This window comes from Engystomops pustulosus, chromosome 7 (assembly GCF_040894005.1).
Source record: "Engystomops pustulosus chromosome 7, aEngPut4.maternal, whole genome shotgun sequence".
NCBI classification, from domain to species: domain Eukaryota; kingdom Metazoa; phylum Chordata; class Amphibia; order Anura; family Leptodactylidae; genus Engystomops; species Engystomops pustulosus.
Window position 1 is genome coordinate 9,652,536 of NC_092417.1, and position 72,089 is coordinate 9,724,624.

The following is a 72,089-nucleotide window of genomic DNA, read 5'->3' on the forward strand; positions in this document are numbered from 1 at the left end:
AGGAGTTTGGGGACCCCTGAGGAGAGCAGGGCTGTGTGCGGGAGAATCTCCCCAACTTTTTAGCAGCATTCGACTGTATCTGCGCAAGAACGGCTTGGGATGTGGAGCAATCCTGCGCATCCAGGGGTTCCAGGGACTGGAATGGAGGATCTTCATGGACGGATTCATCATCCGATGGAGGCGCAGACACCCCGGACGCTGCTTTGTGCAATTTAGCCGTCCTCCTCCGGTTACCCATGGCGTCTGGGCAGGGGGGGCCAGAGATAAACAATCAAGGAGCCTAGCGTCCAGTAGTTAGCAGAGATACAATCCAAACCCACGTGGAGTATTGCAGCGGTACTGCAAGGGTTAATATAAAACAGAACCCAGGAGTAGGGGATCACTGGGAGTATGGAGGACTCAGTGCTGGGCTGCACAACCAGGGGTCCCCAGGGCAGAGGTGGGCAGCAGCAGGGGAATTACTTCCCTACCTGGTCCTGGCGCAGTCCGGCAGTGTCAGGGTTAACCCTGCGCGCCTAGGCCTCAGGCAGCGCAGGGGAGTCGCATAAGATGGCGCCTCCAGCAGGATGAAGGGCTGGCTGGAGCGCTGTCACGGTGCCTCTGGTGGCGTCCCCCTTGGTCTTGGCTACCTCGGTCCTGGCAGGAGAGAGGATCCCCCCGGCGATCTGCACAGCGGGGCCGGGCGGCTAGGAGCGGGCCGCCGCGCGGGTCACGTGGCCGGCTGCGGGGAAGTGTGGAGGAGCGGCGCGGAGTCCGCAGCCGCCTCCGAATCGGCACCGGAGGACAGCGGCAGGTGTGTGGGGCACCCCGGAGCAGGAGAGAGCGGGCACAGGTGAGGGATGGCTGCCTTGGGAGGGAGATGGGGTATCGGGTCCCGGGAGCTCCGCGGCGCACGTCCTCTCAGTCCGGCATCAGGCCACGCCCCCCTTTTTTTGCTTTTATATAAGAAGAAATGTATATCTTTACAATGTTATTACAGATTTAATGCTGTGTTGGGCGTTTTCCCTTCTGGTGAATCAAAGCCTTAACAGGACACGCCCCCAATACAGGGATTGGCTGTTTGTTTCAAAATCTTACTGTGTCATACAGAGATTACACCATGATTAAGAGAACGTGGTGCTCGAAACGCGTAGGCCAAGTCTCTGACATGTTTCCTGTTATTTAAAAATGAAGAAATAAATAATACATTGCTTTTCAAGAAGTGCTGCGTTCCCTTGTTACTTTGGATTATTCCTGACTGCAGTCCTAGCAGGCCCTCGGGCAACAGTCCTAGCAGGCCACAAGGATTTCCTAATGGATTGTTACTAGAGATGGGCGAATGTTAAAATTCGGTTCGTCCCGATTCGCCGACTTTTTATAAAAAAATTTGATTCAACCCGAATCGAATCGTGCCGAATCACGTTAAAAAACAGGTATTTCCTGGCTGCAGAGAGCCTGTAGGGTGTTGTAGAACGTTGTGCCATGCTTAAATATGCATGGGGAGGTGGTTTTAGTATGACACGCACATGACAGCCGCCGCTCTTAGAATCGCTTCATTCTTCACTTCCATGTGCACTTACAGAGGCCAACTTCCCCAAATAAGCGAAGCGGGAACGCAGCCTGACAAGGTAACGTCTGTGCCAGCTCGAAAGAACTGAGCTGAGGGCCAAGATCTCACTACAACATCACAGAATGCACTCTTTTTACACTGGCATCAGATGATTCCATAGATTACGACAGAACCTGTTCTGTTAAACGCGGATACATGTAGAACCCCCCCTAAAGAGTGGAGAGGGTGTCAGCAGTAATTTTGCATTGACGTCACTGATCATTTTGCCCTTCTTTTCACCCGTCAGTGTCTGCTTTCAATCTGTCAATAATCCATCATCAGTATTGCTAAAGCCAAAAACAAACAGGTGTGGATCCAGAACAGAGATGACCAATAAATGGGATACTTGCATGTCCTCTGTGTTCTGTATCCACTCCTGCTTTTGGCTATCAATCCTGAGGCTTTTCATTCCTTCTGACAGATGAAATGAAGGTGGAAATTAAACATAGTGGCAACGTCATAGAGTGATGGAGGGTGAAAACAGCATTATGGAAATCACAGGGTGTTCCAGGGAGACAGTGGTCAGTTGGCAGCAGCCTGAGTAGGCCGCAGAGTGGCACAATTACAAATTATGGAGGTGGCGGAAACATGGTAGGCCACAGAGTGGCACAATGACAGAGCATGGAGGTGGTGTTACCTGCAGCAGCAAGAGGCCACAGGTGGCAGCAAAAGGGAAAGCCACAGAGTGATAGAGTGTGGAGGTGGTGGCAGCAGGAGCCCACATAGCCAACAGCAGAGGAGTCCACATTGTGGCACAATGACGAAGTTTGAAATGAATTAGAAGCTGAAATTTTCCATTTAAATTTGAAGATTAGAGACGCCACATCCATAATAGTGTACAGTTTTCCTGAAAATATCATGTCTTTGCCAAAAAACAACTGCAATGGTGGCACCAGCAGCAGCATGAGGTCAGAGGTGTGAAGGTGGCGGCGCCATCGTAGGCCACAGAGTGGCACAATGATATAGTGTGGAGGTGGCGTCGGCAGCAGCAGGAGCCTGCAGAGTGGCACAATGATATAGTGTGGAGGTGGCGTCGGCAGCAGCAGGAGCCTGCAGAGTGGCTCCATGATATAGTGTGGAAGTGACGGACAATTCCAGTCCCTGGTAAAGATGGTAGGAGGCAGATGGTGCAACTGGCAGCAGATGTGTTGCATCAGGCGGGTGGCAGCATCAGAATAGTAGCTGAGGCAGGTAGTTAGAACCCCAACTCATTTCTCAACATTTAGAGGAGGCATCATGGCTGATCTTATCTGATGCATTGACAAAGGTCAGTCTCTCCACATTACGGGTGGACAAGCGGGTTCTCCTGGCTCCTGGTAACGATGGCCCCCGCCGCACTGAACACACACTCTGATGCCACACTACTGGCCGGGCAGGACAGCTTCTCTACTGCAAACTCCGCAAGTTGCGGCCACGCATCAAGTTGGCTGCCCAGTAGTCCATGGGATCCTCTACCTGAGGTGGTAAAGTGCTGTCCAAGTAGGCCACCACCTGCTGGTGCAGGGTCTGCTCCATGTGTGTCAAACACATCGTTCTTCGCTGAATAGTGGTGCTGAGCCCAGACCACCTAGTAGCTCTCTGGCTGCGGGAAAGGAACAGGACAGAGCCCGGTTGAGGACAGGTGAGGGCCGCTGACCTGCTCCTGGGTCATGCCAACTAATTGTATCTGAGGAACCCACAGACTCTTGGCTGGAGTTGTCAGGTGTTGTATTTGAGAAACTGGATGACCTAGTCAACCATTGAACAACCTTTGGGTTGTTGATCAACACACTGCCACACCACTGCAGAGTCACCTCTGCTGCGACATCCCCTTACTGTGCTGCCACCTCTGCCTGCTCCACCTGCCACCTTTCTGTCTGACATAGTGGTTAATCAACTACGTGGATTTGACATGTACATCTGGCTGTAAACTAGAGCCCCCAAAAGGTATTGCAATGTACGTTATACAGATACCCCACAACTGACACCAAGTGAGAGGTCCACAAATCACTACAGCAGCTTCGTGAATATAAAACAGATTTCTTCCTATTCGATTTTGTCACTAAATAGAACTGCTATTTGGGGTATACAGATCCGCCTTAAAGAACATCCAGGGATTGGAGCAGGAATCGCTACTGCACAGTAGAGTAGCAGCAGCTGGACGCTACAGACAGCACATCCAGTGTAAAATGCCAGGATTGCAAATGGCCAACAGTTTTATAGGGCTGTGAGCCTGTGTGACATCACATAAGCCTGCCGGTCGCTGATTGGCTTACAGGTCTGCAGATGTCATCGGGGGTATTCCTTTCTCCTTCCCAGAGTTCTCTGCCCCATGTAATACGTTGTGCTCGCGCCCATATAGCTGAAAAAAGAAAGAAAAAAAAAACTTTGTTCCCGCGAATCAACGTAAGCTTCGGCTTCGTGACGAATCAAATTTTTTGTGAAATTCATATCAAATTCTACTTTGTTAGAATCGATTCGCCCATCTCTAATTGCTATCCATGTGTGAAGACTTTATTTTTTGTTTGCTGTTATGCTATGTGTGACACTGCTGAGCTGTGTATCTAATCCTATCCTGTGTGATACTGCTGAGCTGTGTATCTAATCCTATCCTGTGTGATACTGCTGAGCTGTGTATCTAATCCTATCCTGTGTGATACTGCTGAGCTGTGTATCTAATCCTCTCCTGTGTGATACTGTCTGCTGAGCTGTGTATCTAATCCTACCCTGTGTGATACTGACTGCTGAGCTGTGTATCTAATCCTATCCTGTGTGATACTGCTGAGCTGTGTATCTAATCCTCTCCTGTGTGATACTGACTGCTGAGCTGTGTATCTAATCCTATCCTGTGTGATACTGACTGCTGAGCTGTGTATCTAATCCTATCCTGTGTGATACTGCTGAGCTGTGTATCTAATCCTATCCTGTGTGATACTGCTGAGCTGTGTATCTAATCCTATCCTGTGTGATACTGCTGAGCTGCGTATCTAATCCTCTCCTGTGTGATACTGCTGAGCTGTGTATCTAATCCTCTCCTGTGTGATACTGCTGAGCTGTGTATCTAATCCTATCCTGTGTGATACTGACTGCTGAGCTGTGTATCTAATCCTATCCTGTGTGATACTGCTGAGCTGTGTATCTAATCCTATCCTGTGTGATACTGCTGAGCTGTGTATCTAATCCTCTCCTGTGTGATACTGCTGAGCTGCGTATCTAATCCTATCCTGTGTGATACTGCTGAGCTGCGTATCTAATCCTATCCTGTCTGATACTGCTGAGCTGTGTATCTAATCCTATCCTGTGTGATACAGCCTGCTGATACGTCCCTCACATCTCCTCTTATTCTTACAGGTTGGGTTATAATGATCTCTCAGACACGTCCTGCGTCCCGTTGGCTTCTGTAATAAGGAATAATCCGGACCTGAAGATACTGGACCTGTCTGGTAACCACCTGCCTGGTCCTGACCTCAGTGTCCTGCTGGAAGCTCTGTCCGGTCTCTGCAGGTTGGAGGAATTACGGTAAGTATAAGATATAATGAAGATTCTCTGGGTAATAGACACTTTGTATCTAATCCTCTCCTGTGTGATACTGCTGAGCTGTGTATCTAATCCTCTCCTGTGTGATACTGCTGAGCTGTGTATCTAATCCTCTCCTGTGATACTGCTGAGCTGTGTATCTAATCCTCTCCTGTGTGATACTGCTGAGCTGTGTATCTAATCCTCTCCTGTGTGATACTGCTGAGCTGTGTATCTAATCCTCTCTTGTGATACTGCTGAGCTGTGTATCTAATCCTCTCCTGTGTGATACTGCTGAGCTGTGTATCTAATCCTCTCTTGTGATACTGCTGTGCTGTGTATCTAATCCTCTCCTGTGTGATACTGCTGAGCTGTGTATCTAATCCTCTCTTGTGATACTGCTGAGCTGTGTATCTAATCCTCTCTTGTGATACTGCTGAGCCGTGTATCTAACCCTCTCCGGTTATTTCCGGAAGATTCTCCCTAATAATCTATAGATATACAATGTATATAGGAACCAAGTCCAGAAATCCTGTCTCTTATCTCTGTGATCCGGTAATACAGGAGCCGCACATGATGGTGATGGAGGAGGCCGGGGACACCCTGCACCCACATATCATCTCCAGCACCCAAAGTCTTACAGGACAGGAAGGTGCAGAGTTATTCCCCATCACCTCTAGGGGGCACCGTATATACAACCCCCTGACAGCACTTTGTGATAATATAGGACCATATTGTCATAAATATACAAGCAGCAGGGGGGCCCAGCATCTCCCAGTCAGGGGCCCCCAAATCCTTACTGTCCCTGAGTAGGAAGGTAGGTGGTCCAGGTACCTACCCGATACACATTACATGTAAGGAAGGGGCATAGACCCGGGGGCACTTCTAGTAGAAATCAGCCGCCGGGACATAAACACATTTCATGGAAGATTTTTCTCCTTTTCATTATCAAGAGACTTAAAATAATCACAAAAATATCTACAAATAACAGAAGAGGGAAAAAGCATCAACCGAAGACCCCGGAACAGTAGATAAGAGGGTCCCCAGGTGTGATCATACATATATCATGTACACCGTATCACACAGGAGAGGATTAGATACACAGCTCAGCAGTATCGCACAGGAGATGATTAGATACACAGCTCAGCAGACAATATCACACAGGAGAGGATTAGATACACAGCTCAGCAATCAGTATCACACAGGAGAGGATTAGATACACAGCTCAGCAGTCAGTATCACACAGGAGAGGATTAGATACACAGCTCAGCAGACAATATCACACAGGAGAGGATTAGATACACATCTCAGCAGACAGTATCACACAGGAGAGGATTAGATACACAGCTCAGCAGACAATATCACACAGGAGAGGATTAGATACACAGCTCAGCAATCAGTATCACACAGGAGAGGATTAGATACACAGCTCAGCAGTCAGTATCACACAGGAGAGGATTAGATACACAGCTTAGCAGTCAGTATCATACAGGATAGGATTAGATACACAGCTCAGCAGTCAGTATCACACAGGAGAGGATTAGATACACAGCTCAGCAGACAGTATCACACAGGAGAGGATTAGATACACAGCTCAGCAGACAGTATCACACAGGAGAGGGTTAGATACACAGCTCAGCAATCAGTATCACAAAGGAGAGGATTAGATACACAGTTTAGCAGACAGTATCACACAGGATAGGATTAGATACACATCTCAGCAGACAGTATCACACAGGAGAGGATTAGATACACAGCTCAGCAATCAGTATCACACAGGAGAGGATTAGATACACAGCTCAGCAGACAGTATCACACAGGATAGGATTAGATACACAGCTCAGCAGACTGTATCACACATGATGGGATTAGATACACAGCTCAGCAGACCGTATCACACAGGATAGGATTAGATACACAGCTCAGCAGACAGTATCACACAGGATAGGATTAGATACACAGCTCAGCAGATAGTATCACACAGGATAGGATTAGATACACAGCTCAGCAGACAGTATCACACAGGATAGGATTAGATACACAGCTCAGCAGACAGTATCACACAGGATAGGATTAGATACACAGCTCAGCAGACAGTATCACACAGGATAGGATTAGATACACAGCTCAGTGGAATGTATGACACAGCAGGATAGGATTAGATACACAGTTTAACAAACAGAATCATACATTATACGATACGCTTCACTCCTTATTAACACCAAGGGTGCAGCCACCTGTCACAGACCTTGGGGCTGAATATTTGGCGCATACTTTAATGATAAAATTGATTGTATTCGCCATGTAAAATTGCTCAATGCACTCACCCCTCCAATCCCCTTCCCTTCCCTCCCATACCTTACCTTGTTCACTCTCTTCCTTTGAGCCAGTCACAGAGGAAGAAGTGTCCGGGCTCCTTTCCTCTGCTCGCCCCACTACCTGCATCAGTGACCCCATCCCCTCACATCTCTTACAGTCTCTCTCTCTTCTGGTGTCATCCCCTCTTCTTTCAAGCTGTTGTTACCCCTTTACTAAAGAAACCTTCACTGGACCCATTCAGTGCTACTAACTACCGACCATTCTCTAACCTTCCTTTCATCTCCAAACTCCTGGAACGCCCGGTCTATTCTCTATAACCCGCCCTCTCTCTCTATAACCCGCCCTCTCTCTCTATAACCCGCCCTCTCTCTATAACCCGCCCTCTCTCTATAACCCGCCCTCTCTCTCTATAACCCGCCCTCTCTCTATAACCCGCCCTCTCTCTCTATAACCCGCCCTCTCTCTCTATAACCCGCCCTCTCTCTCTATAACCCGCCCTCTCTCTCTATAACCCGCCCTCTCTCTCTATAACCCGCCATCTCTCTCTATAACCCGCCCTCTCTCTCTATAACCCGCCCTCTCTCTCTATAACCCGCCCTCTCTCTATAACCCGCCATCTCTCTATAACCCGCCATCTCTCTATAACCCGCCCTCTCTCTATAACCCGCCATCTCTCTATAACCCGCCCTCTCTCTCTATAACACGCCATCTCTCTCTATAACCCGCCCTCTCTCTCTATAACACGCCCTCTCTCTCTATAACCCGCCCTCTCTCTCTATAACCCGCCCTCTCTCTCTATAACCCGCCCTCTCTCTATAACCCGCCCTCTCTCTCTATAACCCGCCCTCTCTCTCTATAACCCGCCCTCTCTCTCTATAATCCGCCCTCTCTCTCTATAATCCGCCCTCTCTCTCTATAACCCGCCCTCTCTCTCTATAACCCGCCCTCTCTCTCTATAACCCGCCCTCTCTCTCTCTCTATAACCCGCCCTCTCTCTCTATAACCCGCCCTCTCTCTCAGCTAACTCCCTCCTTGACCCCCTACATCTGGTTTCTGGTCTATGTTATCCACTGAAACTGCTCTTTCTAAAGTCTTCAATGATCTCCTCACTGCAAAATCCAAAGGTGACTAATCCCTCCTTATCCTTCTGGATCTCTCGGCAGCGTTCGATACTGTGGACCACCAGCTCCTCCTCAGGGGCTTCGCTCCATTGGCCTAAAGGACACTGCACTCTGAAAGTGCGGTCAGAGAGATAGGAAGAAAACCACCAGAGTCTCCTTTTCTGGATCTTTCTCTTCTCATCTTCCTCTCAGTGTTGGGTTCCTCAGGGCTCAGTCCTAGGTCCTTTTCTCCCTCTATGCTAATGACACCCAGATGACACTTCTGCACGTAACATCAGCCCTGGCCTAATCCAAAACACTAGTGACTGTCTCTCTACTGTCTCCAGCATCATGTCCTCTCACTTCTTGAAACTTAATCTTTCTAAGACTGAACTTCTTGTTTTTCCACCTTACCTAACCCTGACCTCTCCATCTCGGTCTGTGGGATCACTGTAGCACCGAGGCAGCAGGCCGCTGTCTTGGGATTGAATTGAATGCTAATTGTTGCGCTTATTCACTCTCGACTAAACTCCTGTAACTCCCTACTAATCATCTTCCACTCTCCAAACTCTCTCCCCTACAATCTATTCTTAATGTAGCAGCCAGATTCGTCTTTCAGACCAAACGCTACACGCAGAGGCGTTGCTAGGATGGCAAAAGATCTGGGGCATGGGCCCCAATGCATTTGTATTAAATTGACAGGAGTGACCATTTTTGTACATGACCCCCTCAAATGAGTTTCCCACCAAAACCAATTCCATCCATTGCCTGCAGGTGCTGTGTCCTCGGACTGTAGTTGTTCTCTATCTTCTCCATTAGCCCCAGCATCACCAATTCTCCTCACTGTAAAGTTTACCACACAGGCATCTTATTGTTCCTATATCTTGGTCCCCTAACACAGTTATCCTTCTGCTACCCCTACATTGTCCCCATTGTGGCCCCCACAATAACTGACCCTCCACAATACATTGGCCTAACATGTAATAATGCACTTAATACCTCTCACCTTGATAATGCCCCTACCAAGTGACCCTTTCTAATTATCTAATTAGGAGCCGCCGAAAAATCCCCACACTAAATAATGCCCCCACCCACTGAATAATTCTCCCACATATAATAAGTCTCACCAATAAGGGATGTCCCCACAACCCTCCAGTATATAATGTTATATATAATGGGCAATTAACAATCCCCAAAGAAATTCATATTCTCTGCAGCCCCCACAACAATAGATGTCCCTCCTGCCCTTCACACTTATTGATGCCATCCCATCACATCCCAGTAATTGGTGTCCCCCAAAGCCCCCCCACAATTGATGTACCCCTTCAAAAAGGTATATGCCCCAAAACCCCAACAATGAATACACCCCCAGCCCCTAAGAAATGGTTGTCCCCACCCCCAGCAATGCATGTGCCCCATAGACACCCAGCAATTGACGTTTTCCCCCTCCAAGCAATTGATGTCTCCCATAAATCCCCCCAGAAATGAATGTTCCCATTAGCTCCCCATCAATGTATGTCATATATAGCCCCCCCCCCCCAGAAATTAATATTCCACCCCACCCCCAAGGAACAGATGTCCCCCCATCCCCTCTGCAATAGATGACCCTCATCAGCCCCTCTCAGCATTTGATGTTGTCTTCAGCCCCACCCCCAGCAGGCAATGGATGTGCCCCATAGATCCTCAGCAATTGATACGCCCCCCACTCAGCAAATGATGTGTCCCACAAACCCCCCAGAAATTTATGTTACCATTACCTCCCAAGCAATGGATGTCATCCACAGCCTCCCCTGCCTCACAAAATTAATATTCCATGTCAGCCTCCAAGCACGGATGCCCCCCCAGCAATGGAATTTTCCCCAACCAGCCCCTCTCAGCAATTGATGGCCCCCTCCACCAGCTATTGATATCCCCCACAAGCTCCCCCCCACAAGAAATGAATTTTTCCATTAGCTCCCCAGTAATGGATTCCCCCTGACAATGGATAATATCCCCCACATAAATTAATATACCCCCCCTTGAGAAATGGTCCATACACCCACATAAATGAAATTAATGTCCCCATAGCATTCCAGAAATTATGACCCCGGTCATTTAATGTCCCCCAGCCCCTGTCCCCCCAGCAAATTGGGCACCCCCTAGCAAATTCCTACACTGAATTAAAAAAAAAAACTTCATGCTCACCTGTCTTCTTCTTGCCTCTCTCCTCTTCTCGCTGTGTGGGAATGAGTCGCGGTGACGTCATCACACCGCGTCTCCGGCTCCCAGCGCTTTAGTCAGCTGGTAGAAGCAGGAGACGCGGTTTAATGACGTCACCGTGTCTCCTGCTATGTGTAGTGAAAGACGGAGCTTATAGCTCCATTCTTCACTGCAGCGCTCGCCTCTATCTGTGCCCGGAAGGTACCCAGATAAAAGTGAGAGAGGGGTGAGGACCCGGACAGTGGGACAAGAGTGCCGCTGATCCGGGGCACAGGCCAAAAGATCCGGGGCACGAGCCCCGGATCTTTTAGCCTAGCGACGCCCCTGGCTACACGGATGCATCCGGTTTGTGCCAATCACTGCACTGGCTGCCCGTCTCCTTCCGTATTCACTTTAAAATAATAACCCTCATCCACAAAGCTCTGAATAATGCTGCATCTCCCTATCTCTCCTCTCACATCTCAGTCTATCGCCCTTCCCGTGCTCTTCGATCTGCCAGTGATATTAGATTAATCTCTACCTTAATTCGAACCTCTCATGCACGTCTCCAGGACTTCTCCTGAGCTGCACCAATTCTCTGGAATGCCCTTCCCCGGACTCTCAGACCAATACCCAACCTCCAAAGTTTCAAACGTGTTCTTAAAACCCACATCGTGGACAGATCTATCATACGCACTAACTGCATGTAACGTCACCTCTCCCTTTACTAATCTATCCTATGTCTTCCTGTCTGTTATCTGGTAAACAGCAGATATATACCGAGCTCCAGGCTTTCCTGTGGCCACTTTCACCTTGGACCCTGTAAATAAGATGGCGGCTGATGGCTGGGTCAAGCAGCAGAATTTTTATTTATTAAATTACTTTACCGTATTTTTACCGACTATAAGGCGCACCATTAATAAATGCCTGCTAAAATGTCTAGGTTTATGTATAAGGCGCACCTGATTATAAGGATGAATGACCAGCAGGTGGCAGACCTGTGCACAGGTTCAAGGCAGCTGTTGTCTGTAAGTACGGTTCATATATAAGGCTCAATGAACTATAAGGCACACCTTTGATTTCTGAGAAAATCAAAGGATTTTTTGTGCGCCTTATAGTGCGAAAAATGTGGTATATTGTTCCTTTAAAAAGAATCGCTGGACCATTCTACAACCTCTTGTGTCACCCCCTCATCCTCATAGTCTGTAAGCTCTTGTGTCACCCCCTCATCCTCATAGTCTGTAAGCTCTTGTGTCACCCCCTCATCCTTATAGACTGTAAGCTCACTCTTATTGTTCCGTATGACTTTTGTCCTCCGCAATGTAATATTATATTTGTATATGTCCCCTGTGATTCGGAAAGCTACGGAATTTGATGGCGCCATATAAATAAAGATTATTACCATACCATTAGATTCAGCAGGCAGTATCAAACCCATCGTGTGTGATACAGTCACAGGCTTAGCTTGGTATCTAATATGATCATGTGTGATACTGCTGAGCTGTGTATCTAATCCTCTCCTGTGTGATACTGTCTGCTGAGCTGTGTATCTAACCCTATCCTGTGTGATACTGACTGCTGAGCTGTGTATCTAATCCTATCCTGTGTGATACTGACTGCTGAGCTGTGTATCTAATCCTATCCTGTGTGATACTGTCTGCGGACACCTCTCTCACATCTCCTCTTATTCTTACAGGTTGGATAATAATGTTCTCCCAGACATGTCCTGCGTCCCGTTGGCTTCTGTAATGAGGAATAATCCGGACCTGGAGATACTTGTCCTGTCTGGTAACCGCCTGCCTGGTCCTGACCTCAGTGTCCTGTCTGGTAACCGCCTGGCTGGTCCTGACCTCAGTGTCCTGCTGGAAGCTCTGTCCGGTCTCTGCAGGTTGGAGGGATTATAGTAAGTATAAGATATTATGAAGTTTCTCTGGGTAATAGACACTTTGTATCCGGCTCCTGTGTCTGTTATTTCTGGAAGATTCTCCCTAATAATCTATAGATATACAATGTATATAGGAACTAAGTCCAGAAATCCTATAATAACCCTCTGCCATAAATATAGAGGAGAGGAAGATACAGAATCATCTCATTATTAGGAGCTGACTATAGCGCCCCCCAGAGGTCACATACAATATTCCAGGACTGGAGAGGAGACACTGAGCTGTGGATGACGAGCCCCGGCCTTGTCCTTCTCTTATCTCTGTGATCCGGTAATACAGGAGCCGCCATCCCCTCTAGGGGGCGCCGTATATACACCCCCCTGACAGCACCGTGTGATAATATAGGACCATAATAACATAAATATAAAGCTCTACAACCAAAAGTAACACAGAAGTGATAGGACAAGTGATGACCAGGAATCACCGGAGCAGGAAGCATAAAACCTGTGAAATGTCAGTAAGAAGTGTATATGCAATCAATTTTTACAAATCAAGACATTAAAAACATAAAATGTTAAATTGATATTAAGACATATCGGCAACGCTTAACAAATTACAATACACAGAATATTGGGCATAGCCACAGGCAGTGTGTCATGAAAAGAAGGAAAGAAAACCCGGATCGTCCCAACATACAGCCAGTCCCCGGGTTACGTATAAGATAGGTTCCATAGGTTTGTTCTTAAGTTGAATATTGTATGCAAGTCGAAACTGCATACTTCATAATTGTAGATCCAGACAATTTTTTTTTCCCTGTGACAATTGGTTTCAAAATTTTTTGCTGTAATTGGACCAAGGATTATAATCGGATAACAAAGAAAAATTTCAGCTCGCTTACCCTTGTAGCCATATATTAAATGCTGGTGCTGGGATAAGCTGAGCCGAATCAGTACAATGCAGGATAGAAGAAGGTAAATCCAGCACCAGCAGACATGGAAAATAAAGGTGTAGTAAAACCTCAATTTATTACATCTTCATTTAAATTTTTTTTTTTAAAAAAGGTACCATGATGGAGGAATCTGACGCGTTTTGAACTTCCAGAGAGTTCTTAAAGTGTAACCGTAATTCTGAGCAAAAAAAAAACCTAAAAAACATGTCCATGGGAATTATTCCTCAAAGTATTTTGCCCCTCGGTCCTCATTTAGTACCTTTTTTGGCCCATAGCAACCAGGGTTTCCAGCTCTCAAAAAAAACTACAAAACAGCAAGATAGAGGGGAGGGGCCTCCCTCCTGTCACCTCTTCACAAGCTGCTGACCAATGACACCAGAGCTTTCTATCTATCTATCTATCTATCTATCTATCCAACTAAGTAGCTAGTTAGACTTTTCTACTTTTTAACTAACTAGCTATCTATCCCATATACATCTCATATCTATTTATCTATGTGTATCCTCTCTATTTAGCTATCTTTGTACCTACCTATGTAAAACTCCAGCACAGCACATAAGGGGACAGTGTGAAGACAAGGAGAGTCTCTCCTGCATTTTCCTGCTGTGGAGTGTAAGGTGTTGGGGGATTGTGATCGCTCTGCATCTTGTGTCTGTGTGGATTATTTGTTTATATACAAGTGTAAGGAAAGCTGAGGTGAGAGTTTAGGTGTTTTTGTTATCACATTAGGTAGTGTTCCTGGCAGCACATGACTGAGTGCTGGAGCACTGAGCTGTGAGGAGAATCAGCTGTGAGCAGGGAGAGAGGGGGGGGTGGCTGCAGAATACAAGAGGAAGGAGCAAGATTTGAATAACTAATCCAATGCAAAAGGGCTTGAAATTACCTGCCCTACAACATATTAAAAGTTTTTTTAACGTTTTTTGACGGTTACTCTTTAATCATAGTAAGGTACAAACTCATTATATGAGGTTTTCAGCGGAAGTAGACGGCAATCGAGTCTTAGATTACGTAACATCAGTGGGGGAGGAAACAGTTTGACGGGTATGGCTAGCTAAATACAAAACAACATTAAAGGAATAAGTAAAGTTAATATATATACATTGAATCATTTCTTTAGACCATGATAGCAAGCATAGAACAGGTAGGCAGCACAGCGAGAAACAAAAGGGGATTCACATGTGGATACAAAGCTACGTTTCGGCTAGCTAAATGTAGCCATTTTCATTGGAGAAAAAAAATTATTAACAAAGGTAAAATAGTTGTTGGTTAGCAGAAAATCCAATCACTATTGCGAAAAAGACTGTCACGAATGCTCCCGCGACCCTCGTCCTGGGTTGCGGGCTCACCCGTGCCCCTCTCCATGCTTCAGCGCGGCCACAGTCTCACTTACCCTGTCCCCATTCATTTTCCGGCTCCGGTGGTCATTCGTGCACGTCTCTGTCTCCTAGTGTGCACGTGCGCCGGCTCCTGAAGGTTTAAAGGGCTAGTGCACCATGCTGGCCTTTCCCAGAATCCTTTATAGCCCAGATTCTTCCTGCACACCCCACCGGATGTTTGTGCCTTTGAGAAAGTTTTGTTCGATTCTGGTGAACATCTCTGTACCTCGCCTTGGCCACCACCAGAACCTGCTTTGCAGCGAGCTCTAGTGAAAACCGGATACCACTTAGACTCTGGTCCAAGGTGTCGGCTTACGTCAACATCCGTGGTGGTCCAGTGGGTCCACTACCCCTGGTGCCTGATAGTAAGACTACCTGTATTGGCTTAACACCATCGTGGTCCAACAGTTCAAGGAGGTTGCCACGTAAGGTCAACATGTTGCTGCAATTGGTGGCTAATCAGCAGCAGAGACAAGTTCCTGTGGCTCCTCCTGCTACTCCGGTTGGCCTACCTTCCACTGAACCTAGGCTGAGACTCTCCATGCCATCCAAGTATGATGGGGACCCCATGTTGTGCAGTGGCTTTATCTTTCTTTCACTTTTTCATGTGCTCCTTGCACATAGACCGTTCCGTAACCAACTGTGTCGGCATAAGTTCAAAGGTGGCTTTCATCATCAGCCTCCTCTCCAGGAAGGCCCTGGCATTGACTACTCCTCTCTCGGACAGAAAAGACCCGGTCACAGCTATCCGGATCCGCAAAAGGTGATGAATGGAAGACTGCCTTCAATACTCGTGATGGGCACTATGAGTACCTGGTCATGCCATTTGGACTCTGCACACCAGCTGTTTTTCAGGAGATCGTCAATGGCATTTTCAGAGACTTGCTATATACCTGTGTCGTGGTCTATCTCGTTGATATCCTGCCGTTTTCTATGGACCTTGAGTCCCACTGGTCCCATTTACGGCAAGTCCTTAGTCGTTTAAGAGCCAATCACCTTTACGACAAATTGGAAAAGTGCCAGTTCCACCAGAAGAGTCTTTCCTTCTTCGGCTATATGATCTCTGACAGGGGTCTACAGATGGATAATGTTAAGTTGTCTGCGGTTCTTCAATGGCCTCGCCCAGTAGGACTGCGTGCAATACAGAGATTCCTGGGTGCTTTGCCCTTTAGAACTGGCAGTTTATTCCGCACTCCTCTCTTGTTTCTCCCCTTGTGGCACTGACTAAGAAGAACGCCAATCCCAGACTCTGGCCCCTGGCGGCTGAAGAAGCTTTCTTTAGACTGAAGTCAGCCTTTGCCCCAGACCCAGTTCCCACACGGCCTGATACGGAGAAGCCTTTCCAGCTGGAGGTTGACGCCTCCTCAGTGGCCTAATGTCGGCCTGGAAAAATTGACACTGGAACACTATCCCTGGTGATATGGTCGCTCTACACCTTGGTCAAGAAAGGGGTCAGAGATTCCCTAAATGTGTTAGAAAATGCGAGGATGTACCCATCAGATCCAGGGCTTTTACCGGCTGTGAATTTTTTTTTATAGCTTCCGAGACTTGTATCTCACTGATTTCCTCCTCTAGGCTCTCTATTACTGCCGGGCACAGCTCTGGGAGTCTAGTGTCGTCTGTGTATTTTGCCTCTAGTGCTGAAAAGGAATTTGGGCTCATGTTGGCAAACTAGCCCCTGACCCATGTTCTGGTCATAGGCGCACCCTTGTGCTTCCCTGTGCCCCCGGGGCTCGGCTGCAGGCTCACTTACCTTTCCTTGCTCCAGCGCCGGTCTCTACGCTCCGGTGCACGCGTCCCTGTGTCCTAAGGCATGCGCCAGTTCTCTAAGATTTAAAGGGCCAGCCCACCGGTGATTGGCCCTGGCTAGCCACCTTCGCTGTTAAATTTCCTGCCTCTTCCTGTGTCTCCTGTCGGATCTTTGTGCCTTGTGCCTTTGTGAAAGCTTGTCTCCTGTTTCCCAGGGCGTTTATAGTGATTTCCTGACTTCGCTCCTTTGCTGCCAGCCCTGACCTTCTGCCTTGTTCCTGACTCCGATCCTCTACCACCTTTTCCTGACCTCCAACCTGTGCATGACTCCACCTCAGCCTTACGATACTGTACCTCGCCACCACTGCAAGCAAAGCCACGCCTTTGGAGCGACTTGTTGGTATCCCGCCGCAGCAAGTCCAACCAGCTTAGCGGCGGGCTCTGGTGAAAAGCGGTTGCCACTTAGACTCCGCTCCCAGGTGATGGCTTGCGTCATCATCCGCGGTGGTCCAGTGGGCGCACTACCCCTGATCCTTACAACGCCTTTCATATCAAACAGGAGAATCCACATTTTATATGCTATAAGGATTGTGTATGGAAGCTTCATAGAACCACTTGTCACTGTGCCCAATATGTTTGATTTTGGTTTCATCTGACCAGAAGCACCTTCTTCCACATGTTTGGTGTCTCCCAGGCGGCTTGTGGAGAAATGGCTTCTTCTTGCCACTCTTCTATAAAGCGCAGATTTGTGCAGTGTACGACTGATATTTGTCCTATGGGCAGACTCTCCTATCTCAGCTGTAGATCTCTGCAGTTCATCCAGAGGGATCATGGGCCTCTTGGCTGCATCTCAGTCTTCTCCTTGTTTGAGATGAGGGTATAGAGGGACAGCCGGGTCTTGGTAGATTTGGAGGGTCGGATCCTCCTTCCATTACAATATGATCGCTTGCACACGGCTCCTTGGGATGTTTTTAAGTTTGTGGAATCCGGCTTTAAGGAGGTATAGGCTAGCAGCGGATGTAAGCGGCCGTGTGTTAGTCGAGCTCCACCACTGGATTCCTGCAATATATAGTGCGGCCGCCGGGTTCGATACAAGACAGGGCTGACACGGAGCAGAGGGGTTTGGAGTATCGACGGGTGTTCCCCAAGCCAAAATTATGGGGCTGAAGCGACAAAAAGCAGCCATGAAACAGGGGGAGAGGCTTGGCCACGATGGTGCCCGCCAGCAGATGGGACCACGCGCGCAGGAGTCTCATCAGGGAGACACCGCTGTGAAGTAAGTGGATACATGCGCAAGGCCCCAGGACCGAGCGAGACATCCCAATTGGCCCCAGGACCGAGGGGTGCATCCCAATTCCAGCCAGCGCAGTCTGGGGGGCGTTCTCCGGGGTCCCGATATGCTGCACTGTCACCTACAATCTGAAGGTGAGGAGGATATGGCAGGGAGATAGCCAAGAATTAGAAGAGTAGCAGGGCCAAACGGTAGATTAGTATCAACCATGACTGGCATGGTACCACCAGTTGCAGCAGTAGAGATAGGGAAAGTGGGAACAATAAGCGGATTGAGATACCCGGGGTTCACCCCATTGGGAGGGCAAAGGGATTTGGTTCCTTCATCAATTAATAGAAGACGAGACTTTTAAATCCTTTGAGCAGCTGCAAGAATCCTTTCATCTACCACATACACAATTTTATAAGTTTCTCCAACTGAGACATGCGTATGAAAAGACGATCAAAGATGAAAGGATTCAAACTTCAAATCAGTGTCCTAAAATAAGCAGTAGGAGGGGGCCCGAGTAAGGCCCCTTTCACACTTGCGTTTTTCACGCGTACTTTTGACGCGCAGAACTTGCATTGCACTCTGACCCATTGTAACCAATGGGTCTTTTCAGACTTGCAATTTTTTTTTAACGCGCGTTTAAATCTCGACATGCTCTACTTTTGCAAGTCACGCGCGTGAAAAACGCACCATACAAGTCAATGGAGACGCATCAAAAACGCATTGCACTCTGAGACACTTGCAAGTGCAATGCAAGTGCGATGCGTTTTTCACGCATCAATTGCCATAGAAAAGACAGAGCTCAGTCCTGAGTCCATTGTTCAACGCATTGAAATTGCATCAAAAACGCGCGTGAAAAACTGAGACACTGAACAAACTTTGACTGAAAACTGATTGCACTCTGATGCAAAATGTGCGTTTTTCACTGACCAAAAACTGATCGCACCCTGATCAGACTCTGACGTGATCTGCAATGCAAGTGTGGAAGGGGCCTTAGGGAATTATATCCTGTATTTACTCTAGATCATTGTAAGAATACTTAAAAGAACACCCTCTTAATATAAAGGATAAATGGGAAGCAGATCTGGGGGAAATTTCTGACACTCAATGGGATGTAGTTTTGGAGAGTATACCATCATTGTCTCCGTCAGAGGCCCAAAGATTATCACAAATTTATATTCTGCATAGGGTGTATAAGACGCCAAGCTTGCTCCATAAAATAGGAATTCGGTCTGACTCTTGTTCTCCTAGATGTTCAACTCCAAATGCTAATCTGCTTCATATGATGTGGGAGTGTAGGGAGTTGGAGGAATTCTGGAAGCAAATTCTTCATTTAATCCGGAAAGTATTGTCGGTGGACTTAGAACCGGATCCGAGGGCTTGTTTATTGGGTCTGATCGAAAGTGACACCATGGAAGGAGCTACCTTGTTATGTGCACAGAAAATGTTATATTTGGCTCGTAAGGCCATAGCGGCTCGGTGGATTCAAACTTTGGCACCTACAGTGCAGGAATTCATAAACAAGGTCAACCATATAATTAGGCTGGAATGGGGAGTGTATCTAAAAAGGAAATGTCCTAAGAAATTTGACAGGATATGGGGCAGGTGGTTGAATACGGCGGGACTACCAAACAAAGCTCTGACAGATCTGCAGAACAGTACTCGATACCAAATGATGTTGTTAGGCACATAATAAATAGATATTTCTCTATCTAGGTCCTCTACACTCTTTAGTAAGACTTATAAGATCCGGATGAGCGGTCCTTTGGTACAATTATAAATCTAGCCTTAAACCGTCTGCTACAGTGTAAAGGGGTGGGGGTGGGGGGGAATGTTATGATGTTGTATTACTTTGGTCTTTTGTGTCATAGACTGTATGTTATAAAAAAAATTGTAAAAAACCACAATAAAAATGTTTTGATAAAAAAAAAAAGAATTAGAAGAGTAGGTTGAGCCCATGCTGACTGATGTTATAAGGGCTATGCAGCATAATACTTATGCACTACTGCATCTAACTGGCCAAGTGGGTAGTCTGAAAGAAAAAATACTACTTGTACGCAATGACATGCATAAAATGGCTGAGAGAACAACGGCTGTGGAGAATGGAGTACAAGAAATAGAGGAAGCGCTTCCGCCTGTGCGAAACGCGATACGTGAACAATCACAAGCTGTGCTAGCTCTGCAAGCAAAAACAGATGACCTTGAAAACAGACTGCGCAGAAATAATATTAGTGCTTATCAAGTTACTGCATTATAAAGATCGTGCTGGGCTGCCCTTTGTGGCGTGCCGGTGGCCATACGGCTCCTGCTGGGGTCCGCAGCGGCCGGCACACGATGCGCCTGTCCGCGCGATGCCCCACTTCCGGTGACCGGAAGTGACGCCGCGGAGACCTCGGCGCAGGAAGTAGGGCAGCCAGGGAGACGGGCTGCCACTGATGACGTCAGACGCCGGAAGGTGAGTATTTTAGACGCTCACAGTGTAGTTTCACTTCTGCTGAGGTCTCCATGGAGCTGGACAACATGGCAGATGTGGCTGAGACACGATCCCTAACCCCGGGTTCCGTGAGTAAACGCTTTTTGGAATGTGTGGGGATTATTTCCCTGTCTATTGCCATTGTTTGGGGTCTCTTATAGGGGTCTTTACTGATGTAGCACTCCCTATCTTCTTAGTTAACAGGAGAAAGATCTCCCAAAAGAAAGAGAAAGAGACAAACCCAAAGAGAAGGAGCCAGATAAGGATAGGCCTAAAAAGGCTCCTTCTAAGCATTGCCAAATTTGTAATGCGAAATTAGATGCCTCATGTAAGAAAAGCCTGTGTAAAGAGAAACCCTCATTTTTGGATGAGTTAAGGACCATTATGAGGGAAGAAATTAAGGCCTCTAAAGGGCCCCCCTTGAAAAAACCCCAAATTAGTCCTGAATATGTAGAGGATGATGAACAACCTTCATGCTCATACGAGATAGTCAGAAGACCAGGATGTTTTTTCACAACCTCAGGTGGTTAATGACCCAAAATTTTTGTTTGCCAATGAAGATTTGGATAGCTTAATAAAGGCCCTAAGGGATACCTTAGAATTGAGGATGGTAGTCGAGTGGAGAGAACCAGAGAGACGGTTAAATGTCCCTAAAGACTTTAAAAATCGCTTACTGTTTGACCCAGAAGAGACCAAATTGTGGGAGAACGTACCCAAAGTAGACATTCCTATTACCAAAGTTGTAAAAAAGACGGATTTACCGTTTGAGGATTCCACGCAACTTAAAGATGCTATGGACAGGAAATTGGATTGTCTACTTAAAAAACTTTGGGAGTCTTCTATGACTACAATCAAAACAAACATTGCTGCAACCTCAGTATCCCGCACTCTCCTATTCTGGTTAGGGGGTTTGGAAGACCATCTCAGGGAAGGCACCCCTGGAGCAGAAATTCTAGATTCATTGCCTTTACTTAAATCTGCTACTGCCTTTTTAGCTGATGCCTCAGCAGAATCTATTCGCTTTGCCTCAAGAGATGCCGCCCTCTCAAATGCCACCAGAAGGGCCCTCTGGCTAAAACAATGGTCGGGGGACATTTGTTCTAAAGCAAAACTTTGCAGCCTTCCTTTTTCAGGTGAATTCTTGTTCGGATCTGAGCTAGATGAGATTCTTGACAAAGCTGCAGATAAGAAGAAAGGTTTTCCTGAACCTAAACCTACACCAAAAAAGCAGTTTTTTTTCGTGGCTTTAGAGCAAACAAGGACCAACCAAAGAATAAGGGGAGATCTTCCTGGAGACAGGGCTTCTGGAATAGCTCCAGGGGAGGAAAGAATAAGCCATTCCTGTTCAGTTCCTCGAACAAACCAGAAAAGAAGCAATGATGCCAGGGGGTGGGGGGGAAGGTTGAAGAACTTTCTCTCCCAGTGGAAGAACATAACAAACAACAGGTTGGTGACTTCCATTATCCAAGATGGTTACCGTATAGAATTTATGTCTTCTCCTCCTCATCGGTTTTTTCCGTCCAGGCAATCCTCAGGAAGTCTGACACATCATCTTTGGGAGCAAGTGTCTACCCTGCAGAAACTGGAGGTGGTTTGTCCAGTCCCCCCAGAAGAAAAAAGCTCCCTGAGTCTTTACCAAAGTCATGGCGGAAGTGGTCAAATACTTGAGGACCGAAGAAGTCCTAGTGGTCCCATACCTGGACGATTTCTTACTTGTGGGAGACTCGGAGAAAGTAGACAGATTACTTCTGAAAATCAAGGACTTCCAGAAGAGAAAATACATCTCGATACGAGCAGCGATGAGTCTTCTGGGGTCCATGACCTCCTGCATCCAATGTGTAGCCTGGTGCCAGAACCATACAAGACCTCTCCAGTCCTGGATCCTGTCAAAAAGGGACAAAGACTACCTTCACCTGAATTTACGATTGAAGATTCCTTCAGCAGTAAAAAAAATCCTTAAACTGGTGGAAGGATCTCGATCACCTTCAAAGAGGTGTGAACTGAGTTCTCTGGCCAATAATCCAGGTCCAGACAGATGCCAGCACCTCAGGTTGGGGAGCTCTTCTTCCAAGGAAGTACGTTCAGGGCCTCTGGTCCCATTCAATTGTGCATCCTCAAACGAAAGGGAGCTGAAAGCCGTCCTAAAAACCGTGGAAGCCTGTACCGAGGATCTAAAAGGGAAGCACCTAAAGATCTTCTCCGACAATACAACTACGGTTGCATATTTCAAGAGACAGGGCGGAACAAGGTCGAAGAAACTTCAGACCATCTCCCAGAAAATATTTTCTTGGGCAGAAGAGAATGCTCTTTCAATTTAAGCAGTCCATCTGAGAGGCTCAGAGAACGAGGTAGCAGACTACCTCAGCAGGACACCTATTCTTACTCACGAATGGAGTCTGAAATCCGAAGTCTTCCGGGAGATTGTCCTCAGATGGGGAAATCCTTCCATCGATCTCTTTGCATCCAGGACAAATTCAAAAGTCGAGAAATTCTATTCCCTAAACCCAAAGGAAGTTCCAGCCTTGGGATCAGGACCTCCTCTACGCATTCCCTCCAGTTCCTCTGATCAACAGAGTTCTCCAGAAGTTAGTATCCAGTCCGGCCAAGCTGATTCTAGTAGTTCCGTTTTGGCCAAAGAAAAGCTGGTTTCCGCTTCTGCAAAAGCTAGCTCTAGACCTTCCTTTCATCCTTCCCAAGATTCCAGACCTCTTACACCAGAACCCAGGGTTTCTGAATCTATCAGCCTGGATCCTGAAAGCGCCTTCCTGAACACAAAAGGACTCTCCTTCAAGGTAATAAAGACTTTGAGGAATAGTAGGAAGCCTGTGACCCATGCTATCTATCTTAAGATATGGAAAAAATGTTGTGCCTGGTCTAAAGACCAACCTAACCAATATTCTCCCAATATCTGCCAGTTTCTTGATTTCCGGCAGGAGGGTTTCGACAAGGTACCCTGGCCTAGTACCCTGAAAGTCCAGGTGTCAGCTTTAAGCGCATATTTTGATACAGCGCTTGTGGAACACAGGTGGGTAAAGAGATTCTTTCAGGCCTGTACCCGCTTAAGACCTACTGTAAAGGAATCTTCCCCTCAGTGGGACCTTTCCTTGGTCTTAGATGCGTTAACCTCAGACCCCTTTGAACCCAATGAGTCAAATAATTTACGTTTTTTAAAGCTTAAAACAGCATTTCTAGTTGCCATCACATCCGCTAGAAGGATAGGGGAACTCCAGGCCTTGTCGATTTGTGAACCTTACTTGTCGGTCTCTGAGGATAGAATTACTCTCAGACTTGATAGAAATTTCCTTCCTAAAGTTGTTTCTAACTTTCACAGGAGTCAGGAGATCATATTGCCATCTTTCTGTCGTCAGCCTAAGAATGCTACGGAGGAGAAGTGGCATCTCCTAGATGTAAGGCGTTCAGTACTTAGATACTTAGAGGTCTCAAATCCCTGGAGAAAGGACTCAAACCTTTTTGTTCAATTTGCAGGAAAAAATAAGGGAAGAAAGGCCTCTAAGTCAACTATTGGCTGGTGGATCACAAATACGATCAGGGAATGCTACGGTCTTAAAAGGTGTTCCTGTTCCTATGAAGTTAAGGGCTCACTCTACCCGAGCAGTCTCCACATCGTGGGCGGAGAGAGGGGGAGCCTCCATTGATGAAATTTGCAGAGCAGCCACTTGGAGTTCAAATTCCACCTTTGCTAACCATTACCGACTGAATATAGCCATGGCAAAAGATCTGGCCTTCGGCCGTAAAGTCCTACAAGCCGTGGTCCCTCCCTAACTGGGGATAATTTGGTATGTCTCCAGGGTGCCGTCATGGGGGACGAAATGGAAAAAAGGAATTAGTCCTTACCGGTAATTCGGTTTCCATAAGTCCACCATGACGGCCCTATTATTTCCCTCCATTGTTATTTTTGTTGGTTTCTTGTTGTAAATACTGTATGTGAATATTACATACTAAATAAAATTGAGTTGAAGCCTATTCCGGTGTAGTGATTTGGTATACACTGGTGGGAGGTTGAGGGTGAGGCCTTTTAATACTCTCAATTTCCTGTCCCTACAGAGGATGGGGAAGCAACCTCCAGGGGGCCGTCTTGGTGGACTTATGGAAACCGAATTACCGGTGAGGACTAATTCCTTTTTTCTTGCTCTATGATTCAAAGTGCAAATAAACATTTTCTGGTTAAAAAAAGAAAAATCCGGCTTTAAGCTTCTCCACGACAGTAACACGGACCTGCCTGGTGTGTTCCTTCATGATGCAGAACCCTAGGACTATCACAGGGGGATTTATACGGAGACATGATTAGACACAGGAGGATTATATTTCTCATCATCAGGATGACATTGGTCCAGAGACTGAACTTCTGGAGTGAGTTTGCTGCACTAAAAGTAAGGGTGATGTCACACATGGCGTTTTTAGGCCGTTTTTAGTTAGTCGTTTTCAGATCGTAAAAACCAAACGCGTTCGAAAACTCATGCGTTTTTGTCCCTTTTTAATTGCGCAAATTCGAAAACCGGGCAAAAACGCACTAACTAAAAACGGCCCAAAAAACGGCCTAAAAACCCCATGTGTGACATCAACCTAAAGGGGCCAAATAATTTTGCATTCCCCACTTTTCAGTATTTTTTTTACAAAAGTTTAACAGCATGGTGGCTCAGCGGTTAGCACTACAGCCTTGTACCACGGTGGCTCAGTGGTTAGCACTACCGCCTTGCAGCGCTGGGGACCTGGGTTCATGTCCCATCCAGGTCAACATCCACAAAGAGTTTGTATGTTCTCTCTGTGTTTGCGTGGCACCTAGAAACACAATTTATATTAAACAGGAGAATCTTCCCTTTAAAGGAAACCTAGCACATGATATGGTAGGTGTAAGATGGAAATACCGAGCTCACCCTGAGCTGGTGCCGGAGCTTATTTTTGTTAGTGTCCTAAACTGCTGTATCGCGGTTTAAAACACTTTTTAAACTTTATAGCCAAAGCTGCTTCGGCACACCAAGCACGCAATCGTGCGCGCGCCTACATAGGAAATGCCGGGGAGCCGCGCACACGGCCGTGCGCTTGGAGCGCGGAAGCAGCTTTGGCTATAAAGTTTAAAAAGTGTTTTAAACCGCGATACAGCGGTTTAGGACACTAACAAAAATAAGCTCCGGCACCAGCTCAGGGTGAGCTCGGTATTTCCATCTTACACCTACCATATCATGTGCTAGGTTTCCTTTAATATGATATAAGGAAGTTTCACAGACCCAGCAACATTAGGGCACATTTACTTATCTCATCCCGGAGTTCACAGAATTGTGCGACAATAATGCCCTGTGCCGCAATTCACTAAGATCATGCTCCCGATATCCTGCATGTGTCGCTTGCGTGTGCCTTAGCTTACAGTCTGCAGAAGTACATGCACCCTCTGAATCTGTATCTGAACCTGGGAAAGGGGGGTGGAATGATGCTGTGTGTATAATATATATATATAATCATACTTTGGTAAAAGTTTATTCAGTTTTTCTACTTTAAAAAAAAACTTTATTCAGGAAAAATGACAAAAAAAGCTTCTTTTTTGACATTTGTAGTCTATTATTGGCTAATTTTATAGAGAATAAAATATGTAATTTACCCTTTAGTGGCACGGCCTTAAAATTCTCTAGTGACCGGGCATTTTTGGCGAATTTTCATAAGCGGCAGTTTAAGAGCCATAACTTTTTTATGCATGGTACCTTAAAAAAAATATATAATTTCGGGACACATGGAGCTAGTTAAAAAGTTAATAAAAAGGATCAAAAAAATTTTCTTTTTTATTTGGGGTTAAAAGTAGAAAAAAAGGCTTTGTTTTGCAATTTATAGTACTTTTTAAAAAAAATTTCAAATAATAATGTTTATTTTGAGTTAATTAATGAATTCCCTATTTTGTTTTGGTTGTTTTGTTATATAATGGGGCACATTCACACACCAGACACGTACTGTATATATATATATATATATATACACACACACGCGCGCGCCATACGTGTACCATATGCACGCGCGCGCGCGCCATACGTGTACCATATGCACGCACGCGCGCGCCATACGTGTACCATATGCACGCACGCGCGCGCCATACGTGTACCATATGCACGCACGCGCGCGCCATACGTGTACCATATGCACGCACACACACGCGCGCGCGCGCCATACGTGTACCATATGCACGCACACACGCGCCATACGTGTGCCATATGCAAACCCACACACGCGCCATACGTGTGCCATATGCAAACCCACACACGCGCCATACGTGTACCATATGCAAACACACACACGCGCCATACATGTACCATATGCAAACCCACACACGCGCCATACGTGTACCATATGCAAACCCACACACGCGCCATACGTGTACCATATGCAAACACACACGCGCCATACGTGTACCATATGCAAACCCACACACGCGCCATACGTGTACCATATGCAAACACACACGCGCCATACGTGTACCATATGCAAACCCACACACGCGCGCCATACGTGTACCATATGCAAACACGCGCGCCATACGTGTACCATATGCAAACACGCGCGCCATACGTGTACCATATGCAAACACGCGCGCCATACGTGTACCATATGCAAACACGCGCGCGCGCTCCATACGTGTACCATATGCAAACACGCGCGCGCGCCATATGCAAAAATGCGCGCGCGCGCGCCATACGTGTACCATATGCACACACGCGCCATACGTGTACCATATGCACACACGCGCCATACGTGTACCATATGCAAACACACACACACGCGCCATACGTGTACCATATGCACACACGCGCCATACGTGTACCATATGCACACACGCGCCATACGTGTACCATATGCACACACGCGCCATACGTGTACCATATGCACACACACACACGCGCCATACGTGTACCATATGCAAACACACCTATGCCTAGAGGAGAGGAGGTTCTACCATCACCATAGACAGCGGGAATCCTCTACACCAGTGATGGCGAACCTTTTAGAGCCTGTTTTGTCAAGGCTTTTATTGTGTCAGCGTCCTAAGGACACAAAAACTGTTTCAAGAAAGAGGAGAAATTCAGATTATCATTGTAGGTTCCTTCCAGGGCCCCCTGAACAGCAAGAAATGCGGGCCCAGAGCAGGAGCTGCAATAATAAAGCAGCCTTGACTGCAACTCCTTGCTCCTCCTATAGTCCAAGGCTGCTAAGCATGTGTAGCTTTAAAATAGCACTGGTGGCCAGGGACAGTAGGAGGAAGTTTTGAGTCCTGTCTGGAAACTCTGTGCTGGGGTGATGGCCTGGGTGCCCACAGGGAGTGCTCGGAGTGCCACCTCTGGCACCCGTGCCACAGGTTCGCCATCACTGCTCTACACCTAGAGGAGAGGCGGTTCTACCATCACCATAGACAGGGGCATCCTCTACAACTAGAGAGGCGGTTCTACCATCACCATAGACAGGGGCCATCCTCTATACGTAGAGAGGAGGTTCTACCATCACCATAGACAGGGGCCATCCTCTATACGTAGAGAGGAGGTTCTACCATCACCATAGACAGGGACATCCTCTACACCTAGAGGAGAAACGGTTCTACCACCACCATGGACAGGGGGCATCCTCTACACCTAGAGGAGAGGAGGTTATACCATCCACATAGACAGGGGACATCTTCTACACCTAGAGGAGAGGAGGTTCTACCATCACCATAGACAGGGGGCATCCTCTACACCTAGAGGAGAGGAGGTGGTACCATCACCATAGACAGGGGGCATCCTCTACACCTAGAGGATAGGAGGTGGTACCATCACCATAGACAGGGGGCATCCTCTACACCTAGCGAAGGTTCTACCATCACCATAGACAGGGGGCATCCTCTACACCTAGAGGAGAGGAGGTTCTACCATCACCATAGACAGGGGGATCCTCTACACCTAGAGGAGAGGAGGTTCTACCATCACCATAGACAGTGGACATCCTCCACACCTAGAGGAGAGGAGGTTCTACCATCACCATAGACAGGGGGCATCCACTACACCTAGAGGAGAGGAGGTTCTACCATCACCATAGACAGGGGGCATCCACTACACCTAGAGGAGAGGAGGTTCTACCATCACCATAGACAGTGGACATCCTCCACACCTAGAGGAGAGGAGGTTCTACCATCACCATAGACAGGGGGCATCCTCTACACCTAGAGGAGAGGAGGCTCTACCATCACCATAGACAGGGGCCATCCTCTACACCTAGAGGAGAGGTGGTTCTACCATCACCATAGACAGGGGCCATCCTCTACACCTAGAGGAGAGGTGGTTCTACCATCACCATAGACAGTGGACATCCTCCACACCTAGAGGAGAGGAGGTTCTACCATCACCATAGACAGGGGACATCATCTACATCTATAGGGGAGAGGAGGTCCTACCATCACCATAGACAGGGGACATCCTCTACACCTAGAGGAAAGGAGGTTCTACCATCACCACAGACAGGGGGCATCCTCTACACCTAGAGGAGAGAAGGTTCCACCATCACCATAGACAGGGGGCATCCTCTACATCTAGAGGAGAGGAGGTTCTACCATCACCATAGACAGGGGGCATCCTCTACACCTAGAGGAGAGGAGGTTCTTCCATCACCATAGACAGGGGGCATCCTCTACACCTAGAGGAGAGGAGGTTCTACCATCACCATAGACAGGGGGCATCCTCTACACCTAGAGGAGAGGAGGTTCTATCATCACCATAGACAGGGGACATCCTCTACACCTAGAGGAGAGGAGGTTCTATCATCACCATAGACAGGGGACATCCTCTACACCTAGAGGAGAGGACGTCCTACCATCACTATAGACAGGGGGAATCCTCTACACCGAGAGGAGAGGAGGTTCTTCCATCACCATAGACAGGGGGAATCCTCTACACCTAGAGGAGAGGCGGCTCTACCATCACCATAGACAGGAGGCATCCTCTACACCTAGAGGAGAGGAGGTTCTACCATCACCATAGACAGGGGACATCCTCTACACCTAGAGGAGAGGAGGTCCTACCATCACCATAGACAGGGGGCATCCTCTACGCCTAGAGGAGAGGGGGTTCTACCATCACCATAGACAGGGGGCATCCTCTACACCTAGAGGAGAGGAGGTTCTACCATCACCATAGACAGGGGCATCCTCTACACCTGGAGGAGAGGAGGCTCTACCATCACCATAGACAGGGGGCATCTTCTACACCTAGAGGAGAAGCGGTTCTACCATCACCATAGACAGGGGGCATCCTCTACACCTAGAGGAGAGGAGGTTCTACCATCACCATAGACAGGAGGCATCCTCTACACCTAGAGAAGGTTCTACCATCACCATAGACAGGGGGCATCCTCTACACCTAGAGGAGAGGAGGCTCTACCATCACCATAGACAGGGGGCATCCTCTACACCTAGAGGAGAGGAGGTTCTACCATCACCATAGACAGGGGGCATCCTCTACACCTAGAGGAGAGGAGGTTCTACCATCACCATAGACAGGGGGCATCCTCTACACCTAGAGGAGAGGAGGTTCTACCATCACCATAGACAGGGGGCATCCTCTACACCTAGAGGAGAGGAGGTTCTACCATCACCATAGACAGGGGGCATCCTCTACACCTAGAGGAGAGGAGGCTCTACCATCACCATAGACAGGGGACATCCTCTACACCTAGAGGAGAGGAGGTTCTACCATCACCATAGACAGGGGGCATCCTCTACACCTAGAGGAGAGGAGGTTCTATCATCACCATAGACAGGGGGCATCCTCTACACCTAGAGGAGAGGCGGTTTTACTATCACCATACACGGGGAGCATCCTCTACACCTAGAGGAGAGGAGGTTCTTTTAGTTTCATAGTTTATACGGTTGAAAAAAAAAGACACCTGTTCATCAAGTTCAACCAAGGAAGGGAAGGGATTGGATGAGGAAGGGATTTAGGGGAAACAATTCTATATAACATAACCATCAATGTTTTTTAGGTGTAAAAAGGCATCTAGACCCTTCTTAAAGCTCTCTGCTGTCCCTGCTGTGACCAGCCCCTGAGGCAGGCTATTCCACAGATTGACAGTTCTCATAGTAAAAAAACCCTGTCGCCTCCGGTGATTAAACCTTGATTTCTCCAAACGGAGACAGTGCCCCCTCGTCTTTTGATTTGACCTAATCTGAAACAACTTACCACCATATTTTTTGTATGGACCATTCATATATTTCTATAAATTAATCATGTCCCCTTGTAGTCGTCTCTTTTCCAGACGTTTCCAGTTGTTTTAATCTTTCCTCATAACCAAGACCCTCCATACCCCTTATCATTTTTGTGGCTCTACGTTGTACCCTCTCCAGCTCCAGGGCCTCCTTTTTATGGACCGGTGCCCAGAACTGGACAGCATATTCCAGGTGAGGCCGAACCAGTGCCTTGTACAGTGGTAATATTACATCCCTATCCCGAGAGTCCAGACCACTGCTGATACATGACAAGATCCTACTGGCTTTAGAGGCAGCTGATTGACATTGCATGCTGTTATTCAATTTATGATCTACTAGTACCCCTAGGTCCTTCTCAACAAGGGACTCTCCCAGATTTACTCCCCCAAGGACATATTTTGCCTTTGGATTATTGGGCCTCAGTTGCATAACCTTACATTTATCCACATTAAACCTCATTTGCCAAGTGGATGACCAAACATTCAGTTTGTCCAAGTCACCCTGCACCCTATGAACATCCTCCATAGACTTTATTACACTACACAGCTTTTACTACTGCTCCCATCCTCCATAGACTGTATTACACTACACAGTTTGGTGTCATCTGCAAAAATAGACACAGTGCTATTAATTCCTACCTCTATATCATTAATAAATATATTAAATAGTAGTGGGCCAAGCACAGAACCCTGGGGTACACCACTCATAACTGGTGACCATTCCGAGTAGGAATCATTGACCACAACTCTCTGGATACGATCCTTCAGCCAGTTTTCAATCCAATTGCAAATGTTTTCTGCCAAACCAATCGCCCTAATTTTACCCATCAGGCGTCTATGAGGGACAGTGTCAAATGCCTTAGCAAAGTCCAAGAACACAATATCCACAGCTGCTCCTCCATCCAGGCATCTGCTCACCTCTTCATAGAAGCAGATAAGGTTAGTTTGACAACTTCTATTCTTAGTAAACCCATGCTGGTTATCACTTATTATACTATTTGATGTCACATACTCCAGTATGTAGTCTTTTACTAACCCTTCCAATACTTTCCCCACAATGGAAGTTAAGCTTACAGGCCTGTAATTGCCAGGCGAAGTTCTAGAGCCCTTTTTATATATTGGCACCACATTTGCCTTGCGCCAGTCACTTGGCACCACAGACATTACGGAATCCCTGAAGATTTTAGACAGTGGTACAGCAATAACAGAACTGAGTTCTTTAAGAACTCTGGGGTGTAACCCATCTGGTCCAGGAGCTTTGTACACATTGATTTTATTGAGCTTAGATTGGATAATGTCTACATTTAGCCAGTCTAGTATATTACAGGGTGCATGACCCGCACTGGCACCACCCAAGTCAGAAGTTATCTCTTCTATTGTATAAACGGAGCTAAAAAACCTATTAAGTATCTCCGCCTTCTCCTGGTCTCCAGTCACCGATGCCCCATTTTCAGAATAAAGGGGTCCAACCTGTTCTGACCCATTTTTTTTGCATTGATATACCTAAAAAATTTCTTGGGATTTGTTTTACTATCTTTAGCCACCTGTCTTTCATTTTGTATTTTGGCTGATTTGATTTCTTTTTTACAGATTTTGGTAAGTTTTTTGTAAGTATTGAAAGCCTCAGGTGACCCGTCAGATTTATATTTTTTAAATGCCCTCTTTTTCTCATTAATTGCCCTTTTAACTGTAGCTGTAAGCCACGCGGGGTGTAATCTAGCCTGTCTATACTTGTTACCTGTAGCCACGCGGGGTGTAATCTAGCCCGTCTATACTTGTTACCTGTAGCCACGCGGGGTGTAATCTAGCCCGTCTATACTTGTTACCTGTAGCCACGCGGGGTGTAATCTAGCCCGTCTATACTTGTTACCTGTAGCTGTAGCCACGCGGGGTGTAATCTCGCCCGTCTATACTTGTTACCTGTAGCTGTAGCCACGCGGGGTGTAATCTCGCCCGTCTATACTTGTTACCTGTAGCTGTAGCCACGCGGGGTGTAATCTCGCCCGTCTATACTTGTTACCTGTAGCTGTAGCCACGCGGGGTGTAATCTCGCCCGTCTATACTTGTTACCTATTGGAATAAATTTAGAAGTATAAAAACCCAGGATAGATTTGAATTTCTCCCATGTAACATTAGTATCACCATGTGACAGTATCTGATCCCAGTCTGTATCCACTAGTGCAGCCCTGAATTTTTGGAAATTAGCCCTCTTAAAATTCAAAGTTTTCGATTTTCCCACCTGTTTCTGCTTTTTAAAGTTTAAGAGGAAAATAATTATATTATGATCGCTGTTCCCAAGGGGTTCCCGGACACTGACATTTTGGACAATCTCCTCATTGTTAGAAATCACAAGGTCCAACAATGCGTCACCTCTTGTGGGATCTTCTACAAGCTGCAACATAAAATTATCCTGAAGAATATTCATAAAATGTCTTCCCTTCACAGATGAAGACGAGCCCTGACCCCAATTTATATTTGGAAAGTTAAAGTCTCCCATTATCACTACGGTCCCCTCCTGTGCAGCCCGCTCCATCTGTTTATATAGGTGACCCTCTATTTCCTCAGAGATGTTAGGGGGTCTATAAATTACACCAAAAATAATTTTTTCAAAGCTCGCTTGGCTTTGAATTTCAACCCACAAAGTTTCAGCCTCCTCACACTCTTCTGAGACCACTGACTCATTCACAATCGCTTTTAAGTCTCTTCTGACATACAGACACACACCACCTCCCCCCTATTACATATATACAGACATACACCACCTCCCTCCTATTACATACAGACATACACCACCTCCCCTCCTATTACATACAGACATACACCACCTCCCCCCTATTACATACAGACATACACCACCTCCCCCCTATTACATACAGACATACACCACCTCCACCCTATTACATACAGACATACACCACCTCCACCCTATTACATACAGACATACACCACCTCCCCTCCTATTACATACAGACATACACCACCTCCCCTCCTATTACATATATATACATACACCACCTCCCCTCCTATTACATATATACACATACACCACCTCCCCTCCTATTACATACAGACATACACCACCTCCCCGCTATTACATACAGACATACACCACCTCCCCTCCTATTACATACAGACATACACCACCTCCCCTCCTATTACATACAGACATACACCACCTCCCCTCCTATTACATATATATACATACACCACCTCCCCTCCTATTACATACAGACATACACCACCTCCCTCCTATTACATACAGACATACACCACCTCCACCCTATTACATACAGACATACACCACCTCCCTCCTATTACATACAGACATACACCACCTCCCCTCCTATTACATATATATACATACACCACCTCCCCTCCTATTACATATATACACATACACCACCTCCCCTCCTATTACATACAGACATACACCACCTCCCCTCCTATTACATATATATACATACACCACCTCCCCTCCTATTACATACAGACATACACCACCTCCCTCCTATTACATACAGACATACACCACCTCCCCTCCTATTACATACAGACATACACCACCTCCCCTCCTATTACATACAGACATACACCACCTCCCCTCCTATTACATATATATACATACACCACCTCCCCTCCTATTACATATATACACATACACCACCTCCCCTCCTATTACATACAGACATACACCACCTCCCCGCTATTACATACAGACATACACCACCTCCCCTCCTATTACATACAGACATACACCACCTCCCCTCCTATTACATACAGACATACACCACCTCCCCTCCTATTACATATATATACATACACCACCTCCCCTCCTATTACATACAGACATACACCACCTCCCTCCTATTACATACAGACATACACCACCTCCACCCTATTACATACAGACATACACCACCTCCCTCCTATTACATACAGACATACACCACCTCCCCTCCTATTACATATATATACATACACCACCTCCCCTCCTATTACATATATACACATACACCACCTCCCCTCCTATTACATACAGACATACACCACCTCCCCGCTATTACATACAGACATACACCACCTCCCCTCCTATTACATACAGACATACACCACCTCCCCTCCTATTACATACAGACATACACCACCTCCCCTCCTATTACATATATATACATACACCACCTCCCCTCCTATTACATACAGACATACACCACCTCCCTCCTATTACATACAGACATACACCACCTCCCCTCCTATTACATACAGACATACACCACCTCCCTCCTATTACATACAGACATACACCACCTCCCCTCCTATTACATATATATACATACACCACCTCCCCTCCTATTACATACAGACATACACCACCTCCCCTCCTATTACATATATATACACATACACCACCTCCCCTCCTATTTGCCCTGTCTTTCCGAAAGAGTGAAAAACCTTGAATATTAACACCCCAATCATGCGATGCATCGAGCCATGTCTCTACTACACCAACAACATCTAACTGTTCCTCTAATATCAGAGCCTCAAGCTCGCCCATTTTGCCTGTGATACTTCTGGCATTTGTGAACATACAATTTAATTTTCCACAGTTATTTATCCGATTTAAAGTAATTTTACTGGCACATATATCCTCACCACTGTACTGTAACTTGTGGATCTCCTTATCCACTGCCTTAGGCCCCCATACACCGCCCACATCACCACCCACCAACATAACCTGTCCCCTCTCTGACCTGTCTACCCCTTCAGTGTCTTCCTTTTCCTCCTCCCCCGATCCTAGTTTAAATACTCCGCCACCCCTGCTAGGATCTTCTCCCCCAGCACAGCAGCCCCCCTTCCACTTAGGTGCAAGTTATCTGCAGAAAACAGCTAGTACCCCAGTGAAAAGTCAGCCCAATGCTCTAGGAACCCAAATCCCTCTGCTCTACACCAGGATCTGAGCCATGCATTTAACTCCCTGAGCTCCCGCTGTCTGCTCTGTGTAGCGCATGGCACAGGTAGAATTCCGGAGAATACTACCTTGGAGGTCCTTTCCTTAAGCTTTGAACCTAGTTCTTTAAAATTATTCTTCAGGCTCCTCCACCTGCCATCTATTCTGTCATTGGTACCAACATGGACCACGACAGCTGGGTCATCCCCAGCCCCTCCCAGTAATTTATCCACCCTTTCCACCACATGCCGAACCCTGGCACCAGGGAGACAGCAAACCATTCGGTTGAGGCGGTCTTGGCGACAAATTATTCTATCCGTCTTCCTGATTATAGAGTCCCCTACAACCACTAGCTGCCTTGGCTTGCCTGCACTCCCATCCACCCTACTACTAGCTGGTCTGCTCCCCCGGCTGTGAGGGAGAGCAGGATCCGCTAGGGCTGCCATTTCTGACACTGACGTCCTTACATCATTGCACAATTTTGCAATTTTGCTTGGATGTTCAGAGTCAGAGTTGGCCTTCCTTTTCTTTGACCCCTTCCTACTCCCTCTAGTTACAGTAACCCAACTACCCACCTGGCCCTGCTGGCTTTCCTCTCCACCCTCCACTTCTACCCCGCTTATTGCTTGCTCAGTGAGCGGCATACTCCTCTCAAGATTGTCAATTGCTCGCAGCCGTGCAATATCTTCCTCCAGATCTCTAACACAAGCTTCCAGTAGAAAAATATGGGCACATCTGTCACAGCGGTATTCACCCTGGAACTCTTGCTCCAGCAGTGTATACATGCGGCAGAGTGTGCACTGGAGCATACCACCAATCTTGCTAGCCATATCCTAGTAACAAAACTGTGATGAGTATATAAATCAAGAGATATAAAATGTAGGTTACTTACAGTTCTGTGGACTTCTCTTTTTCAAACTCTGCTTTTTTCAACTCCACTTATGCTCACAAGCCACTTAGAACCACAAGCCAAAATTGAGTGAGCTCAAAAGTGAGTTGCTAGACCTTAATTTATCAGGTGTGAACACTAATCCCTCCTCCCAATTAGCAGACCAGGCAAAGAAAGGAAAAAAAAAAATCTATTTAAATTGTGACACTAAGAAAAGTGCCTCGCTATTGCCTATATACTCAGTCCACAATCACCCAAACAACAGATTCACTCTTAACACACACAAAACTCCGCTTTTTTCAACTCACTTAAGTTCACTAGCCACTTAGAATCACAAGCCAAAACTGAGCGAGCTGAGTTCTACCATCACCATAGACAGGGGACATCCTCTACACCTAGAGGAGAGGAGGTTCTACCATCACCATAGACAGGGGGCATCCTCTAACACCTAGAGGAGAGGAGGTTCTACCATCACCATAGACAGGGGACATCCTCTACACCTAGAGGAGAGGAGGTTCTACCATCACCATAGACAGGGGGCATCCTCTACACCTAGAGGAGAGGAGGTTCTACCATCACCATAGACAGGGGCATCCCCTACACCTAGAGGAGAGGAGGTTCTACCATCACCATAGAAAGTAGGCATCCTCTACACCTAGAGGAGAGGAGGTTCTACTATCACCATAGACAGGGGGCATCCTCTACACCTAGAGGAGAGGAGGTTCTACCATCACCATAGACAGGGGGCATCCTCTAACACCTAGAGGAGAGGAGGTTCTACCATCACCATAGACAGGGGCATCCTCTACACCTAGAGGAGAGGAGGTTCTACCATCACCATAGACAGGGGGCATCCTCTACACCTAGAGGAGAGGAGGTTCTACCATCACCATAGACAGGGGACATCCTCTACACCTACAGGAGAGGAGCTTCTACCATCACCATAGACAGGGGGCATCCTCTACACCTAGAGGAGAGGAGGCTCTACCATCACCATAGACAGGGGGCATCCTCTACACCTAGAGGAGAGGAGGTTCTACCATCACCATAGACAGTGGGCATCCTCTACACCTAGAGGAGAGGAGGTTCTACCATCACCATAGACAGGGGACATCCTCTACACCTAGAGGAGAGGAGGTTCTACCATCACCATAGACAGGGGGCATCCTCTACACCTAGAGGAGAGGAGGTTCTACCATCACCATAGACAGGGGGCATCCTCTACACCTAGAGGAGAGGAGGTTCTACCATCACCATAGACAGGGGACATCCTCTACACCTAGAGGAGAGGCAGTTCTACCATCACCATAGACAGGGGACATCCTCTACGCCTAGAGGAGAGGGGGTTCTACCATCACCATAGACAGGAGGCATCCTCTACACCTAGAGGAGAGGCGGATCTACCATCACCATAGACAGGGGGCATCCTCTACACCTAGAGAAGAGGAGGTTCTACCATCACCATAGACAGGGGACATCCTCTACACCTAGAGGAGAGGAGGTTCTACCATCACCATAGACAGGGGGCATCCTCTACACCTAGAGGAGAGGAGGTTCTACCATCACCATAGACAGGGGGCATCCTCTACACCTAGAGGAGAGGCGGATCTACCATCACCATAGACAGGGGGCATCCTCTACACCTAGAGGAGAGGTGGTCCTACCATCACCATAGACAGGGGGCATCCTCTACACCTAGAGGAGAGGAGGTTCTACCATCACCATAGACAGGGGACATCCTCTACACCTAGAGGAGAGGAGGTTCTATCATCACCATAGACAGGGGACATCCTCTACACCTAGAGGAGAGGAGGTTCTACCATCACCATAGACAGGGGGAATCCTCTACACCTAGAGGAGAGGAGGTTCTACCATCACCATAGAAAGGGGGCATCCTCTATACCTAGAGGAGAGGAGGTTCTATCATCACCATAGACAGGGGACATTCTCTACACCTAGAGGAGAGGAGGCTCTACCATCACCATAGACAGGGGGAATCCTCTACACCTAGAGGAGAGGAGGTTCTATCATCACCATAGACAGGGGGAATCCTCTACACCTAGAGGAGAGGAGGTTCTACCATCACCATAGACAGGGGGAATCCTCTACACCTAGAGGAGAGGAGGTTCTACCATCACCATAGACAGGGGGAATCCTCTACACCTAGAGGAGAGGAGGTTCTATCATCACCATAGACAGGGGACATCCTCTACACCTAGCGGAGAGGAGGTTCTACCATCACCATAGACAGGGGGCATCCTCTACACCTAGAGGAGAGGAGGTTCTACCATCACCATAGACAGGGGGCATCCTCTACACCTAGAGGAGAGGAGGTTCTACCATCACCATAGACAGGGGGCATGCTCTACACCTAGAGGAGAGAAGGTTCTACCATCACCATAGACAGGGGGCATCCTCTACATCTAGAGGAGAGGAGGTTCTACCATCACCATAGACAGGGGGCATCCTCTACACCTAGAGGAGAGGAGGTTCTACCATCACCATAGACAGGGGGCATGCTCTACACCTAGAGGAGAGAAGGTTCTACCATCACCATAGACAGGGGGCATCCTCTACATCTAGAGGAGAGGAGGTTCTACCATCACCATAGACAGGGGGCATCCCCTACACCTAGAGGAGAGGAGGTTCTACCATCACCATAGACAGGGGACATTCTCTACACCTAGAGGAGAGGAGGTTCTACCATCACCATAGACAGGGGACATCCTCTACACCTAGAGGAGAGGAGGATCTACCATCACCATAGACAGGGGACATTCTCTACACCTAGAGGAGAGGAGGTTCTACCATCACCATAGACAGGGGGCATCCTCTACACCTAGAGGAGAGGAGGTTCTACCATCACCATAGACAGGGGGCATCCTCTACACCTAGAGGAGAGGAGGTTCTACCATCACCATAGACAGGGGACATCCTCTACACCTAGAGGAGAGGAGGTTCTACCATCACCATAGACAGGGGGCATCCTTTACACCTAGAGGAGAGGAGGATCTACCATCACCATAGACAGGGGGCATCCTCTACACCTAGAGGAGAGGAGGTTCTACCATCACCATAGACAGGGGGCATCCTCTACACCTAGAGGGTAGGAGGTTCTACCATCACCATAGACAGGGGGCATCCTCTACACCTAGAGGAGAGGAGGTTCTACCATCACCATAGAAAGGTTCATCCACTACACCCAGAGGAGAGGAGGTTCTACCATCACCATAGACAGGGGGCATCCTCTACACCTAGAGGAGAGGAGGTTCTACCATCACCATAGACAGGGGCCATCCTCTACACCTAGAGGAGAGGTGGCTCTACCATCACCATAGACAGGGGGCATCCTCTACACCTAGAGGAGAGGAGGTTCTACCATCACCATATACAGGGGGCATGCTCTACGCCTAGAGGAGAGGAGGTTTTACCATCACCATAGACAGGGGGCATCCTCTACACCTAGAGGAGAGGAGGTTCTACCATCACCATAGACAGGGGGCATCCTCTACACCTAGAGGAGAGGAGGTTTTACCATCACCATAGACAAAGGTTCTTTACTGTAAGAGCAGTGAGACTGTGGAACTCTCTGCCGCAGGAGGTTGTTATGGCGGACTCTATGTACATGTGCAGGAGAGGCCTGGATGTCTTTCTAGAGAGCAAAAATATCACGGGTTATGGGGATAAAACATTTATTTAATTCTAAAAGGTTAGACTTGATGGACTGTCACCTTCAGGAAGTCCTTGTATAATAATCCCCAGTGTCACCAGATCTGGAGAACACAAGATGGTACAGATTCCTCCTCACACCCATCAATCCCCAACTAATCTGCGGAGATGAGGAAATCCTCACAACACAAAGTCACTAACACTGGATCTGTTTTATCTTCTAGTCTGAGGGACAATGGATTCTCTGAGGAGGAGAAGAAAGAAATAGAAAAGCTGCAAAAAAGAAAACCCAATATGAGAATATATTACTGAGGAAACCAGGAGAAGATCCCAGGACATTATGGACAATTCTTCCGCCAGTGTTAGGAGGTTTCCTGGTGAATATCACTGATAAGATGTTATACACAGTGACCCCCACTAATACCAGGTGTATACAGGAAATTTCCCGTGGAGGTGATAAGGGAATACGTCGGCGCCGCGTGGATCCAAAATACTACCAGATTGTAGTGAATATTAAAGCTTGTTCTTTATTACAGTTTAAAAACAAATAAATGAAACATTCATCATTCTGCCACTATGCTGACTGGTACGGAATTTGCATAAAGGTGCATTGGTTTATGCCCTCAGGTGAGCAGCTAAGTTTTATCATATCTATCTGTTTTTACCATAACTACTTCACGAGATCAGCGCACCTGTTTCTCTTTCCTTCCTCTCATCTCATGAAATCTTAACACCTGGTCCAGGTGCTCTAAGAGATGATTTGAAGGTAACCTCAAACTCCATTATCGTTACAGGTGTATACAGGACACATATACAGAACCTCCTGTACCATATATTATACAGGATACAAGGGGTTACACACAGTGACCCCACTAATACCAGGTGTATACAGGACACATATACAGAACCCCCTGTATCATATATTATACAGGATAGAAGGGGTTACACACAGTGACCCCACTAATACCAGGTGTATACAGGACACATATACAGAACCCCCTGTATCATATATTATACAGGATACAAGGGGTTACACACAGTGACCCCACTAATACCAGGTGTATACAGGACACATATACAGAACCCCCTGTATCATATATTATACAGGATACAAGGGGTTACACACAGTGACCCCACTAATACCAGGTGTATACAGGACACATATACAGAACCCCCTGTATCATATATTATACAGGATACAAGGGGTTACACACAGTGACCCCACTAATACCAGGTGTATACAGGACACATATACAGAACCCCCTGTATCATATATTATACAGGATACAAGGGGTTACACACAGTGACCCCCACTAATACCAGGTGTATACAGGACACATATACAGAACCTCCTGAATCATATATTATACAGGATACAAGGGGTTACACACAGTGACCCCCACTAATACCAGGTGTATACAGGACACATATACAGAACCTCCTGAATCATATATTATACAGGATACAAGGGGTTACACACAGTGACCCCCACTAATACCAGGTATATACAGGACACATATACAGAACCCCCTGTATCATATATTATACAGGATACAAGGGGTTACACACACTGACCCCCACTAATACCAGGCGTATACAGGACACATATACAGAACCCCCTGTATCATATATTATACAGGATACAAGGGGTTACACACAGTGATCCCACTAATACCAGGTGTATACAGGACACATATACAGAACCCCCTGTATCATATATTATACAGGATACAAGGGGTTACACACAGTGACCCCCACTAATACCAGGTGTATACAGGACACATATACAGAACCTCCTGTATCATATATTATACAGGATACAAGGGGTTACACACAGTGACCCCCACTAATACCAGGTGTATACAGGACACATATACAGAACCTCCTGTATCATATATTATACAGGATACAAGGGGTTACACACAGTGACCCCCACTAATACCAGGTGTATACAGGACACATATACAGAACCTCCTGTATCATATATTATACAGGATACAAGGGGTTACACACAGTGACCCCCACTAATACCAGGTGTATACAGGACACATATACAGAACCTCCTGTATCATATATTATACAGGATACAAGGGGTTACACACAGTGACCCCCACTAATACCAGGTGTATACAGGACACATATACAGAACCCCCTGTATCATATATTATACAGGATACAAGGGGTTACACACAGTGACCCCCACTAATACCAGGTGTATACAGGACACATATACAGAACCCCCTGTATCATATATTATACAGGATACAAGGGGTTACACACAGTGACCCCCACTAATACCAGGTGTATACAGGACACATATACAGAACCCCCTGTATCATATATTATACAGGATACAAGGGGTTACACACAGTGACCCCCACTAATACCAGGTGTATACAGGACACATATACAGAACCCCCTGTATCATATATTATACAGGATACAAGGGGTTACACACAGTGACCCCCCACTAATACCAGGTGTATACAGGACACATATACAGAACCTCCTGTATCATATATTATACAGGATACAAGGGGTTACACACAGTGACCCCACTAATACCAGGTGTATACAGGACACATATACAGAACCTCCTGTATCATATATTATACAGGATACAAGGGGTTACACACAGTGACCCCACTAATACCAGGTGTATACAGGACACATATACAGAACCTCCTGTATCATATATTATACAGGATACAAGGGGTTACACACAGTGACCCCACTAATACCAGGTGTATACAGGACACATATACAGAACCCGCTGTATCATATATTATACAGGATACAAGGGGTTACACACAGTGACCCCCACTAATACCAGGTGTATACAGGACACATATACAGAACCCCCTGTATCATATATTATACAGGATACAAGGGGTTACACACAGTGACCCCCCACTAATACCAGGTGTATACAGGACACATATACAGAACCTCCTGTATCATATATTATACAGGATACAAGGGGTTACACACAGTGACCCCACTAATACCAGGTGTATACAGGACACATATACAGAACCTCCTGTATCATATATTATACAGGATACAAGGGGTTACACACAGTGACCCCACTAATACCAGGTGTATACAGGACACATATACAGAACCCGCTGTATCATATATTATACAGGATACAAGGGGTTACACACAGTGACCCCCACTAATACCAGGTGTATACAGGACACATATACAGAACCTCCTGTATCATATATTATACAGGATACAAGGGTGTTAAGGAGATTGCACCTGTCTCGGACGCCACGTTGCGTCCTCTCAGCCATTTTAAAGACTCAGGATTCATGTCACATAACTTGTCTAGTGATAACTAAAGTTTGGGTGGGGTTTCTATTCAAACAAATTAAGGTAGAAAAAAAAACACAGACTCGCTAGCACCACCTAGGGGAAGGTATTCAGGGGAGCACCTGGGCATTTTGTTTATGTGAAGACAGCCAATGGTTCTACATTCCTTTGTGTGCTTACATCCAATTGTGTTGCATTTCCGGGGTCAAACCACCCAATAGAATTGCCCGCTTGTGTACTTGTACGCCCTATGCAAAGCGCCTTATGATTTTCTATAAAAGTGTCTTAGTGGCAAAAATAAACAGTTTTTGTCTTGAGCTATTCTTCAGTAAGGACAGTGTGTCTTTTCTGTGTTACTCTATTCGAGCGCCGGAAACAGAGACTCATATAATTCAAAAATCACCTTGCAATGCTGACAGGGACTGTTAAAGCCTTGTGTATCCAAAGACCCTTCTGGTCATCTTTAACATATTTGGCGCCCTTGAACCAGTGGCTCAGGTGTGGATAGCTGACCACTTAGTCAAGTTTCAAACAAGTCTATTCCTGTCCTATGAATGGAATTGACAGGTGCACCAAGGGTACACAAATTTTATTGTCTACCTTGATATGTCACTTCTGTTTCACTGGCTGGACGGACAGAGTAAGGTTGCCTCTGTGTGTAATATATTCTTACTGTTCACTGTAACCTGGGTTCACTGTGTTGGCAAAGAACCTCTTGTAAGGTGATATGACTGACTTTTGAGACCTAACAGTGACCATATATGTTGTAGAAAAGGGTCTGCAGTGCCCCTTGTGGATTGTTGAAGTAGTTGGGTGAGTTTTTGAGATTGTGACTGTTTCTATGACAGTTTTGTTTCTGTAAATGGTGTATAGAATCTGGAAGTTTGCAGAGACAAACCCTGGCCAGGTTTACGAAACTTTCCTCCGGGATTGGGATCGTCCCCATGATGCGGTAAGGGACCGCAGAGTCTCAGGGACACTGACGGAGATTTTACGGTTGAGCGTTAACTCCTTGATTTGTGAAGGTCTCTAATTTGTACTTACTGATAGTTAGCGGGGTAGTCTAGAGCTGTAGGTACGGAGGATATCTATAGTCCTTGAACAAAACAGGTATTCCACAGGTCACAATATGGGTAGTGAGCAAAGTAAGACTAGCTGGGCACTGCAGAGCTAATAAAAAAACAACTGACATAGTGTCACACAGGAAAGGTAAAGAGTGGGTGAAAAGAAGTTATGAGGTTTTGAAGTTTTTGGGTATGGTAGATGATATGGTGTGCAGAGGTGGGAGACAGCACTCGATGAAAATGGTGGCACCCAGGCAGAAGGTTGGCTTGATGTAAGTAGGTAGTTGGTTGTGAAAGTATACTGTGATGGAAAGGAAAGTGGATGAGGTTGATTACTGGAGACTTAGACCAGTGACTACTGATGGACCAGGAGAGAGTGACAGAAGGAGGAGTGCCCGCTGAAGAGAAACGGGCGATAAGGGACATTTCAAAGTTTTTGATGTGGAGAAAGTTGAAGAAAAATAGATTTTATGTATTTTCCTCCCTGGAAAAAGTAAAAAAATATGGCGTCTAGGATCCGGACTAGCACCCTCTTAGTCTCCACCCCCTTAAACCATATCAGCAGAGGTGTGGATTCAGGGAGTCAGGAGAGACCACTTATTGTGGTGCCCCCAGTTTCTCCCCAGACCATGTCACTAGTCACACCCCTGTACCTGGTGGTTAGAGAAGATGACACGCCCTACCAATCTTCAGTGGCGGCCATCTTAGAGACAGTTTATTTTCTCTGAAGTTAATTGCCTATGACTGTACTCTGTCGGCAGCCATAAAGGCTGATTGAGGACAATAGTTGTAGAAAACAACTGGTCTTTGTTGTAGTTTAGCAGCTGAGCACCTTGGAGAATCTTGATAGATGTCTGGAATAAAAGCCGGCGAAGGTGAATATTTTCACTAATTCTAGATTTCCGCTAAGAGGATTCTTGTAGTGGGAAGTTGTTTGTTTTATTAAGGTCCCGATAAAACTTATTTGATTCTGATGATTAAAAGAAAAAAATCCTGTGGCTTGGAAGTGATTTTTATAACATCTCCTGTACGTTGAAAATGGAGATGGCGGGGGCTCCAAATCTGGGCTCTTTTGGATTGGAATGCTGTGTCTGTGTTATGCTCACAGGCAGTGTGTGACCTTGGAGAGAATTCTGCTTGAGATTGATAAGACGTTGCAGATTTCTCTGTGTCCTCCATGAACAGACTAAGCAAGGACAGAGCCCCCAACTCTATGACATTTGTTTCCTTTTTGACTAAACACCAACACTTCATTTAAGTGTCCCTGGCTTTTGTTGAGACACTGCAGTCTGGCCAGAACTTTATAGGTAGTGCAGAACGCTGGGCTAGAGATAGTTATGGGAGAAACCCATGTGTGTAGATGAGATAAAGCAGAGACCTGAACAGTTAGAAGAGTTCCACTGGTTACAGCTTTTGGACACATGGGGTATGACCTGACAGTGTAGTGTACATCTAATGCACTTGCCAGCTGTTTTGTAATGGGTTATTACCAAAGGTATTAACTGACTAGAGACTTCTCAGCCAGACTGGTGTACAGAGGGACTGATAAGACTGTGACAGAAAGCCAGGGGGAACAGAGACCAGGATCAGCAGTTTCACAGACCATTGCCAAAGTGAGACAGAGAAGTTCCGTTCCCGTGAGAGAGTTGGGAATGTTACAACTGCGGGGAGGAGACATTACCAAAGTGACTGAAGTGAGTGACCACATCCTAGGAAACGGAGACGCCCCCAACAGAGCAGGACTAGGGCAGGGGGTGGTAACGGACGAGGACGTCGGCAAGCACAACCTCCCCAAGACAGAGTTAGTTCCTTTTGTTGTTCCCAGTCAAGAGAAAGACCCAGAAAGAACAGCCAGATACATGTAGGATGGTCCATGACCTCCGAGATGCCAATGAGTGTACTGACGCTCAGTGGTTCCTAATCCACACACCTCGCTGGCAGCAGTCCCTGAGAATGCCATATTCTTCACTGTTATTTGATTTGGCAAATGTTTTCCTCTCTTTGCCCCTACATGAAGATTGCCTGCACCTATTTGCCTTTACCAGTTCAGTATTCCAGTACATATGGTGCAGATTCCCACAAAGAGGGGGGGGGGGGCAAACTCCATACCCCACGGTCCTACAGGGAGTAGACCTGCAGACTAGGCCCCTTAATGGGTGATGTTCTGTTAAATATTATTGATGAACAATATTCTAATTTGGGTGTGAAAATGTACTCGGAAGAGTTGATCAAGCACAACATGGTCAATGAGATACAAATGTGAGGATTAAAATACAAATGGAGAGTAAGTGTGTAATAATCATGAGTGTAAGATCAGGACCATATATGGCCAGTACTTGAGTTGTATGGACATTCTTGATGTATACGTAAAATACAATGGAAGGAAACAACCCCCAACCACATCCATATGGCTTTACTATATAATGGTCTCTGTGTTAGCTGGTCATAAAGGAATGTTACCATATATGGTTATGGACAAGGCCAATGGAGGAGTTTGGCTCATAATGTAACTCTATAGGACTGTAGTCTTTAAAAGTGACTCGGTCCAAGGGGGATGGGCACATTGAGCATATCAGACACACACGCTGACATATGGAGGAGATTTAAGGACACAAGATGGAGATGAAGAATGGAGGAAGAAAGACCAACACAAGATGATGAAACCTTCACCTGAACATAATTTCATGGGCTGACTGTAACACATGACTAATAATCTGCACAAGTTTTCTGTATTCTGCAACCTGGACGACGGCAATAAACGTAACTTTTTATAATAATTACTTTTAGTCCTTCTATTTTTAGAAGAACATATTAAAGGACACGGGAAAGATTTAATATTCAATACGATATTTTATTACATGTTCTTTTACAGTATGTGGATGACAGTATGTTATACTGTTTTGTGCCTCCATTTTACAGGTTTGCCAGGATGCATCTATTGACCTTATGTGTTTTCTGTTCCAGAAGGGTTGCAAAGCTTCCAGAGATAAGCTCCAGTACTGCCAGGAGAAGGTGGTCTTCCTAGGCCACTGCTTCTCAGCCACTGGCAGACACCTGACAGAGGAAAGAAAGCTGGCAGTCCAGAATGTGCCCCTGCCCTGAGGCCTTAAGCCTCTTCACATGTTTCTAGGACTGGCCAGCTCCTGCAGCCTGGGATAAGGTCTGCTGTCTCCAGCCTGATGTTGCCCCTTGATGACTGCATTGCCTCTTCCCCATTTGCCCTTAGTCAGGAGGCAGTTGATGCATTTCACAGCCTTAAGCTGGCAAATCCTGTCTGCCCCGGCCCTAGGCACATCCTATTGGATAAGACCTTTATTTTGCACTGAGTATCTAGGCCACAGGTGTCTTAGCCCAGGAACGCGGTGGCCTCCCCAGTGGCCCACTATTAAACCCGGTTACACTCGTGAGGGGAGCCCCTCATGTGTCAGTAGCTGCGGTCACCAATCTGCTCAGCAAGGCCAGTGCGTTGATCCTAGACCCTAGATCACTCAATTACTGTGTAAACCCCACATGACTTGCACAGTGGGGGGTCATTTACTAAGGGCCCGATTCGCGGTTTCCCAACGTGTTACCAGAATATTTCCCATTTGCGCCGATTTCCCCTGAATTGGCGCATGTGATCCGATTGTGGCACATCGGCACTGGCATGCAAGCGACGGAAATCGGGGGTGTGGCCGAATGAAAACCCGACGGGCTGACTCTGTACCTGACCACTTGACTGTCTCCTTCTAAGGTACCTCAACCTCCGCTGCCACCGTGGGCTAGTCGCACCGGCGGAACGACCTGGTGGTACCCCATCCCGCTTTGCGGCGGGCTCTGGTGAAGAACAGGTGCCACTTAGATTCCGGTTCTAGGTGTCAGCTAGTGCCACCTCCTGCGGTGGTCCAGAGGATCCACTGAACCTGCACCCTGACAGGCGTCCATTGCTCATCTAGTTAGAGAATTTGCCTTCCACTGCTATATCAGAGAAGGTAGGTCTATCTTGGCTGCAGTTCTCACCCCCCCTCCTCATTATCTGCAGCAGCTGCATTTCTATCTGATTATGGGTATGTTTGTATGTATGTGTAAACTGTGCATGATGTGTGTCTGTGTGTTATATGCATGTGGTAGTATATGTGTATTCTAGTGTATGGTGTGTTTATGCGTGTGATAAATTAATCACACGCATAAAAATACATATAGTACCACCAGATAGACTTGCAACACCCCTGCCAATGTATAAGCAAGGTGGTAGTTGCGAATAGCGCCCTCTCCATGTCAGGATCTATCTGATGAGCCTGTGCAACTCACCCAGAGTATAATGCTAGAAAAGGCAACAGTTAAATGGGTGTAAGTAATTATCCAATTATGTAGCTGTATTGTGATTGGAAAGGTGCTACCACCTGACCAGGGGGAGTATAAAACCCCTGTGCAGTGGGAGCAGATGGTCTTATTATGTTCTAATCCCAAAGAGACAGTGGGGGACATTTACTTAGAGTGTCGGTGTCTGCATTGGCTTTGTTACCGACCTGCTCTCGGAAAGAAGACACACATTTAATATTGTAGAGCTGTGCAGAGACATTTCTGTCCCCGAGACCATTTTCTGTCCCTGGGACCAAAATCTGTCCCAAGCACCAGAAATGTGTCCAACAGTCCCTGCTAGACCAGTTTTCTTTTGGTCTACTTTCCGCCAGTTTACAGCGCCCAAAAATGGCTGGGACACATATTAATTCTGTCTGAGTTTCCACTCCGCCAAAGCCACGCCCCTTTTCGGAGAAGAGTCGGAGCAGACGGAAAAAGTCCTTTTTTCTGTCCCCAACAGCTAATAAATAGGTAGGAAAGCAGAACATGTGGTGAGAGCGCCACAAAACTGGCGGAAACACCATAGTAAATGTCCCCCAGAGTGCTCAGTACACCTTCAGTACTGCCATGGACACTAATCCCCGGAGCTGAGTCAGGAGACTCTAGCCCAGAGCTGCAGCTTCCACAGTTTGGACACGGCTCCATCTCAATTCTCCCAGCCTGCATCTACTATCAGGCTGTGTGCACCATTCCTACGGACCACTCTCCGTGACCACTCCAGTAACCAGAATCCGATGTTAATCGAGTTTGGCTGTTGCCTGCTGTTTGAGGTTCAATAAAGAACTGTAAGTTGATTTGCACAATGTTGCCTCCGTCTGATCCCTGGATACGGCTGTCTACCACCACGGGCTTCCCCATCCATTACCCAGGGACTCCTCCTACAGATACTCAGGGGTTGCCCCCAGGAGAAACAAGTACTTCAGCCTCTCCCTCCATATTTCTTGCACACACCACCTGCTGGAGACCTGCCAGGCTGTAGGACAGTCCTCCAGTCCCCATACCAAGCACCGTGACATCAATGTGCCCTAGGCCGCAATCGCCAGCCACTCCGGTATTCTGGGCCCCGGCTGCCTCCAGGCCCCAAGAAAAGGCTATGTCCCGGTGGGGGATGTTGCACACATATACATAAACATATGCATATAACACACAAACACACCTCATGCACTTACAGCTTACTCATTCATACACATATGTGTAATATATGTGTGCAACACCCCTGCCAATGCATGGGTATGCTGGTAGTTGCGAATAGCGCCCTTTCCAGGTCAGGAGCTGCACAACGTTGCCTCCGTCTGTTCCCTGGATACAGCTGTTACCACCATGGGCTTCCCCCTCCATTACCCAGGGACTTATCTTACAGAGACTCAGGGGTTGCCCCAGGGAGAACCAGTATATCAGCCTCTCCCTCTATTGCCAGCCACTCCGGTATTCTGCTGCCTCCAGGCCCCAAGAAAGGGCTAGGCCCCGGTGGGGGATGTTGCATATGTATCACACACGTTTATGTGTAATATCCTGCACAAAAAAAAATTTCTCAATTTTGCCACTAATCTTCTGGCGTCAATAACTTTTTCATACAGCTTCCATGCAACAGAAATGTGGTGGCGGGTTGTCGGACAATCCGACTAAATCGTACTGAGTGCGGAATTTAAGTTTCAAATTGTGTCACAAGATCAAGCACTTACATGCACCAGGAAGAAAAAGGTGAACTCCTGCGGACCTGAGTGGGGAAGCGACACATGCAGGATATACACTCACTGGCCACTTTATTAGGTACACCTGTCCAACTGCTCATTAACGCTTAATTTCTAATCAGCCAATCACATGGCGGCAACTCAGTCTATTTAGACATGGTCAAGACAATCTCCTGCAGTTCAAACTGAGCATCAGTATGGGGAAGAAAGGTGATTTGAGTGCCTTTGAACGTGGCATGGTTGTTGGTGCCAGAAAGGCTGGTCTGAGTATTTCAGAAACTGCTGATCTACTGAGATTTTCACGCACAACCATCTCTAGGGTTTACAGAAAATGGTCCGAAAAAGAAAAAACATCCAGTGAGCGGCAGTTCTGTGGGCGGAAATGCCTTGTTGACGCCAGAGGTCAGAGGAGAATGGGCAGACTGGTTCAAGCTGATAGAAAGGCAATAGTGACTCAAATCGCCACCCATTACAACCAAGGTAGGCAGAAGAGCATCTCTGAACACATAGTACGTCGAACTTTGAGGCAGATGGGCTACAGCAGCAGAAGACCACACCGGGTGCCACTCCTTTCAGCTAAGAATAGGAAACTGAGGCTACAATTTGCACAAGCTCATGGAAATTTGGACAGTAGAAGATTGGAAAAACGTTGCCTGGTCTGATGAGTCTCGATTTCTGCTGCGACATTCGAATGGTAGGGTCAGAATTTGGCGTCAACAACATGAAAGCATGGATCCATCCTGCCTTGTATCAGCGGGTCAGGCTGGTGGTGGTGGTGTCATGGTGTCTTTGGGCCCCTTGGTACAACACCACAGCCTACCTGAGTATTGTTGCTGCCCATGTCCATCCCTTTATGAGCACAATGTACCCTGTAACATCTGATGGCTACTTTCAGAAGGATAATGCACCAGGTCATAAAGCTGGAATCATCTCAGACTGGTTTCTTGAACATGACAATGAGGTCACTGGACACAAATGGCCTCCACAGTCACCAGATCTCAATCCAATAGAGCATCTTTGGGATGTGGTGGAACGGGAGATTCGCATCATGGATGTGCAGCCGACAAATCTGCGGCAACTGTGTGATGCCATCATGTCACTATGGAGCAAAATCTCTGAGGAGCTTCCAGCACCTTGTTGTATCTATGCCACGAAGAATTGAGGCAGTTCTGAAGGCAAAAGGGGGTCCAACCCGTTACTAGCATGGTGTACCTAATAAAGTGGCCGGTGAGTGTAGGTCGGACAATGCAATTTCTGTGAACTCCTCAGACCGGGTAAGTTCATGTGCCCCATTGTGTTTATGATTTTTACTGTTTATTTATATTTATATGCCTTCTAGGGAAATGGGAGTCATTAGAATTTTTTGTAATATAATTGAAAAATAATAATTTATACTATTTTTCAAATCCCCTAGGATACTTTAACTACTGTTAAAGTGTGGCTGTTGACTACCGTGGGGCTGGTGCTGTGGCTACTGGCTCCTGTCGATGGCCATGCCTTTTGGCTTCTGTGTGGGGGCACTGGGACTAAATTGGCTACTGTATAGGGGCACCGTTACTATATTGGCAACTGTGAGGGGAATGTTACTATATTTGTTACTGTGGGGACATAATAGTGATCTGTAGAGTAACAACTGAACAGAGGATAGATAGAGGAGATGATGATGAAGTGAGCAACCTAAAGTTTATGGGGCACATTTACTTACCCAACCCGTCGCGATCTCCGAGGTGCATTGTTCAACGAGGATTCGGAGCTGCCACGATTCTCTAAGATCATGCGTCCAATTTCCTGCATGTGTCGCTTCCCCAGTCAGGTCTGCCGGAGTTCACCATCTTCTTCCCGGTGCATGTAAGTGCATGGCTTGCGACACCATTTTGAATGTTAAATCCCGCGTCCTAATCCGTTGGAGTGTCCATAGGCCCGCACCCCAATTTGTGGCATGAAAGTAGGCGCATTTGCAAGGAGGGGCACAAGTCAGAGAGCACTAGAGTTTGAGGCACTCTGTCCAGCAGTGTGTAGAGGAGACCTGCAAACTCTAGAGCTCTACACACACAATAAGGTCTTGATCCGAGTGGAAAGGGAATAGCAATGGTGACTAAGAATTTGATTCATTAGGTGAGGTGAGTAGAGATGTCATTAAATCCATGTCATGTATATGTGTCAGATATTAGTAGAATCTTCAAAAGTGTAGCAAAACCTAGACCCTGATGATCTAAGCACATTGTCAGCACACAGCATCTAATAGCACAGCTGGGATCCTGCAGTAACAATCGAGATTACGACTAACACAATCCCGGCTGTTTAACCCTATAGACGCCGCGGTCAAAGTGACTGCGGCGTCTATAGTGCACCGACATGACAATTGGGACCCTTCCTGCAGGGTACGAAGGTGCCATCGTTGCCAGGTCAACCCTGAGGTCCGATAAGGACCCCAGGGCTGCCTATAGTAGCAGCCTTCTAGGATCGTGCTGAATGCATAGGCTGACTATGTAATATGCTGCAATACATTAGTATTCCAGTATATTACAATGAATCAAATGATCACTTGTTCATGTCCCACCCTGGGGCAAAATAAAACAGTAAAGAAAAAACAAAAAAAAAAAAAAACAGTGCAATTAAAAAAAACCCTATTAAAAAAAAAAAGAATAAAAGTCCCCTGAAGTCCCGTCCCATGCAATAATCAAATAAAACATAAAAAAGTGAAAAAATCACCAAAAAAAACACGACATATTGGGTATCACCATGTCCGTAACAACCCGTACAATAAAATAAAAATGTCACTGAACAACGCAAAAAACGCACAAAAATGATGAAATTCTCAAAAAATTTGTTCTAGAATCTGCAAAACAAGTTAACCATAAAAAAGCCATATAAATGGGGGATCGCCGTAACAGTGATGACCCATAGAATAAAGATAACACAATATTTTTATGGAAAAAAAATGCTAAAAACCATAAACAAGAATTAATGATTTTTTTTTTAACCACCACCTTAGTGAGCGAGTTAATAAAATCTGATTATTCGCTATGAATAAGTGGATCTCATCCACAGAAAAAAAAATAATCCCCCACATGTCCAAATTACAAAGAAATAAACATTTTATAGCCTGTAAGATGTGACATTGCAGATCTGCTCTGAATGGCTAGTTCTGTTCTATGCCCGGCCGTGAGCCCATACAGCAGTCACCACCACATATGGGGCATCCTTAGACTTGGGAGACATTGGGTATAAAACTTTGTGGAGTTTTTTTGTCATTTAATACTTTGTGAAGGTTTCATTTTTGGCCAAAATTAATGTATTGTCTAAAAAAAAAAAATGACAGTTTGTAAATTAATCCTCCATCTTATTTTAACCCTTGTGAAACATCTAAAGGGTTAACACACTTCTTAAAGTTGATTTTTCAGACATTGCAGGGTGCAGTTTCTAAAATGGTATAATTTAAGGGGTTTTACTGCTGTTTAGGCCTCTCAAAGTCACTTAAAGCTGAGCAGGTGCCTCAAAATAAGGGTTTCAGTGATTTTCAGAAAAATTGCACCCAAAACTCTGGATGTCCTAACAACCTAGAAAAGAGAGAGGAGGCATAAAACCCTGAGCCGATATACAGCAGACATTCGGGAAATGCTAGCTGTAAAGTTACTGGGGTGCTATCACTATCTGCCTGAAAAGCAGAACATTTTGAACTTTGAAAATGAATAATTTTTAGAAAATTTCCTTTTTTTATCATAACTAAACATAAAAGATATCATCAAAATGTTTCTATTACTTTGAAGTACAATGAGTGACGAGAAAACAATCTCAAAATCCCCGGGATATGTTATAGCGTTACAAAAGGTAGAACCTCCTATAATGGAATACAAAAAAAAAATGGGACCAGCTCTGCACAAAATGAGGTCAGGTAAAGGGTCTAAAGGTCAATGCATTTAAAGATAGCTTAAACCACAAGAAGAAGAAAGGATACATGCCAAGTGACCAAGACAATACATTCTTTATTCATATATCAAAAAAACACCACAACACAAAAAGAGAGAATAAAAACCATTAAAAAAAAATGTGAACAATCACAGAATAATCTACCACAGGAAAACCCGACATGTGATAGTGTTAGTGATCCTGGGACCAGCAGCTCCCCCTGAAGACTAAAGCCTTATGTAACACAAAAAGATACAACAATATTATCCTATAAGGCAGTGATGGCGAACCTTTTAGAGACCAAGTGCCCAAACAACAACCGAAACCCACTTATTTAACCTGATGTGCCAAAGTGCCATTTTAAGCAGTAACTTATTGCTACCTGTTCTTCCACTTCTTTAATTGTATCAGCCCCTGATGCCACCAATACAGTTGAAACAAGTTGGGCAAATTCATTGTAGCATCTCTCCAGGGTCTCTCTGTTTAGAAAGAATGGTGGGTCCAGCATGAGGACCTCCAAAGATAATGCAGTTCTGTCCACACCTTCTCACTTTTCAAGCAGTTCCAAACAGTCAATGAAGTGTCGCTGTAAAATAGTGCTGTGCGCAGCATCTCATAAGTTGCCTGGGACTGCAGGAAGATTTAATGGATTTGTTCCTATTTGGTGAACTCTGTCCTGGGCTGATGGCCTGAGTGCCCACAGAAAGCGCTCTGAGTGCCACCTCTGGCACCAGTGCCATAGGTTCGCCATCACTGCTATAAGGGATTACACATTGAGCTAGGGAGAATGCGGTACCAATATATAATGTAAGCGGATTGCAAAAAAGTCACAAAAAAAAGGGGGGTATTTTTTGTATAGAGCATGAGAGTATGCAAGAAAAAGTAAATAAATAGATGGTACCACACTGCGCACCTAAATCAAGAGATGAGCAAGTATTACCTGTGCGGCAAACATACACACAAGAGGGAGCTGGGGATGGCCGCCTCAGACGTATCACCACCTGCTGTGGCTTCCTCAGGGGTATCTGTATGGTGTGGTGCGTCCATTTATAAAGGAAGATCCCATGTGTTGGTAGTGAGCTAAATTAGCTCACTTCCAGCATCAAGTACTCAATGTGGTGCAACAGAGAAATGTGTCCCCGTGTTCTCAATGTGGTGCAACAGAGAAATGTGTCCCCGTGTTCTCAATGTGGTGCAACAGAGAAATGTGTCCCCGTGTTCTCAATGTGGCGCAACAGAGAAACGTGTCCCCGTGTTCTCAATGTGGCGCAACAGAGAAACGTGTCCCCGTGTTCTAAATGTGGCGCAACAGAGAAACGTGTCCCCGTGTTCTAAATGTGGCGCAACAGAGAAACGTGTCCCCGTGTTCTAAAGAGTAAATAAGCCAGAAACTGGTACACTAAATGCACGCACAAAACAGGGGATGGCATAAAAACCTACATTGCAAATAAATAGATTACAAAAGTGCTATCTATAAAAATGTTCAGATCATATGTATAAAAAAAGGCACAAAATTGTATAGAGTATACATGAGAAAATCTACATGCAAAAAAGGGGGGAATGTACATAGAAAGGTTGTACAGTGAAAATAGTGTAAGATAACAATATAAAAATCAGTGTATGTGACACAATATTGTATAAAAAAGAAATAAATGAATATTAAATAGTGAACTAACCTATAGCATGTAATATACCTTATATACTCGAGCATAAGCCTAGTTTTTCAGCACAAAAAAATTTGCTGAAAACCCAAACTCGGCTTATACTCGAGTAAAAAATATATAGGTTTTAACAGGTTTTTGTGGTAAAATTAGGGGCCTCGGCTTATACTCGAGTATATACGGTACTTAAAATACTATAGAACATATAATCTATCACCCCACCAATCAACACATACATACTATCATGGGCCCATGCATCATACATTCAACCAAACAACCACCATATGCAGAATGAATCTGCATATTAGAGATAAACAACATTGGGGATCATTTACTAAGGGCCCGATTCGCGGTTTCCCGACGTGTTACCCGAATATTTCGATTTGCGCCGATTTTCCCTGAATTGCCCCGGGATTTTGCCGCACACGATCGGATTGTGGCACATCGGCGCCGGCATGCACGCGACGGAAATTGGGGGGCGTGGCCAAACGAAAACCCGACGGATTCAGAAAAACCGCCGCATTTAAAAAAAAAAAAAGTACTTCGAAAATTGCACTTACCTTCACTCAGCCCGGCTCCGTGTAATCCAGTGCGTTCTGATGCTCTCCAGCGCAGCAGCGACACCTGGTGGACGTTGGAGGAACTACCTTTTTTTTTTTTCTTTTTTTAAGAAAATTTTTATTAATACAACTCACAAATACATAATCTCTTAACCATTATACATATTTAAATCCCATATAATACCAGATACATAAAAATTCCATATATCCAACAGATTAAAGTACAACCACAAACAATCCTATACTTTTTACCAAAACACAGAGTATTAAATTCCACCTCTTTCCTTGCACCAGTGTGGTTAACCGGAAGTAATATTATATTATATCTCCCAAATTACTTTAAACAGAATACATTAGTGTCTGGATTTCAATAAACCAACCTTTTAATTAATCACCTGGAGCAACTACCTTAGTGAATCCCGGCCGGACCCGAATCCATCACAGAGAACGCACCGCTGGATCGCGAATGGACCGGGTAAGTAAATCTGCCCCATTATGTGTGATTTGATGATGTCAATATAAACTAAGTGAGTGGTTGCATGGACTACGTGCCCATAAAGTGCAAGTGCAACAATTTAAATGCAAAATTTTGTACTACAGTGAAGTAAAATGGATGGATGGGGGCGAAATAGTCAATGCCAGGTAGGATACCCACCCATGGAATGATGCTCATAGGGATCAACGGAATATAAAATGCGGACGAGACATTCAAGAACATTATTCAAATCAAAGATATATATGGATACTTATAGTATATATGGTATCAATAAAAAGGTATATCTGAGTCCAGAGTGCGCAACGAGATACAATAGGACATGGAAGGGAGGGGCCAGCAGGAGAGGGAGAGAGTCCACAAAAGAACGACTATGGTGGTCGTGAGCAAGTAGAGCCTGGTGGATTCCGTGGTAAACGAAGCAAACTGATGGGATGAATCCATTTCTGGGATGGCTGTTCAGGAATGTATCAAATAGGTGGGTGTCCAGAAGAATTTTGGAGGAATCTAAAGGAATCTAAGAATGAGTTCCCTCTTGTGTGTATGTTTGCCGCACAGGTAATACTTGCTTATCTCTTGATTTAGGTGCGCAGTGTGGTACTATCTATTTATTAACTTTTTCTTGCATACTCTCATGCTCTATACAAAAAATACCCCCCTTTTTTGTGACTTTTTTGCAATCCGCTCACATTATATATTGGTACCGCATTTTCCCTAGCCCAATGTGTAATCCCTTATAGGATAATATTGTTGTATCTCTTTTTGTGTTACATAAGGCTTTAGTCTCCAGGGGGAGCTGCTGGTCCCAGGATCACTAACACTATCACATGTCGGGTTTTCCTGTGGTAGATTATTCTGTGATTGTTCACATTTTTTTTATGGTTTTTATTCTCTCTTTTTGTGTTGTGTTTTTTTGATATATGAATAAAGAATGTATTGTCTTGGTCACTTGGCATGTATCCTTTCTTCTTCTTGTGGTTGAACTTCCTATAATGACACAGGGCAGATTTTAAAAATCAGGCCTTGTCCTAAAGGTATAAAATGGCTTGGACCTGAAGGGGTTAATAAACCTTTTTTGTATTTATTGTTTAGTAAATGGGCTTCCTATGTCTATATATAAATCAATACAATTAATTAAATAATTTTAGGTACAAAAAGGTTGATATAAAGAGAACCTGCCATGCACATCAACCCACTCAAAATAAATACTTCATTAAAAACCCTTAAAAAAAAAAACCCTATTGCCCTTATCCCTAAATGGTTCCCTTTCATAGCTGCAATATTAAAAAATCTGTATGTAAACTTATATGTAACTCACCTGATGTGAGTGCAATGATATTGATGGGGTCTTATGTAGATTAGTGATGTGTCATTCGCGAATGAGCCGGCTCCCCTCAGTGAGCCGATGGCTCACTTAAGCACACCCCAAACATTTAACTACAGACTTAAACAGCTCCCTTTAGGCCCCTTCCACACTGCCGTTTTTCATGCGCGAGTTCTGCGCGTGCATTTGACGCGCAGAACTTGCATTGCACTCTGTCCCATTGTATTCAATGGGTCTTTCTTCATTAGCGTTGGTTTTCACGCGCGTGCTTGCGTTTGTTTTCACGCGCGTCAAAATGGCAGCATGCTCTACTTTTGCGTGTCACGCGCGTTTTTCACGCCCCATTCAAGTCTATGGAGATGCATCAAGAACGCATTGCACTCGCAATCATTGCAAGTGCAATGCGAGTGCAATGCGTTTTAAACGTAAGGGTTGCTAGGTGACCAGAATAACAGTATTTCCCCTGCTCGCGAACGATCATTTAATTAAAAAAACACAATGAAGAACAGTGAAGAATAGAATAAAAACAGTGAACACAGGATCATTTAAGAGAAAAACACAGTGCAGAACACAGTGCAGAATAGATTACAGATGTTCGGCACATCTGCTTACTTGTCGGGAGATACGCGCGGAACGGTGCGAATAAAATAGCATGTGAAGAACAATATATATGTGTGTGAAGAACACATTGCAGATGTATTTAAACATCTGCAATGTGTTCTTCACACACATATATATTGTTCTTCACATGCTATTTTGGGCGCACCGTTCCGCGCATATCTCCCAACAAGTAAGCAGATGTGCCGAACATCTGTAATCTATTCTGCACTGTGTTCTGCACTGTGTTTTTCTCTTAACCCCTTAGCGCTCTGCACCGTAGCTGTCCCGCGATTAGCGCTCAGCGCAGTACAGCTACTGCGCAGAGCCGATGCCGGTTCAGCGCTGTATAGCAGCCGAACCGGCATCGTTAGCCGCGGGATTTCAGCGGTAATTTACCGCTGACATCCCCGGCTAACACCCGCGGTCGGAGTGGGCTCCGATCGCGGGTGTTTAACCCGTTAAATGCCGCGGTCAATGCGACCGCGGCATTTAACCTGCCTTCTGGGGGTCTTTACCCCACGATCGGCCCCCCCGCACCGTTTTCGGGGGGGGCCGATCGCTGTTTTGGCTCCTCTGGGGTCCGATCGGGACCCCAGAAAAGCCTGGAGGGTTTACCTTTAAGATGGCGTCTGTGACGTCATCTCAAAGGCAAAGTGTCAACCTATGCATCTGCATAGGCTGGCACTGATAATACCCTGCAATACATTAGTATTGCAGAGTATTATCAAGAACAAGCAATCAGATGATTGCTTGTTCATATCCCATGGTGGATCATGTAAAAAATGTACAAAATAATGTTTTTCAATAAAAAATTACTTTATAAATCACTAAAAATGCCCATAAGCCCCAAAACATATAAAGAGACATATAACGCTCAAAAAAGTCTAAATCATAACACAAACCCCACATATATAGTATCACCGCGTCCGTAACAATCCATAGAATAAAACTAAATAACTATTGAACCCATATGAGGAACGCCGTAAAAAAAACCGCCAAAAACCCGCCAAAAATTATGATTTTTACCTATTATATCCCACTAAAAATGCAATAAAAAGTGATCAACAAAACATATGTACTCCAGAATGATATTGTTGTAAAGAACAACATGTCCCGCAAAAAACAAGCCATCAACCAGCTCTGTCGCCAAAAACGTAACAATGTTATGCCACTTGGAAGACGGCGATGCAAAAATGATAGATTTTTCCCCACATTAGGGTTTTATTTGGCAAATTTAGTAAAACAAAAGAAAAAATATTCATGTCTGGTATCCCCGTAATGGTATGGACCCATAGAATAAAGATAACATGATTATTAGGCTATACGGTGAACACGAAAAAAAAAAAAGTAAAAAATCCAGTACAGAATTGATGCTTTTCTACTCATGACCTCAAAAAAAGTTCCAAAATTTTCAACAATAGGTGATACCAGCCCCAAAATGGTAACACTGGAAAAAGCATCTCGTCCCGCAAAAAAAATGCCATCACATGGCCCAAATAACGGAAAAGCGAAAATTTTATAGCCTTCAAAAGGGGGTAACCAGAAAACTGCAGGGTGCTCCTTCCCTTCTGTGCCCCCATAACACAAGTAATGTCCACATGTGGGGGGTCGCTGCACTCAGGAGAAATTGTAGAACAAATTTTATGGTGAGTTTTCTCTTTTAATCTTTTGGAAATGTGTAAATTTTAGGACTAAATGAATGTACAACCGACAAAATTTGACCATTCTAAATTTCACCGCCATTTTGATTCAATTACTATGAAGATCTCAAGGGGTTAACAATCTTTGTAAATGCTGTTTCTGATAGCTTGAGGGGTGCAGATTTGAAAATGGGTTGGTTATATAGGGGGTTTTGTTGCTAAATATGTAAAATTTGATTTCAAACAGTATTTATCCCCAAAATAGTCAATTCCGAAAATACGGAAAATCGCTATTCGATTTGTAGGCCGCGTGACGTCAAAATAAATTATCCAAACATTTCAAAAATTATGAAAATGTAAAGTAGACAAATGGGAAATGTTATTCTGCAAGTTATTTAGATGGTAAATTTATCTGCCTGAAAACGCGGTGATTTTGAATTTCGAAAATGGCAAATTTTTCTAAAAATTCATCATTTTTTTCTTTTTTTTGTAAATAAACGCAAAACTTATCAGCCAAAATTTACCACTAAAATGAAGTACAACATGTGGGGAAAAAACAAACAAACAATCTCAGAATCGCTTTGATAAGTAACAGTGTTCAAAAGTTATTACCACAGGAAGAGACACTGGTCACATTTCAAAAAAAAGTTGCGAGCCTTAACCTGCAAACAGGCTGCGTCCTTAAGGGGTTAAATGATCCTGTGGTCACTGTGTTCACTGTTTTTATTCTATTCTTCACATCTGCTAACTTGTCGGGAGATAATATACACGGGGGAACAGTGAAGAATAGATCGCAGATGTTTGCAACTTATCAGAAGACATTATTTTTCAATTAAATAACACATTTTAATCCCAAACCATGGTCCCTTTGAAAAATGCTCGAGTCTCCCATTGACTCGCGCGTGGAAAACGCAAAAACGCTAATTACACCAAGGAAAAATGGAACAAAAACGCAGCCAAAAACGTCAGTTTTTCACGCATTGCACCCTGACGTGAAATGCAACGCTAGTGTGGAAGGGGCCTTACTTTCACCTTCAGGTGCAGTAGGAAATTGTTTACAACTTGCTGGAATGTTGATAGAGAGAGACAGACACTCCAGCAGAAAGGTGGGGACAGAGAGAGCTGGCTATGTGAAGAGTCAACCTCCAGCTGCCTTCAGGAATTGTTTTTAGGGAGTCACACGTCTCTCTCATTCATGAGGGGGCTGGGTAAGCAGTGTCAGGGTCAGTGAGGAGGTGGGGTATACAGACTGTATACTGCAGCTCTCTGCCTCCATCACTGGGACAAGGGAATCAATAAAAGTCGGCTCTAATCCCATGGAACAGGTATAAAGACATCTAACAAGTACTGTGTGTGGCTACCACGGGGTTCCCCGATGACAGGTTCTCTTTAAATAGAATATTAACATAAGGTGCATTGTAAACACAGGAATAGTTTATTAGAGTAGGAAGCATTTTTTGTCGAGCAACAGGATGGACTTCTTACTCCCCATTTAGAGAGCCTGTTAAAAATTTGAATCCCGCCCCCTTTTACCCAGTTATTTTCACATTTTTTGTATTGGGGCTATTTATGAGGGATACAGTATTGTAGGGTTCCTATCTTAAAGGGGTTGTACACCTGACCATGTTTTTTTCTGTTTATGCAGCTCAGGTATACAGAAATGATTGAAGCTTAGTTGAAATACCAGGCACTACCCAGGATCAGGAGAGGAGCGGTTTTTAGAAGAAAACAGACTTGTTTTTCAACCTCCTGACATCCCCTTTAAGTGTTCTACATAGGCCCTAATTCACCAAATGGAGACCCTACCGGTATACATGCAGTTAACCCTTATCTTGCTAGTTTACTATTCCACTCCGCCCCCTACCCTCAGTTTATCCCCTTCCTTATGCCTCCCCTTTTTGATTACAATGCACCCCCTCTTCAGATTACCAGCCCCCACCCGCAGCTTCTTGTCCTGTGTAAGGAGATGGTCATGTCACCTCCTGGCGCAAGGTGAAACGTGAAGCAGGGAGTTGGCAGCTCATTCACCATTGAGACTCCAACCAAAATTCATCACAGTCCCACTGCATCCAAAACATTTGGAAAGTACAGTATAAACAATGAAGTGTCAAATACCACTCCATTGTCCCACACATACAAATTACAGGCGGTCCCCTACTTAAGGACAGCGACTCACAGACGACCCCTAGTTACAGACGGACCCCTCTGCCCCCTCTGTATATAACTATAGTCCCAGGCTGCAATGATCAGCTGTAAAGTGTCTGTAATGAAGCTTCACTGATAATCCTTGGTCCCATTACAGCAAAAAAATTTCAATTCCAATTGTCACTGGGACAAAAATTTTTTGGGGTCTGGATCTACAATTATAAACTATACAGTTCCGACTTACATACAAATTCAACTTAAGAACAAACCTTTGGAACCTACCTTGTACTAGCTTGGGGACTGCCTGTATTTAGTATGTCAAGTGTTCATCCACTTGAGTATTTCTGTTAACAAGTAAGACAGGACACACTAGGGCAACGATGGCGAACCTTCAAGAGACCGAGTGCCCAAACTGCAACCCAAAACCTTCCTACTCATCGCAAAGTGCAAGTACAGCAATTTAACCTGAAAAAAAGATGGTTTAGTTAAGAATCAATAATATTTTGTCTTAACCCCTTAGTGACACGGCGTGGAAAGGCTCTAGTGACCGGGGCATTTTTATAGAATTTTCGTTTTAAGAGCCATAACTTTTTTACCTTAAAATTTTTTGCAGTGTTTTTTTCGGGGCATTTTTGTCAGACTGTGCACGTTCCTCTAGGCTAAAACTGCTTGCGCAGCTCTTTTCAGAAGTGTCTGCGCCGCTATTGTGTCATACGAGACGTTTTTGTGGCACAGCTGCGCTGCTTCCATGCTACACAAATTACGGGGGCGTGCTGTTGAATGATCCGACTGATTTGGACCGAGCGCCGTATTTAACTTGCAAATTGTGTCGGACCAGTGCAGGGAAGTAGTAAAGCGTCCATACCTTATGTCAAACCGCCCACTTCCTGAAAGTGACAGGTACCACGCCCCCTTTGATTCAGAAGTACACGCCCCTTTGATTTAGTCCTATTTCTCTCCATTTTTTAATAGGGTTTCTGTAATGTGAGGGTGCAGGGTTGATGTAATGTGTGGGTACCTGTATGTTGTGCAGAGTGAACCCCCCTTTTATATGATCTGTAGCAGATTCATATCATATTGGTTATCACACATAGTTTAATTTAATTTTAATTGTATATTTATCTAATGCAGTGAAGTATAAATTGAAACCCCCTATGATTCAGTCCTATTTCCCTTTCTCCTTTTTTATAGGGTGCCCTGTATGTAATGTGTTGTATGGCATGTGTAATGTGTGGGTGCAGAGTGAGCCCCCCCTTTTATCTAATAGGATGTAATGTGTGGGTGCCTGGAGGCTGTGCAGAGTGAACCCCCTTTTATCTAATGCAGTGTTCTTACTTCAAGTATAAATTTAAATGAAATTGTGTGTGATCTCACTTTATATTAACTTGGATGTAACAAATAGTTTAATATAACTTTAATTGTGCGTGTATAACATTTATATATAATGTTTTACCATAGATAAAATGACAAAAATGAAACAGACACCTCTAAATTGAATGTTTTATTGAACAAAAAAAATTTATACAGCAAAGAATAATAAAATGTATTAATTCAGACAATTGCATTAATCTGATAGAAAAACAATATCTCAGATAAAAAGAAATATTACTATGTTGTAACAGAGTTTGATATAACTTAAAACTCTAATATAATACAAAGTTAAATATTGAGCAAAAATGTATACAGCAAAGAATAATAAAATTGTGTATGTATTCTGTAGAAGGTTTGGACGAGAGCCTGTGAGAGGCTCAATAAGTTTAGAATCTAAGGGTCGCTCTGTCCTTATATTCTGTTCTCAGCTGATAAGATCCCATTAGCACACGGCCCCTACATTAATTACACTGTATGATGCAATATGATGTATCAGAAAAGAAAAAACAGAAGTAACGTGAATGCTGAAGTGCTAAGATATGGGAAAATCTGTCAGGAAGAACCTGACAGGATATACTTTTTACACAAAAACAGAAGTTTAACTACACTTACCCAATATGCTACATCAGCATGTATAAGACTAGTAGAAACAATCGCATTACAGAGTTAACCACGCGGTTTGTAATAAGGGGAGCCCCCTTTTCTTTAGGAGTAAACTTCCCTGTGTTATCCCCAATGGGGTGGATGAAATAGACAGTCCTCTGCGTGTAGTAGTGAATGATTCGGATGGTTCAATCAGTGACATTTTTATTTCTTCCAGATTCTCTCGCGTAGTTGAATTACCCACAACTGTAGAGGGGATATTTAGTTCAGCCATGGCTTGCAGAAAGGTGTCCCATCCAGTAGGTATTGTGTTTTTAGCAGGCTGTGATTGAGTCTTCTTGCGTATCAGAGCTCTCAAAATGCTGCACCATGCGTATCTGGAAAGGACAACAATTACAGTTCATATATATTTCAGGCCATCAAGTCCCCTGACTGTGATACTTAACTTTAATAGGTTCTTTTAAAAAAGAAATGTTTTGCCCTGGTTAACTTTGTTCAGAGCCCTACAAGTCATATGTAGTAATAAATTATGCCCAACCCCCGCTAACTTTTTATACTCAGCAAGTAGATTGTGACAGTATTTTCTGTAAGGGTGTTATGTCCTGTATTTCATTGCAAGGGAATGTTCTAAGATCCAGCTGTAAGTACCTATTCATACAAGATTTTATTGATTGCGTATTCTGTCAGAAGTGTTAATGAAGGATGTCAAACGGCTCATGCAATTCTACATTTCTACAGAGCGCCGTAGTTTTTCTGTAGATAACTGATCTGTGTATGTGAGAGGTGTTTAGTTTTGCAAACCCAGACATTGTTTGGGTCTAAAGCGTGGCTTACCCTCAGTATCTTTGTAAGCTTTATTTTCTGTCGCTTCAGGGATTGCAGGTAATGAGGGCGATCTTTTAAAATTTTCGGTCGTTTCATTACATCTTCTGCATCAGGTTTAGCGATGCCAAGTTGCAGATTTTCTTTAACACGTTAGCGACGCTAGACGATATAGATCGTCTTTCTCCGCGGGTACTTCACGCAAAAAGACGATCTATATCGTCATACATTGAAACTGTCACCATGTGTTAACACATGGTGACAAGTCCGTGGCGACAGCTGTCAACGACAGCGGATCGTCGCGGACATCGGGCCAGGGACCTATCACAGCCGTCCCTGCCCGACGATCACTGTGATTGGTCAGGGGATCCAGCTTGAGCAATCACTGTTAAAGAGGGAGGGGAGAGCTGGTTCCCGGGTCTGATTCCGTCATATTTCGTGACAGAAGTGACAGGATCAGAGCCGTGAACCGAAGCTCTGTCCCCTCAGTGTGTGGAAAGTGCCCCCTCACAAACAAATACCCCACAAAACCCAATCAGACCCCCTCCACACCCCTGTTCTTCATCTTTATTCAGTGTGACAGACGGAGCTGTCATTTTTTTTTTTTTTGTGTGATCAGGGACAGCGAGTAGGGACATATACTGTATACACAAAAGCAGTATATAAAATCATACGTTATTACATATACTTACACTGACCTTCAGCGTTTGTATCCCTTCCTGGGCTGACATTTCAGTTACTGTTTCTTGTTTTATCATAAAATTCAAAAAAAAAAAAAAAAAATACTAAAAAAAATATAGTTCTAGTTTTATAGATTTAGTATCAGTTTAGTACTGTAGGGATACATTATTACATATACTTACACAGACCGTCAGCGTTTGTATCCCTTCGTGCGCTGACGTTTCAGTTAGTTTTTTGTTTCACCATAAAATAAAAAAAACTATTAAAAAAAAATACTAAAAAACAAAAAAAGACAAAAAAAAAATAGTTTCTAGCATGGCTAAACGGGTGTATTCTGCGGATGAGGCCTATGCCTACATGTGTTCAGATACAGACACTGCAAGTGATGAAGAACACTTTCTCCTCCTCTAGTGATGAGCCCTCACAAAGGCGCAGTAGGCAGAGTGAAGAGCAGTCAAGTGACCCAGGTTGGGAGCCCCCAAATATGTTTTCTCTCCAAATTCCAGCATTCAGTTCCAACCCAGGAATAAATATTAATACAGATGGGTACAAGGAACTTGATTTTTTAAAAAAAAATTTTCTACAGAGGAATTTGTAGACCTAATAGTTACACAGACAAATCTGTATGCAGAACAGTTTCTGGCCGGTCACCCCACATCTTATTATGCTAGAAGCCAGAGTTGGCACCCCACTAATGCCACAGAATTAAAAAAAATTCTGGGGGCTTTTTCTTAATATGGGACTTGTTAAAAAGCCTAGCATCCGGTCATACCAGTCCAGTGACGTTTTATACCACACACCAATGTACAGGGCTGTAATGACAAGACCACGTTTTGAGGCGCTGTTAAAATTTCTGCATTGCAGTGATAATAGTCAGTGTCCTGCTGCTGGTGACCACGCCCAAGACCGATTGTACAAAATTAGGCCAGTAGCGACTCATTTTAATGAGAAATTTATGGAAGTTTACACCCCACAAAAAAATGTAGCCATCGACGAGTCACTTGTACTTTTTAGAGGTAGACTTAAATTTCGACAATATTTGCCAAGCAAAAAAGCTTGATACGGGATCAAAGTTTACAAGCTCTGTGAAAGTGAAAGTGGATACACCTACAAATTCCGTAACTATGAGGGAAAGGACTCCCAGATCTGTCCACCTGAGTGCCCCCCTGTCCTAACCACAAGCGGTAAAATTGTATGGGATCTTTTATTCCCCCTGATGGGTAAAGGCGATCACCTTTACATAGATAATTTCTATACAAGTGTCCCTCTCTTTCAGTGCCTCCTTGAAAAAGGAACAGTGGCCTGCGGAACAATAAGGAGGAATCAAAGAGCCCTCCCAAAAAATCTGGTGGACCTTAAATTGAGACGGGGTGAAAGCAAGTCCTTGTGTCAGAGTAACATCATGCTGACAAAATATAAGGACAAGAGAGATGTGTTTGTCCTCACATCTATCCATGCAGATTACAGCACCCCAGTCTCTGTTAGAGGAGCCAATGCCACAGTCCTCAAGCCAGTCTGCATACAGGAGTACAGCCAACACATGGGAGGGGATGATCTAGCCGATCAAATGCTACAGCCATATAATGCGATTCGCAAGTCCCGCACTTTGCACTAAATGCACTGCAACCTTTTTGTACCAAATGCATTGTATAATTCCTTTATCATTTACCGCAAGACCCGCCAACAAGTAACATACCTGGCATATCAAGAACAAGTAATTAAGCAATTACTGTTCCCAGAGGGTGAAGAGGGTGCGAGCACATCCCATACTAGTCACGCCAGCAGAATTGTGCCAGGACAACATTTCCCATCTGAGATCCCCCCCACAGAAAAGAAAAGACGGCCATACAAAAAATGCCGTGTGTGTTACAAGAAGGGAACACGCAAAGATACCGGTTATCAATGCGACACTTGCCCAGATAAGCCAGGGTTGTGCATCAAAGACTGTTTCCGCGCTTACCATACTTCCCTGGAATATTCATTTTATTGTTATTTTGTCATTTTTGTTATTTTTACATGATCCTGAACAAACATGCCCAAAATTTCATTGCAATGTTGGCCATTTACAAAGTGATATTATACCTAAAATTTAAAACCACATTTCATTTCATTATACCCCTAGATGAATACAGAAGGAACAAGTGTTCTCCACAACATATGCAAATAGATTTTGCCTGGATTTAATTTTACTAGCGCCAAAAACTTTCATTATACCCCTAAATGAATAAATTCTGCTTTCTGGGTGTTGCTTTCAATAAGGTTCACTTATGGTGGTGTTACATTATTCTGTTAGCTCAAATCTACTATAAGTGTGGAATGGGGCCTATAAGTCACTATTGCTTTATCCTGGAAACCTTTAAGGATTTTGTTTCCAAAACGGGGTCACTTGTTGCGGTTTAACGGTCTCCATTCCCAAAAGTCTTTGTAAATGAAAGGTGTGACATAAAACTTTCAGGAAAATTTACTCACTCATAACCAAATGGTGCTCATTGGCGCTCTGTTCTGTGCCCTGCTATATGCCCTAAAAGCAGTTTACACCCACATGTGGGGTATTTCTGTGATCAGGAGGAATTGTGCAATAAAATGGGGTGTGTGCTTTTTCCTACAACCCATTGTAAATTTGTACATTTTAGGCCTAAATTAATAAATTAGTGAAAAAAATTATTTTTTAAAATTTGACTTCCATATTATTTTAATTTTTGTGAAACACAGAGGGGGAGAAAAGTCCATTGTACCCCTTAATAAATTCCTTCAGGGGTGTAGTTTCCAAAATGGGGTCACTTTTTGGGGTTTTTAAATGTTCCCATTCCCCAGAGTCTTTGTAAATGAATGATGGTGGCCTAAAACAGTTTCAGGAAAATCTACCCACTTATAACCAAATGGTGCTCGCTCTGTGGGGTGTGTGTTTTTTCCTATATTTGTACATTTTAGGCCTAAATTAATATATTAGTGAAAAAAAATTATTTTTCAAAATTTTACTTCTATTTCTCTTTAATTCCTGTGAAACACCGAAAGGGTTAAAAAAAAAAACCTTTCTAAAAGTGGTTTTGAAAAGCTGGATGGGAGCATTTCTGAAAATGAAGTAATTTGAGATGGTTTTTTATTGCAAAGTCTTTTAAAAAGCTCTTTCTTAATTGCAATAGTCCATAAACACGGTTTCCAAATTTTCCTATAAATTGCTGTTACTATTGTAAGTCTGCTAACATCCTAGAAAAATGTAAGAATATTTACAAAGTTATTACAATATAATGCAGAGCTATGGTAAATGCTATTTATTAAGTACCATATATACTCGAGTATAAGCCTAGTTTTTCAGCACCAAGCTTATACTCGAGTAAAAAAAAATATAGGTTTTACCAGGGTTTTGTGGTAAAATTAGGAGCCTCGATTTATACTTGGGTTGGCTTATACTCGAGTATATACGGTAATTTGGCTGGTAAGATTGTCTGTCTGAAAAAAAAAAACATGTTAAATTAGAAAAAGTTCAGATTTTTTTGATTTTTTGCTACATTTCCCCTTTTTTAATAAAAAAAACATGATTCATATCAACTAACATTTACCACTGACATAAAGCACAGTGTGTCAAGAAAAAACAATCTCAAAATAACATAGATAAGTTATTGTGTTCTGAAGTTATTATCAAACAAAATGATACATGTCAGGTCTGAAAAATAGGCTTGCATCCTGAAGGTCATTTTAGGCTGCGTCCTTGAGGTGTTAAACGCTTTTAGTAATCTTTATATACAAGTAGGTTCACCGCACCGTGGTCCGCGCTCGGCGCACCATGCTCGCCCGCTTCCTGTTCAGGCGCACGAAGTGATCGCGTGCATGGTCCGCCGAGCGCGGACCAAGGTGCGGTGAAGCTACTTGTATATAAAGATTACTAAGCGTTGAAACGCTTTACATCTCTTTAAAAACAGAACAAAAATAAGCTCCGGCACCGGCTCACCCTGAGCTGGTGTACGGCATTTGCAGCTTATAACCACCATTGGAAGTGGAAGGTTTCCTTTAAATACTCTATGCTGATTTTTTTATACTACCTTTTGATGCCCGATATATCAGAAAATAAAAATAATTTTCCCATATGGTCCACACTGTGATGATGAAGAAACTGCAAATGTCCTAATTTCCACTTGCCTTCACACAAATTGTAATAAAAGGTCAAAAAGTTACACATAAAAAAAATGACACCCTACACCACTGGTACCGAACCTATTGCACGGGTGCCAGAGGCGGCACTCAGAGCCCTTTCTGTCGGCACCCGGGCCATCGCCCCAGCACACCAGACAGGACTCAAAGAATCTTCCTGCAGTTCCAAGCAACTTAAAAGATGCTGGTGTCAGCCATATTGAAACTTCGTAAGAGGGAGAATGAGTAGACAGGGCCGAATTATCTTTGGAGGACCTCCTGCTGGCCCCACGATTCTCTGTGTACAGAGGGACACTGGAAAGAAGCTACAATGATGAAAAGTTATCATCTTTCTTCTGTGTTGCTGTCCTCAGGAGGCCAATATGATCGAAAGTTGTTGAACAGGGAGCAATAAGTCACTGCTTTAATTTTTGGGAGGCACATCGCAATAAATAAGGGGGATTTTGGGTTGCAGTTTGGCACTCGACCGCTAAAAGCTTCGCCATCACTGCCCTACACTGTTCTGTGCTGCATTACCCCCTGCCAGGAGGAATATAAGAGTAGTGAGTGCTGTATTACCCCCGGCCAGGAGGAATATAAGAGTAGTGAGTGCTGTATTACCCCCGGCCAGGAGGAATATAAGAGTAGTGAGTGCTGTATTACCCTTGGCCAGGAGGAATATAAGAGTAGTGAGTGCTGTATCACCCCCGGCCAGGAGGCGTAAGAGTAGTGAGTGCTGCATTACCCCCGGCCAGGAGGAGTAACAGAGTAGTGAGTGCTGTATTACCCCCGGCCAGGAGGAGTAACAGAGTAGTGAGTGCTGTATTACCCCCGTCCAGGAGAAGTAACAGAGTAGTGAGTGCTGTATTACCCCCGGCCAGGAGAAGTAACAGAGTAGTGAATGCTGTATTACCCCCGGCGAGGAGGAGTAACAGAATAGTGAGTGCTGTATCACCCCCAGCCACGAGGTGTAACAGAGTAGTGAGAGCTGTATTACCACCGGCCAGGAGGAGTATCAGAGTAGTATGTTCTGTATTACCCCCGGTGAAGGAGGAGTAACAGAGTAGTGAGTGCGGTATTACCCCCTGCCAGGAGGAGTAACAGAGTAGTGAGTGCTGTATTACCCCCGGCCAGGAGAAGTAACAGAGTAGTGAGTGCTGTATTACCCCCGGCCAGGAGAAGTAACAGAGTAGTGAGTGCTGTATTACCCCCGGCCAGGAGAAGTAACAGAGTAGTGAGTGCTGTATTACCCCCAGCCAGGAGGAGTAACAGAGTAGTATGTTCTGTATTACCCCCGGCCAGGAGGAGTAACAGTGTAGTGAGCGCTGTACTACCCCCGGCCAGGAGGAGTAACAGAGTAGTGTGTGCTGTATTACCCCCGCCAAGGAGGAGTAACAGAGTAGTGAGCGCCGTATTACCCCCAGCCAGGAGGAGTAACAGAGTAGAGAGTACTGTATTACCCCGGGCCAGGAGGAGTAACAGAGTAGTGAGTGCTGTACAACCCCCTGCCAGGAGGAGTAACAGAGTAGTGAGAGCAGTATTACCCCCTGCCAGGAGGAGTAACAGAGTAGTATCTTCTGTATTACCCCCGGCGAAGGAGGAGTAACAGAGTAGTAAGT

At 45.1% G+C, this 72,089-nt stretch overlaps 1 long non-coding RNA gene across 1 annotated transcript; it reads left to right on the forward strand.

The window, feature by feature from the left end:
- The first annotated feature begins 3,887 nt into the window (after window positions 1-3,887).
- On the forward strand, window positions 3,888-41,247 carry LOC140069262 (uncharacterized). The gene is made up of 4 exons (XR_011848767.1): window positions 3,888-3,973; window positions 4,919-5,086; window positions 12,377-12,583; window positions 40,344-41,247. It is a non-coding gene; the product is annotated as an uncharacterized lncRNA (long non-coding RNA).
- The last annotated feature ends 30,842 nt before the right edge of the window (window positions 41,248-72,089 follow it).